Genomic DNA, 62,283 nt, shown 5'->3' with positions numbered 1-62,283 from the left:
ATAAGAAGTGTATTGCGAATAAAATCATCCATAGAAATTGAATTTGATGCGTTATTTTTAAATTGTATCATAGTTTGGGGACCTTTCTGAAGAAAATCTGTTAGAGTTAAATCGTATACATAAACATGCAAAGTGCGTTAACTGGAGTGCAGGTATTTATTAATATTACTGTTGAGCCATGTGTTATATTTTTAATTATAACGGACCAACATTTTAAAGGGACTCCACTCAGGGTTTTAGACATGGCAAGACTGAATAAAAATGTTTCGAGAGATTTATTTTCCATTTGATGTAAATCTACACCAATAGCTAGTGAGCAAAATTTCAGACTATTCACTCACTCCTTTTTTCTTAAATAATTATTATAACTGCAAAAATTACCAAAGATTACACTAAAATAGGGCTTATAATATCACAAATATGATTTTCAATTTTTTGAGTCTATTTCTTAATTATTTTTTTTTTGCATATGGTTCTGTTTTGAGCTTTGTAAGAAATTCAATTTTTATGTTTTTAAACTTTTGGATCTCAGTGGAGTCCCTTTAAAATAGTAAAAAACATTTAAAATAAAAACGTGAAACTTTTTTAACAAAAGGGGAGGGAGAAACTAAAACTAAAAAAAAAGTTTTTTGCCTTTTGTTCATCGCCCCTTAAAATATGCGGCAATATAATAAATCGAAATAAGAGCATGTGACGTCACATTAGGCTATAAAGTAAACATTTAACGCAATGTATGATAACACAGTCAGTACTGGTGGCGTGTTTGATAATACAAGAGATTATTTAAGTTAAGATGTCAAAGTCAAAAGAAATGTAGGTCAAAAAAGTACTAAAAAAAGTCTAAGAGCACAAATAGGGTTACGCGGTGCCAACATGTATTTGTTAAAATTTATCGAGAAAGATGTTTGACACAAGAGAACAAAGTTGTAATGTGATTGAACATGATAAGAAAAACAGATTGGCCTTGCTATTGCAAGTAATATCCTTATTTATGACAAGAAACTAACAATATATGTGTTATCTCTATGAATAATACAGTGTAAGAATAATACAGTGTAAGAATAATAAAGTGTAAGAATAATACAGTGTAAGAATAATACAGTGTAAGAATAATACAGTGTAAGGATAATGCAGTGTAAGAATAATACAGTGTAAGTATAATACATTGAAAGGATAATACAGTGTAAGTATAATACAGTGTAAGTATAATGCAGTGTAAAAAAATAATACAGTGTAAGAATAATGCAGTGTAAGAATAATGCAGTGTAATTCAGTGTAAAAATAATACAGTGTAAGAATAATGCAGTGTAAGGATAATACAGTGTAAGGATAATGCAGTGTAAGAATAATACAGTGTAAGGATAATGCAGTGTAAGAATAATACAGTGTAAGGATAATGCAGTGTAAGGATAATACAGTGTAAGGATAATACAGTGTAAGTATAATACAGTGTAAGAATTATGTAGTGTAAGGGTAATACGGTGTAAGAATAATACAGTGTAAGAATAATACAGTGTAAGAATAATACAATGTAAGGATAATGCAGTGTAAGTAAAATACAGTGTAAGAATAATACAGTGTAAGAATAATGCAATGTATGCATAATACAGTGTAAGAGTTATAAACGCATAGGAGCTTCATTTAAAATAATGAAAATAATGGAACACTAGACATAACAGGCTATGACATTTTTTTAAATATGATACTATTCATGCGCATGTGTTGGTGTAAATAATTTCAAAGATATAAAAATTGGAACATAATATTCAGAGTTGATATACAACTATTTTTTATGTATAAATGACTCTGGTGCTAATCGATCCAATAATTTATGTATAAAGTAAATTCATGTATTAAGAATATTACACACCCGATTTGCCCAAACGCAGGATCGCTTTCTTTATTTTATTTCATTTTCTTATTTCTTTACGCGTTTAACAAAATGTTTATCAAAAAGGAAACAAATGTGTCGTTCTTTTGGATTTTATCACTTCGTTGATTGCGTAATTTGCGGTCTCGTTGAAACACATCTTTACATAAGATAAACCTCAATCAGAAAAGCAATCTCATGTAAAATGTCCTTATGTTCGTAAATACAAATACACACCAATTTGTTATCTATAAGATTTCTAAACGCTCCCGGCTATGACCAAGAGTTCAACCGGACAATCTCTGTTTTGCAAAACGAGACAAATTAGCTCTAATGTTATAAGAAGTCTTATAAAATTTCATGGTCGATAGCGTTTAGAATAAATGTACCTTGTTCAAATAGAATTTCTAGACTTCAATAAATTTCTGCTGTTAAAGTATGTAAGCCAAAGATGAGCATAGTACTCGTATATCTTTAATGTCTTAATTTCATTTTTATTTTTAATATTCCTCAAAGTAATCGCCTCTATGATCGTCTGCACCTGTTATTGTATACCTTGCTGTATGATGCGAAATAATTCAGTCGTTATATTAACCTGGCATTCGTATGGTGGCTGATTTCTGCCATGTTCGATTCTCAAAAGTCAAAGGCGAAGATACGAAGAGACGATAATATGCTCGTTCGCCTTCGACATTTAAGGGCGCCTACACGAAGACATGATACATTTTTTTAGGCAAAATAATTATATTTTAATAGGCGAAGACATGAAATATTCTTCTGTAAAATGATCGTGTCTGCGGGTATTACCCTATATTTGCTGTGTCTTCGCCTCAAAATGCACAAGGCGAAAACACGATAGTCTGCCAATTAATCGAGTCTTCGTGTCGTCGTATGTTCGTTTTCCGTATTTTGAGACGGCGACACAACAAATTTAGGGCGCCGATAAACAGATTTCTTCCCGTCGATATAATTCTCGTATATTTGCCTATTGAAATATCATTATTTTGACTAAAATATGTCGTGTCGTTGTGTCGTTGCCCTCAAAAGCGGTATTAGCGGGTATATTATAGTGGCTTCGTATCTTCGCCTTCGACGTTTGAGGGGCGAAGACACGAAATGGCCGAAATCAGCCACCATATCTTCGTTTACCTGACATTTGTTTATCTTCCGAATGAGAGTTTAGTTATTCTCAAAGGAAAAGATGGAGAAGGGAATTTATGTCTTGTGTTTTCTATGTGTATTTTTTACTTCACTACAAGTGGTTATTTCAGACACAGGTAAATTATTTATGAAATTCACTTTTTATTACAATGTTCAAAGAAATCTTATATTATGTAAATTTCTGTACAACATATAAATATAAAGTCGAATATAGTAAATACCTTTTAATTCATGTTCCATAATAATTATGTCATGTATAAAGTAAGCTGACCGGATAATGACATTTGTAAACGCTACTTGCAACTTACCTCCCAACATTATAAGAAAATTAGTAACATTTTTTAAACACATCTGGTTATGCTCAGGATAAATCATTACATGTGAAGCAAACACATAATAAAACTTTTTCTAATGTTCAGCTATGTGTTTTGATTAACGCTCTTTTTTTCTTAGTTGGCAGCGAACGAATATGAAATAAAATGAAATAAAGCACACTTTTTTAATGTGTTGCAAGCTTTCGGAAGGTCGGTATATCTTCTTGTGTCCGAACTAATACAAGGACGGGCAACTAATACTAAAGCTGGAATGTAGCCACATAACCTTACAGTGTCGGTTTGACTAAAAAATGATATAAAAGTTTCAAAACATTTTTAAATCATGTCATAAACAAACAAATGAAAATTACAAAATAGGTTATTTTCATAGTTCATACACAATAGTAAACAGGCAAATACAACAACAGATGTTTATGACAAATCTTTAAGACATAGTGTAAATAGTTTTGTTTCTATCTTGGTCGGTGCTACTATCTTTCATTGAACACTTTGACATTTTTGCACATAAAACAACGATAAAGTGACAATCGGGAGTTTTCGTTTATTTCCGTTAAACTTCGGACAAAAGCGATAAGAACAAGTATTTCAGCGAGGTGTTCCGAATGTGACACAATCCGACGTTTTACAATTGAAGAATGCATAGTTAGGTGAAGCTTAATAAATCTTAAAAATTACACGGTGTATCTTATCTTTAATTTATAACAACGCTGAAATACAAACAATGAACCTGTTGTACATGTTAGATTTGCTAAATATAAATCATACTTGTGCGTTTCCCAGCGAAATAAGTCAAATATTATCATTGCAAAATTTTAAAACTCAATGTCATAGCTCTACAATAAAAATCTAATCGAAATTACCTTATTCATTCAATCGTTCCATTCTGCCCATTAACAATTAAGAACTCAACATATTAAAGGTGTTAAAAAATCGTGAGTTCATTAAAGAGGATTTGAACTCAATTTAAGCAAATATCTATTTACATTCGTAGTGGGGCGGGAAATTGAGAAAATAGTGCAAATGGTGATACAAGCATGAAACTTTCAGGAAATCATCTTTAGACTACATAGTTTTCAAAAGTGAAGTGGGCCCAAAAATATCTCTGCTCATTCAAGATGGCCGCCATTTTCAAAATGGCCGCCATATAAATTTAACGTACATAACTCATTCAGTCAAATTTTTTGTAAAGACCTGAAACTTACACCGAAGCATGTATAAAGTGTCTCCTTTACAAAATTTAAATTTTACAAACTTTTCGTACCTCTTCTCAATCCAAGATGGCGTCCAATATGGCCGCCGATTTTTACACAAAACTGTTTATATAAATTTCTATAGTATAATTTGTAGCACAAATTATGTTTATTTCTATAAAAAGTGTTTAAATATATCAAAAATAATCAAATCATATGTTAATCATAATGAAAATTAAAGTTTTTTAAGTTTATGTCTAAAATATCTTTAAAGATATCAAGAAAAAAATCTCGTTTTTTGCATATTTCTCTTAATTTGGTTTTCTAACTCTATATGCAAAATTAAAAAAAAAAATACTTTATTTCTTATTTGTAATTCAATTCAAAATAGGGTTTGTTACGGTGTTCCGTTTGGACACGTTTGGACAATCGTGACATTTTATTTATTCTGTACCCGCGATGCACGATGGTACGATGGTGAAAACGCGATGGCACGATGGTACGATGGTGAAAACACGATGGTACGATGGTGAAATCACGATGGTACGATGGTGAAATCGCGATGGCGCGATAGTACGATGGTTTTCACCATCGTACCATCGTGATTTCACCATCGTACCATCGCGTTTTCACCATCGTACCATCGCGTTTTCACCATCGCGCCATCGCGCTTTCACCATCGTACCATCGCGTTTTCACCATCGTGCCATCGCGATTTCACCATCGTATCATTGCGTTTTCACCATCGTGCCATCGCGATTTCACCATCGTACCATCGCGCTTTCACCATCGTGCCATCGTGTTTTCACCATCGTGCCATCGCGATTTCACCATCGTACCATCGCGTTATCACCATCGTGCCATCGCCTTCAGGTGGACATGCGCATTGTACATCTTTATCAACAATGGATGACTGCATAACTATGTATTATGTGAGAGGCTTATACGTATCGAGACATTTTAAATATAGTGAGGCTTAAAACGGGATTTGATCTCACTATTAATCATAGACTATTTAATAAGTGTTGTGTATTAAGATTCAATCATTTTAAAACCTTTATGCACTGTGCTTAATTCATCTTGTTTACCGTGCTTAATTCATCTTCTTGTTACCGTAACAAGAATGAATTAAGCACAGTGCATAAAGGTTTTATAATGATTGAATCTTAATACACAACACTTATTAACCCATTACTTCATGAGCATTTTGTGAAAAATGGCTGTTTTCGTTGAAAAGTCTCCCGTTACAAGTTCAAAATTGCTATAATACTATAAAAAATGCTTCAACACTAATCAAACTTGGCACAAATGTTGACTGGACCATTGCCCCTTGCAACAACATGCTCAGGCTTAAATTTTCTGTTACCATGGCAACGAGGGGGACATCTCAAAATTGCCAAAAATCACTATTTGCGTTGATTTTTTCCATCAAAATTGATTTCAAAGTGCTGCAACTTCTCAATGGATTGAGATAGAGTCAAATGCTTTTCAGCGTTGGTTTACACGTTACCTTATGATCAATATGGGGTCATTTATAGCCTCTCACAAGTCCAAAATTTTCTTGGCGATGAGGGGGGCTCCGCCCCCTTCAAACCCCCCAAACAGAAGGGGGCACATCCCCCTTATGGCAACCCCCTGAGGTATCTTTTGGTTGGGGGGCCGCGCCGAAAAAGAGGTCACTTTTTTTAACAACATTTCTCAAACAAAAACAAGTGTTGGGGGCCTAAATAAGGCATTTTTTCACCAATTGAGACAACAAAAAGGGGGGGGTGAAAAGGCGTTAAAAGGCATGTATATAACGTAATGGGTTAAATAGTCTGTGATTAATAGTGAGATCAAATCCCGTTTTAAGCCTCACTATATTTAAAATGTCTCGATACGTATAGCCTCTCACATAATACATAGTTATGCATTCATCCATTGTTGATAAAGATGTACAATGCGCATGTCCACCGGAAGGCGATGGCACGATGGTGAAAACGCGATGGTACGATGGTGAAATCGCGATGGCACGATGGTGAAAACGCGATGGCACGATGGTGAAAGCGCGATGGTACGATGGTGAAATCGCGATGGCACGATGGTGAAAACGCGATGGTACGATGGTGAAATCGCGATGGCACGATGGTGAAAACGCGATGGTACGATGGTGAAAGCGCGATGGCGCGATGGTGAAAACGCGATGGTACGATGGTGAAAACGCGATGGTACGATGGTGAAATCACGATGGTACGATGGTGAAAACGCGATGTAACATCGCGTTTTCACCATCGTACTATCGCGCCATCGCGATTTCACCATCGTACCATCGTGATTTCACCATCGTACCATCGTGTTTTCACCATCGTACCATCGTGCCATCGCGTTTTCACCATCGTACCATCGTGCATCGCGGGTACAGAATAAATAAAATGTCACGATTGTCCAAACGTGTCCAAACGGAACACCGTAGTTTGTTGTTAACATATGAGAGAACCATAAAAACTGTAGGTTTTAATAATTTGTCAAAGTGGGTGGGGTAAATTTATCCTATAATTACAATAGAAAAGTTAAACCAACAAAATTTACACTGACCGTAAGTTTTTTCTTCGCTTTTTCTCTTAATCATGATGCAAATGCTCCCTATTAAAAAGTATTCTTTATTGGAAGAGTGTATTTTTGTCTTTCTTTGGTTTATACAGAATTCTACGGAAGCCCATTGAGGCCATTTTGAGTTAGAAGTTAGAACTTAGATGTTATATCTTAGAACTTAGATCTTAGAACTTAGGTCTTAGCTCTTAGAACTTAAAGGTTACGTAAAGGCGGGAAAACGCCATATTAACTGCACAATAGACAAGAAGATGTGTGAGGTAAACTTTTTATTATATTTCTTGAATTTTATTTTTGTAATTTAAAGTATTGTTAGAGATATAGCTAGTACGTTAAAAGATTAATGATTATATCTGGGTAAAAAACAACCAATTTCAATGGCAGGCAAAGACAACAGTCTGTCTTCAACAGGCTGGGACAAACTCCATACGCGGCTATTTTAGCCAGTTTCAGCTATTTTTTGCCGAACCTGGCTACAACAAAAATCTACGAACAAGGGCACAAGTGTCGAAACTGATATATGTTGTCTGTATTTGTGTAATTCCCCAATTATCATGTATAATTGTGTGTATCTGTTAGTGTTATAATAATTTTAAAAATATTTTCTAATGTGTATTTAAATAATTTGATTATATTTCCTATTGCAGAATCTTCTTCATCCATTTTCCGGACGACGAAAATGGTCTCTAAATGGGCATGGACGTTTGGAATTTGGCTCTTTTTGTTATTACACCCAGGAACAAGTGTTGTAATCATAGATTTAACTGTCATTCTCAGAGGTGCGCATTTAACAAGATTAGAACTGATAAACTTTGTTTACATATAAATGGTTACAAGTTAAAGCCATCTTGATTCTGCATCCAAGGATCGATCTGTACAGTCGACTTATGTTATGGCTCTTAGTATCAAACAGCGACAAAATTGCTTGCAGTGATAGCGTCATACTACCCAGACACATTAACAAAATAGAAATTGCCCCAAGGCTCCTTCGAAGTCGTTGTGATGGAGGAAATGAAAATTCAACGGTAGCATTGCTTCAACCATTTTTCAGATAAAAACGGCACAGAAAGCGTATCAAGGTTGAAAAAGTTTTATGTATGGAAAGATTGTAGCAAATCAGCGTTTAGAATCCTGGTAGGATAACTTCGTATACAAGGTTGCACTGGTGGATTTCTTTTTTCAAGGATCTTACTGATTTCAAAGTTTGGATATAACAAATCGTGTACACATTGAATGCCTAAGACATTGTTTAATGAATTGGACCCTAGATGAAATCTAAATGATAAGCTAAACTCAAAATAATTTTGAAATACCTTACGGAAGACCTGATATAATATTGTTTGTACCTGGAATCTATGGTGTGCATATTTTGGTCATCGTGTTAATCAAGAAGACATACATATATGCAAGAACTTTATGGATCTCTTAAACGGCTTCATTGTAACCAAACCGAGAAACATGTTTGAGTGTTGTCGTCGAATAACAGAAAGCTTTTGACATCTATAAAACGAATCGTTAACATTGTACCTTGAATTTAACAGATGATGGTGAAGCATTAACAATGACTTACAATGAGCATGTAATTCGGTTTCGTGTTGGCATTCATAATTATAAATTATACTATTTCTTAATTAATTATTATAGAAATTATATTATTAATTATATTATAATTAAAAAATAAGATTTATGTTATTTCAGAGCCTTCAACCTGTGTGCCCCAATATATATCATTTTCGTAAATGATACCAGGAATCTTGTTGAAAAACCTATTGAACTGTTTCAAGTTACTGTTAATGAGGAACGTCTGGTGTACAAACCAGAGCTTCAATAAATGTCCCGATCAAATTGTTTGTCTATTTTACATTTAAAATTATATGTATGTGTACTTTGCAAAAGCGGTATATCCTACCGTGTTTCCATTTCTACTAGGTCCAGCTCGCAGTGGCCACTTAAATTTAAGATAACCATTTTTCTTAATTTTAACGACGTGCACTTCTGTATTAATATTTGATGAAATTATCAGCGGGTTGTTACTGATTGTGGTTACCATAACTATTACATAAGTATATTTAAAGACAAAGATTTGTCTACAAATTGCCATTTTTACAATAAGGTTACAAAAGGGGCATAATTGTGCACAAATGTTTGATGGTGTGACCAGCTCTTGGCTACAAATTGGAGCCATCAGTATATTCAAAAGGAATCGCATTAGTTGCATAATATAATTTTATGTTTGTCACATTGGCAACGTACCAAATAATGGCTTATCAAGCAAATGTTGCATAACAAGCTATAATACTAGATGTAAAGTGGGCAAAAAATGATGAAAGAGTCCATAGCGATTTTATAAAAACAACATGCCATTATTATGGCTATAGTTGCATGTTCCCTTAAATTTAAGTGATATGTCAAATCACAGATTGCAAAAGTATTTCTGACTATGCAGGACGTTTATTTTTTGTTAGTGTGTGTATGCATGTGTGCGTGTTTGTGTGTGTGTGGGGGGGGGGGCTTTGAATCAAAGAAGTTTCAGCATCAGAAGAACTTCACGAGATACTTCTGTACGTGCGCCTGTCTTTTAGACGCATGTTTTAATGTGCTGGCCAACATGTTTAACAATGCGATGCAGACAAAATCGACGTATAACCAAGCGGAGACCTCGTCTTGATTGTTTGAAATGAAGGGCTTTAAATAGGTGGTGCAAAGGGGCCCGTGGCAGTGAAAGACCTACAAAGTGGCCTAAACGAGGTTCAACTATCTTAGAATTTAGACATTAGAACTTAGACGTTAGAACTTAGTTATTAGAACTTAGTTATTAGAACTTAGTTCTTAGAACTTAATTCTTAGAACTTAGTTCTTAGAACTTAGATATAAGAACTTAGGCATTAGAACTTAGACATTAGAACTTTAAAAATCGGTTTTGCAAGAGCTTAAGGAAGGAAATATAACTGCCTTCTCATACATAAAACTTTATTAAAGTTACAGTAAACTGCAAAACATGATAAAAGACACTCATTTATCACGAAAAAAGAATATCACAATCTCGACAGGAACTTGTCGAATAGCATGCCCCCACATACACACTCAAAATAAAGTTAATACTTCAGCTCTGTTACAATAATACTTTTGGTAAAGATCATGATATATGTAGGTCAACATCAAACTATCAGCGTATGTTTAAATAATAATAATAATAAAATGGTGAATATTGTTGTAAATGGAAAAATGCAACTCACAATACCTCAATGCTGAGGTTAGCAATTTAATGGATGATCTGCTAAGAATTATTCTAAAGAAAAATTGGAAATACAGAGCCGCCTAGTACTTTTGTAATGGTTGTCTCCTTACAAAACTTCACTAGTCGTAATGTCGAAAGAATAATAAAACTTATTTTTAAAACGTTTAGTTAAAAGTTTAATAAGATTTCATATCGTTTTCTGAATCCGTCAGTTATATTCAAAAAACATACATGCACGTGAAACTTGAAAAAATTAAAAACCAAAAATGAATGTACAAAGAAATTTTGATTAAAAATTTCCTGTAAAATGCCTTATTTGTTTAATTGAGTCCCAAAGGTTTGTATGACGCTTTCCCCCCTTGGGCACTCCTCTGGGGTTGCTAAAAAATTGGGTCCCTTGCTTTTGTCCCCCAAGTGTACGTGATTTGCGGGGCGGCTTTTCAGTTTAGTTTAAAAACCCTTGTTAAATCAACTATAAAAAAGTTATTTTTTAAAAGTTCTAGTCTTGGGTTTAAAAGGGCCCCCTTTGGAAAAATGACAGCTAAATCCAAAAAATCACAGCCAAAATGGAACTGGGTTTATGACAAACTAACCAAAAAACCTGTCCATATTTTCATCCTTTTCCGGTCCCTCCGGGAAAAGGAATAAAGAAAAATTCTTCCCTAGGAAAAAAAAAATTTAAATTTTTTGTAAACAATTTCAAAACCCAAAAAATGCCCGTTCACACAATTCAAATTTTACAATCAGGGAATTAACTCAAATACAGGCAACATATATCAGCTTTGACGATTGGGTCGTCATTGTAGGTTTTTTTGTTGCAAGGTTTGTCTAAAATAGCTTGCAAAAGGGCTAAATAGCCGCCTTTGCCTCCTATTGAAATTGGTTGCTTTTTAACACGCCTTTTAGATTATACAGATATAATCACCTTATCTTTTAACATAATAGCTAATATCTCTGCAATGTTAAAAAAGTATAAAAATTAAAGAAACATAATAAGAAGTTACCTCACAAATATCTCCATGTCTATCTTTCAGTCAATATGGCGTTTTTTTCCCGCTTATGTGGAAACCTCTAAGAGGCTAAGATCTAAGTTCTAAGATCTAAGTTCTAAGATCTAACATCTAAGCTCTAAAACTTCTAACTCAAAACGGCCTCAATGGGCTTCCGTAGAATTCATTTTAGTTTAATTGTGAAGGAAGCTATAAAATATATGCCTTTCTTTGGGTCAAGTAGGTGAGCTAAAATATCAATAAATGCACATACATTAATTAGTATACACTCAGTTATTAAATTTGGTTGCGTGATATTACTGGTTTCAATATTTTGATATTGTTTATTAATTGTTAATTGTAAAGATATATAAGAAGACAATAAGCCAACAAACATGCTTTAAAGAGCAAACATGCACACGAATAAGGTTGTCCATTGACGCATATTATTAACTCCTTCACAATTTCATATTGAAAATATGAAAATGGCTTTAAAGCTAACTCAATAAGATAATAATTTTTGCATATATAAAAAGGCTACTATCACAGCATCTCATTCTATGTGTTGTGAAACAGATATATCAATGATATCACCTGACCTACATACAGTTTTTGATGATTTAAAATAAAATAATTGTAATTCATAAATTAATTATATCGATTTTTTATTTCAATAACAGGGCAATGATGACCCTATTAGTCACACACCATTGTTGGGGAAAGGTCACAATTCTTTATAAACGTAGGTTATTGGGTGTATCAACTTTGTCATAACATATATATGATTTGTGAAATATTGTAAGGATGCTTTAAAAGAAACAGCCTGATATCAAGTTTCTCAGAATTGTTTCTCATGAGAGGACTTAAATAAGTATTAATATTCCTATATGAGTCCATATAAACTTAGTGACCCCTGGTGCATGATCAATTTTGACCATCTTGTCCATGATTTTTTAACTATTTGTAGAGTATTACAAGGTTATGATGATACATAATTTATTCGGTTACTGTAGTTTTAGAGAATACAAATTTATTACAGAAGTCTGTGTAAAATAAGTGATATCCATTTCAAAACCATTTTAACTGCAGGACATCATACAATTTTTATGCATTCAGTTTAACACTAGAAGGTGGCTCTATGAGCAAGATTCATGACACAAGATGATGGTATACGCTTAGTATCTATGCTCTGTGCATTCTGCTTTTTGAGAAGACTTTTTAAACATTTTACTATGTAAAATCTATGTTCACTAAGTGACGAACAGAGAGTTTTATGTAACTTTTAAAGAGGTCTTCTCTACTTGACAATGTTACTGGAATATTGAATATCTAAGTTCTAGTCATTGTAGTTCTCCAAAAGAGGACTTACATGTGATTTCCTATATAAGTCTTTCAAAACTAAGTGCCCCTCATGGCAGCCATTGACAGGCCTTTTAATCATGCTCCTGCAGTCTAAAATGGCTCCCTGGTATGTTACTAATGTTTGCATAGACTTAAAACTGTCTTAAAAGTCTTCTCCAAAACTAAAGTTCCCAGAGCAGAAAAAATATTATGAAAATTCACTCTGTGATACTCAATAAAAATTATGAATTATTGGCATAGGACCAAATCACTTAGTTCATATGGACTCGTATAGAAATATAATTATATGAGTCTTCTTGTGTGAAACAGTTCCTATGATATAGGGCATGTTTCCTTTGAAGCGAACCTTCACAAATAGTTCATAAATCATAACTGTATGTGGTGAAAAAAATTGATACTCCTAACATGATCTTATCTTACTTCTGTTTTAAAGCGTTATGGCAATTTTCCTGCAGTGGATCTTAGGTGAGTGGTCAAGGATTGTTTAATGGGTAACATGAAATTTGAATAATCTTTGACAGACATTTAGTTTATATTTCAAATCATCAGCAAATATATGTGGGTCAAGCGATAATATTGATATACTTATTTCACTACACATAGATCATATGATGTATCAGTCTTAATTTTACTTTGTACAATAAACTTCATACAAAAATTTCACTGAATGAGCTAATATGTATGTCAAATTTATATGGCGGCCATTTTGAAAATGGCGGCCATCTTGTATGAGCAGAGATATTTTTGGGCCCACTTCACTTTTGGAATCTCTATAGTCTAAAGATGATTTCCTGAAAGTTTCATGCTTGTATCACAATTTGCACTATTTTGACAGGAGAGACCTTATTTCCCGCTCCACTATCGTACATGATATATGTAATAGAAAGAGAGTCAATAAAGTCATGTTAAACCCAAGTCACACTAGAGCTTACGATTATTTGCGACTACCGGCGACGTGTAAAACCGACGATCATCGCGACCAGGCCCTCTTTGAACAGATAAATTTACTTTATATAAAGTATAAATATCAGAGGTAAAAAGTACACGGGTAAGCCATGTCACGTAATCATACTCATACTTTTTATCATAGTCGATAACTTTATAATATTATCTTTTATTTTAGGTTATTTCTGGCATATAACCGACTTTCATTATGACTTTACTTATCATGGTCGACAACTATCCTGCAATAAGACGAATGTACCAGACAACGTGGGTCAGTTTGGCGATTTCTGGTGTGACTCACCATGGTTACTTGTAAACAGCAGCGTTCGAGCAATGGCTGACATCAAATATGATGTTGATTTTGTCCTTTGGACGGGGTAAGTTTGATTGACTTAAAAATCGTTAATAGAGTCATTATCCAACACCTAACGAAAGTAATGCCTCGTTTCATGTTTTGGCGGATGCGCTCGTTGAATGTCACCCATCCTTTTTGTTTTTGTCTTTGTTTTCTTATTTTAAATGTTCCATGAATAATGCTATATGAACACATCTGCAAATGTTTCTACGTCTTATATTTTACAACGTGATTAGGTCGTGTTAGGTCGGTGCTTGTAGAGCATGATCTGTAGCTTTCATTTCACTGGCTGTCATGGTAAAGATCCATTAAACCGTTCCGCCCATAAATTCCTTTTTACTGTAATGGGCGGCCTTACATGTTTCTTTTCATTCTTTCTATTTTAGAGATACAGTTTTACATGGAAAGAATGAAGATCTTAGTTATGACATTAACGCCGGTATTCTTGAAAACGTAACTGAAGTCATCAAAACAACGTTACCAGGTGTACCCGTGTATGCGACGTTTGGTAACCACGATTACTTTCCTAATAACCAATTTCCACCTAACAACAATCTGCTTTACAATGATACCCTTAACAGATGGGGGTCATGGCTTGATGACCCTTCTCAGCACGATAATTTCAGAAAAGGTAAGAAGCTCATTTGTAGTATGTATTTAACGCTTAGCGTAACCTCTACAGAACGGCCCTCTATAAAAAGCAAAAAAGTCTTTATAACAACGGCATCAGTTCTTTCCAAACTAAGACTTCCCTTGAAGAAGGCAACTCAGCAACAACCAAACTCTTTGTTTCCCGAAAGGATGTTGCCGTGCAGATGTTATAAAATCTGTCGTTAAAATACTTATAAAGAATTTTTAACTTTTTCTTTAATGTTTTCGTTTTTATGAACTATGAAATTTAAAAAAGCATTGCGATTACTAACAAACAGGATTGACAACTCATTTATATAACAAACCACATTTACTTATGGCAAAATATAGTAATCGACAAGGATCCAAATATTTTTATAGAATAAAAGTATGAATTTCATTTAAGTTCTTTTCATTGGAATGTTTAAACGAAAACATAGTACGGCATTTATAACGTTGTGATTTAAGTTAAACGCGTAGTAATTAACATAAGTACACATTCTTTATTTTAATCACAAGTGTTAAATTACTGAACAAGGTGTTGTAAAACCGGACTTTCTTGTAAATTTGTGTACAAGTCAAGAGTTTATTTCTGAGATCATTCATTTTCAGGTGCTTAAAAACAGTCGAACAGAGAGCTTGGCTTCCTAATTGGATCTAATTACATTAATAACATAACTATGGTATTTATTTAAGGGGCGTTCTATACTAAAAAGACACGTTATGGGCTCAGGATAGTTGCTTTGAACACTAACTTGTACTACACATCCAACAAGGCTATACTCAATTATACAGACCCCGCCGACCAGATAGCCTGGCTAAATTCTACTCTTGCACAAGCTAGAACAAACAAGGAAAAGGTAACTGTAATTATAGACAGATACATTGTCCAAGGTTTTAAAGTAACATCCCTTTATGTCACATATGGACGGCAAAATCAACTGTCCGTATTGTCCTGGATGTCCCACAGCCTGTACGGACAAGTGGAAATTTTCTAAAATTTACTTTAAAAGTATCATACGGACAAGTAAAGAAATGCTTCAAGTAAAAAAGGACAAGTTAGTCAAAATCAGATTTTTGTCCCATAAGTTTGTCCGTTAAAATAAGCATAAACAATGTTAAACAGTTCAAAATAGGTTCAAATTTGTTATGATATTTTCCTAGTTACACATACAACAAACTAAATAGCTCTATATAATAACGAAAGGAAATGACTCAAAGGTCTTTTTATAACGATCTAGGGCTATTTATGGTCTACGGTGATATTCTGAAATTTAGGACGAGATTGATTTCCTGAGAAGATTTCTAAAACGATGAGAAAAACGCAAAAAAGCATTTCTTTGTCAACTTTATTATTCTTTACAATCACACAGGTGTTGGTAACAGCTCATATTCCCCCAGGGGTACACACACCCAACGGTTTGATTTGGATGCATTTGGTCTACCACGAACCTCTTGTCTCGGTTCTACGGGGCTTCACAGACATTATCGTCGCCATGCACTTCGGACATGATCATGCAGATGGGTTTAAAATTTTGAAAAATGATAAAGGTAAACATTTTCCTAAATTTATTGAAACGCATAATTCTTGACATAAAATTTGGCTCCAATGCCATAGATGAAGACAATTATTTTATTAACTATTTTCATCGATCCTTACTATTTGAATATACAGTGTTAATAACTATGGTGAATAACAACAAATTCAATCAAGATTAATTAATTTCTTTTGATGTTGATAAATAGAATTTCAGTCACCAAAAACCTACTAAATATTCAAATATAACTGATGTATTTCAAATATTACCGGTTCTGCTTTTACTAAGCTTGCCAATTTATTTTCATAGATGGATCAGCTGCTCCTATTTTTATTGCCCCGTCAGTCACTCCCTGGAGGTATGTTATTCCGTCACATATAGGTCCCGCACATAATCCGGGCATCCGGCTAGTAAAGTACGACAGATCAACAGGCATCCATCTTGAAATTGAACAACATTACCTAGACCTTTTAAAGGCAAACAAAAATGGCGCCGCCATGTGGGAGTTAGAATACAAGACCAGTTCACACTACGGACTTGACAGACTCACTGCAGCTGACTTATCTAATCTTGCAGAGAAAATGAAGGAAGCATCGAGTAACGAGTTTAAGAATTATTGGAAGTTTAACAGAGTTACTCCCCCGGAAAATCTTGCCGAGGCTTGCAATGAGGAATGTCACTCTTCTATTATTTGTGGCTTCACAGAATTTGATATGGATAATTTCAAATCATGCAAAGCCAGTATGGTTTCAACTGCATCTACGCTTTCAAATGCCGTTGTATATATCTTAATCAAACTTGTTGTTCTCTGTGTATTGTTGAATTAGTGCTTAATTGGAAGCCACATTTTTGAAATCAGGAACCTTGCTTCATGACATTGTATAGTTTATAGAATCTGAATACCTGGCATCTTTAACAAGATGAAAAACTGAGACAGCTGTATATTTTGCTCGATTCATATCTAAATAGATTAAGAACACTTGACAACTCTCTTATTTCATAGTTGTAGGAATATATATAATCTACATAATGACAAAACATAATCCGGCAACGGCATAATTTGAAAATGTAAATATGATAAAAACAACATTTAAGCAGAAATATTTCAATCATGTACGTGTAGTTGATTAAATCTTTCATTATCTTACTGATCATATTCACTTTTGTCATGTGATAATTTTAACAAATGGGGCCCCCTGGGCTCCTTGCCACTGTTTCTAGTTTGTGGGTCGTGTGGGGGTTGCGTTCATTGAACACCGCATTGTTTACCATATTTCATAATTAGGAAATAGATTTCAATTTTTAGTGCAAATGCGCAGGAATATAATCATGAAAGCATTTGAACGATAAACCATGTACTATTATACTACAACGCACGATACATTATTTAGATTGTAATTTAGAAATCTTTTTCCATTCTAACATACAAATAAAAAGAGAATAAATAAAATATCTTGATTGAATTTGATATGAAACGTGTTTTTATATATACATGTAAATTCATTTGAAATTTATGAACATCAAACTGACCAGTTTTAACATCTGGCTCAAGATAAAACAAAGTTTAATGTCAAGATGGCTCCAGATAGAAAGTTTAATATTAATTGATACCTTTACTAGCTCAATAATGCATTGGCAGACTCTGATTACTTTAAATGAGCAACATGTACGATATTTGCATTCATACCATGTTTCATTTTAATAATCTAGTTCTTGAATATTGATGTTGAAGGAGGGACATACAATTAATTTGCAATATCCCCTTTCGATTAATTTGTAAATGTACTTGCAATGGCGAATACTTTACACACAACCGACACTTGACTATACTTATGTAATAACCACGTACATAAAATGTGTTAATCGAAAACGTCCGCGCCCCGAAGCGTGATGCCCTTTATAGAATGAGATTCAAGATTTCAAAATTTTATTCAAAACCAAGGCATATAATATGCATAAGGTTATAAAAGATCAACAATATAATGAACAGTTGTTCAAAAGTGATAAACAAAACATATATACATAAAATTATATAATAATGAGATCAATTTGACTAACACATATCGGTATTTGACTTAACTTTTCTCTTTGGACATGATTGTCTTACACAGATGTTATCTAAATTGTTTATATGTTAATACACTCATACAGGTTGAGAAAATCATGCCTTGCCGGAGAATGAGTTATTTAAATTTGAAATAATAGTTTTGCTGAATAATGCAAGTTTTAATAAAGTTGAATGGTCAGAGATATTCATTAAAGATTCTAATTTATAAATATCAGGATGATTTGAGAATTTTGAATCAATAAACTTTTTACAAAGAGAATTAAAAAAGTGACATTCAAATAAGAAATGAAATTCACCGTTTTGGAAATAAATGACATATTCTTTGATATCTTTCGTCATGTAAATGTCAACTTTCTTCTGAATTTACAAAGTACACAGATTGAAATGTTATATATCTAAATATCGTCGAAAAAAAAATTCTTATACACACGATAAATTAAACATTTATGGTTCCTTTCTAATTCTTTAAGAACTGGTCTTTCAATCTCTGTTTCACAATAGTTTTAAAACTATTTAAGTTACCAATAAATTTATTATAAAAATAGTTTGATAAGCCAAGCTCATCAAGAGTGTTTTAACAAATGAGATCCAAGGAGAGATCATAACTTATTAACATGTAAAGAGAGAACTGTATTATACAATATTTTACGTATTTTATCATTTTTTTGAGGTTATTAACTTACTCCAGTGACACAATTTTCTTATTTAACCTACAGTTCTAAAGGACAAAATCCTGTCTCACCATATATCATACAAATGGGTGTAGACCTTTTCAAATTACCGTAAGTATGAGTTTACAAAAACGTAACTGTAGTTGTTCGAGAATTTGTACATTTTCTATACCCCAACCCTCACAACCATATAATAAAATAGAAATAACCATAGTATTAAACAAATGCAATTGAACAGATATGGGTAAAACAGCTTTCAAGATTTTTTAATAACAGAAAATATAGCTCTTCTAGCCTGGTCAACAAGTTTTTTCTTGGTTTTACCAAATTTGCCATTGAAATTAAATAGCACACCTAAGTATGTGAAACTTCCTACAGTTTCCAGCTGTTTACCATTGTAAGTTAAGTTAAGATTCTGGTTTTTAGGCTTACGTGAACTAAAAACCACTATTTTCGTCTTATCCTTATTCACATTCAGATCCAATAACTTACAATAATCATACATGGCTGTAGATCTAATTTTTTTTAAGCTAATAAAATGGTTTCATCAGCATACAATAGCAGGTATAATATTAGGTAAACATCAACAGTATCGTCACTAAGACAATTAACAGTTGCACTAGACATAGTAGACAACTCTTTCATACTGGAAGAAGAAACTTGGTTAAATAATTTAAATATATAGAAAAGAAATATTGGAGACAAATTTTCACCTTGACGTTCACCAGTGTTACTACTAAAAAATCTGGCAATTCATTATTAACTTTAACACATGACTTTGCTTTATCATACATATCATAGATAATCTTTAAACATTTACCGTCAACATTATACAACAATAGTTTGTACCAGAGATGCGTTCTATTTATGGAATCAAACGCTTTTCTATAGTCAACAAAAGCACAATACAGTTTGTTCTTTAGTTTCAAAGAATGTACATTGTCAATAGTTCCATACTGTTTACGAAAGCCTGCTTGCTTTCCATTAAGTAGATTTTTACTTTCTATTAAGTAAGCATTGAGTCGCTCATTTAAAATATAAGTAAATAGTTTTCCTTAACAACTAAGTATAGCAATACCTCTATAGTTTTTGGGGTCACATACATCCCCTTTATTTTTATAAATAGGAAAGATAATACCCTGACTCCAAATATCTGGAAATATACCAGCATCAAGAATAACATTAAACAAATGACACAGCAAAACAAGAAAAGATTCGTCTTTAGCATACTTTTAACACTTATTAAGAACATTATCAAAAGACGAGGGACTTTTATTATTTTTCATTTTCATAATAATCTTTTGTATTTCACTCACAGTAAAGGGTGTATTCAATGCAGTATTATTACAATTTAAATTATCAAAATCTATACTGGTATGCAAATTGTCATTTTCAACAATATTTGCCTCGTTTAATTTCCTAAAATGCTCATAGAAAGTTTCCTTAGATATCTTAGAAACGGCAACTTTGCCATCATTGCTATACATGTATTTATTTGAATAGACTCCAATAGGCCTTTGGATCAGAGGACCTTAGATTACACAATTTTTTATTGATATCATTTTTATAATCTCTAAACTTCTTATTAAGAGTCTTTTTGTAGGATTTACTACTTGCTACCATGGTAACAAAACTATTTTGGTTTCGAACCCTTCTATGATACTTCTTCTTTGATAGATAATTTTTTCTTTCCCTTGAACATTCATCATCAAACCACTTCTTCTTACAATGATTTCTATTATTAACACTCTTTGATTGCTTATTCTTAACTTCTAATAATAAATTGCATTTATCAGCAGCTTTATATAATATTTGTGAGACTTTGACTTTCTCAGCAATATTATTCATAGAAGCATCACTAAAATTCTTAGCACCATATATATATTAACCAGCTCATTGTTAAGCTAAACTATCTACAAATTGTTGTCTAACAGAATTATCCCATACAGGACGTATATAGCAATTATCATTGTAATCATCAACAACATCTTCCATAATTATTTGGTTTTCAACCATAACATGACTAAAATCACACATTTATACAATTGTGAACATCTGAAAATATAGGATCAAAGTCAGAGACCTCAAAGATTTAGCAAATAGTCTAACAAACTCTGATCATTAAAGGAATTTTAACAATACAGATGTCCTTACCACATCTACCATTGGCAATTTAAAGACCTGTAGTCTTACATAATTCTAACAAACGATGACCATAGTTATTGACATTGTTACAATCTTCAGAAAAACGTTCCAATGGAATGCCAACATTACTTAAATTACTAATAGACATACTTATCTATACTATTATCAAAGTTCTGTTCAGCAACATATCTATCATATACAACATAATCCGACAATTTGCTAGTAAATAATTAGCGTTAAAGTCCCCAAATGAAGTAAAAGGGGGGTTATCAAATTGTACATTTAAATCTAAAATATCACTTTTTATTTTATCAAATATTTCTAAAGAGCTATATCTAGAACCCTCAGATGGTACAGCAAATATATTATTAGAATCTTTCAATTTGTACCAAAAACAATTTTCATTACTTAACTCCAAGATTTGTAAATTATTCACAAGAGAATTTTTAACAAAGATACCAACAGCGCCAGATTTATTTGTATAAATATCTCGAGTCTTTCCCAGAAAAGCATACCGATTATCAATAGGGTCATCAAAACAATCTACTTTTGTTTCAGAAAAGTGAACAATATCATAGTACTCTTGAATAAAAGAAATAAAGTCTGGATTCCATAACTTTGAAGTAATACCACAGACATTTACATAAGCTAACGTATGTACTGAAATTTCACTAGAAATATGATAATCATTATCAAATAATACATTATGAGTAGAAATATTTTCCTGAAACACATTCATGAAGAACACTTGGGTTACAGTTCTGTGAATCGCCATTAAGGTTCGCATCTTCTACACTATTCTGGTCGAAATTTCACCCATTCCCCTCGACATCCTATAGACAGTGCTCAAGGCCAAATTCTCGAAGAATATTTTTAGACAGATTCGCCTTCAGTTTATTAATGATATCATCAGGTGATGTTAACACAAAATTATTGTTCTTAAAACGGCAGTGAACTGTATCATCACGGAAGTAAGTTTTCTCCACTCCAGGGATTTTGGCAACAACAGACTTCAGACGCAATCTGAACGGTGTGATATCATCAGTAATATACACCCCTTTGATTAAGGGATTGAACAACAGCTTCAGGTGAATAAAAGGCAATCGCAACTTTCCGGACGTTCCGATTGGTGAAATGGTTATTTAAATGAAACGGTCATTCGTGTCGCGCTATAGTAATAAATAACGAGCTGGATAATTTAGCAGGAAATGAAATACTGACATATTTTAAATATAAATTGAACTCTTTATCAATTTATCTAAAAATTTATTTAAAGTATAAACGTAGACCATTTTTCACGAATTAATTGCATCTTTCTTTTTACGACTCGATTGCACTTCTGACATTTTCCACCGTGAATATTTAAATTTCACGAATTTTGGCTGAAAGATGTTGATTCTATTTTGTTTCAAGGCAATCGTTTCATGGTGGGTTGAGTTGAATGTTGAATTGCCGAATACTGTGACATTTAACAACAGAAACTTTTGTCTGCAGTTTTATATGGGTTTATGATAGGAATGTTTTTCAAACACACTGGCGGTCCAGGCGAGGTTTTTTAAGAAATGCAAAAAAGGTAGATAGATCTCCCAATAAATCAATTAATTAAAGCTCTTTATTTACAGATTTAGTGTGATTTAGAGTCTTTTCATTTTGTTACGATGTTTAAAGCCATTACGTGATTTTTCAGTTTGCAGTAGCAAATTTGTTTTGTTATTTTTTCTATTTTCTTATCAATGAATTGTAAATATAATTGTAAGTAGTAAGTATGATATGCTGAATTTTGTATGGTCCAAATTTGAACAAAATTCGATCACAAATAACCTTTTAATTCAGAAAATGTAAGTGTGCCGGGTAATACGTGTCTGTGAGTGTATAATGTGCGTATATTTTTTATATTCATAATAATAAAAACAGACTTTATTTTAACTACTGTTTTGTATGTTCCAAACAAAATACATATGATATAATATCTAGCAAACATACCAAAGTTCACGATGAACAATGCGTCCGCCAATTCATCTGTGAAAAAGTATGTAAAATTAAATTAACCATTGAAAAGTTTATTAGAAGCTATCTGGTCATCAGATGTCTACTAGTTCATTGTCAATTGCTGCATGCCTTGCTGGGACGCCCTTTGGTGTTTTGCATCAATTCTTTTCTTGTTACGTATATATAATCAATTGTCGTTAATTGACATCGCTTAACTCGGTTTTTCGTTATCTTGAACAAAATCCCGATCTCTTTCCTCGGCCTTAAATATATTAGACATTTCAATTTTTTCAACGAGGTTAACCAGTCGTAAAACTTTCACCAAGGCCTTCGTTTATCTTTTAAATATTTACCTTTAATTGTATGTTAGTCACGCGAAGGGAAAATGAAGAAGGGATTCCACATTTTGTGTTCACTCTATACATTTTTACAGATGGTTATTTCTGACACAGGTAAGTGTTTTAAAATTCTATATTCTAATGTAACGTTAATGCTATCTACAAAAAAAGTTTTGTTAATTAATTTAACTTAAATTAATACATATAGATTAAATTATAACTTTACTCTAGCCGAGCACAAACGAGACACATGCAATGTTCCCTGATCACCGCTGTGTGAAAACATCTTCGCATGTCTGAAATTTAAAGTCTCGCCATTACCATGTTTAAATATTGCATTCTGCTTAAGACCGGAGCTAGGTGGCATTGAAGGTAGCTTGCTTATCATACAAAACCAACATAAATTTTACTGTTTCGGCTGTTCTTTAAAGCTTCTAGTATTTCCATTTTCTTCCAAAATTGTACAGTCTATGACGTAAAACCCAAAACAAACAAACAAACATCTAATTATAGATAAATCAGTGTTATATGTGAATTGTATTTCTTTTAATTTAATATTCATAGGTTAAAAATTATGGCTACCATTTCTTTGCTTTTTGTTTGAACAAGAAAAGACTTTCGTTAAAAGATATGTCAAAAATACAAATAATTTAGTTGCTATCTTAATCGGTGCAACTATCTTACATTAATGAAATAACGATACAACCAACCGCAACTCCTCGACCCTTTCCGTCTAAATTCGGACAATGATGATATAGGGTAGTCAGCAAGGATGTTCCGAATGTGGCGATAAGACCCGACCGTTTTGATTAAGATTGAAGAATGTAGTATTCTGTTAAGTTTTAGGAATGTTAACAACCAGCATTTTAATCAAACTGAATACAAATGTTACTCACAAACAGTGAATCATATATGTATCACTTTATCATGGAGAATAATTATATTTTTTAGGTTATTTCTGGCATATAACCGACATTCATTATGACTTTACTTATCACGGTCGACAACTATCCTGCAATAAGACGAATTTACCGGACAACGTGGGTCAGTTTGGGGATTTCTGGTGTGACTCACCATGGTTACTTGTAAACAGCAGTGTTCGAGTAATGGCTGACATCAAATCTGATGTGGATTTTGTCCTTTGGACAGGGTATGTGTGAAAAATTCATAATTGTATAGACTTTTAAAGTAACATTATAATTATAAATTAAACAGGCTTTAAATTTGTTACGTTTTGTGGATTTAAATTGGGACACAATGCCTCTTTTCTACTCATTTTCTCATTCAGTTTCTTCCTTTCTTTCTAAGAGATACAGTTCTACATGCCAAAAACGAAGATCTTAGTTATGACATTAACGCCGGTATTCTTGACAACGTTACTGACGTCATTAAGACAATGTTACCAAGTGTGCCCGTGTATGCGACGTTTGGTAACCATGACTACTTCCCATATAACCAATTTCCACCTTACAATAATCTGCTGTATAACGACACCCTTGATAGATGGGGGTCATGGCTAAATGACCTTTCTCAACAAGACAATTTCAGAAAAGGTAGGATGTTGAAAATAGAAATTAGAAAATAACAATGATACTAACACACGTATTTCGTTTCCATTTAATTTTTGTTTTTGTGTTTTAATGAACTTATTGAATTTGATAAACCGTCCAGTCTATTCTCAAATACAAAGATTTCACACCACTTTCATATAACAATGTTAATCAATTTGTAAGGTTTCGTTTAAAACAACATGCGTCCGCATTCATGATTTTCATAAACATTTTGAAAATGTGTTTAAAAGAAAAATATTTTGAAGTGAACAAAGAAAAGAAAAATCACATTGTAAACGACAAAATTCTTATTGGATGTAATTACATGTATGTCTATCATTTTATGGTATTTACTTAAGGGGCGTACTATACACAAAAGACACGTTCTGGACTCCGGATAGTTGGTTTGAACACTAATTTGTACTATACACCAAACAAGGCTATACTCAATTATACAGACCCAGCCGACCAGATTGCCTGGCTTAATTCTTCTCTTTCACAAGCTCGCCAAAACAAGGAAAAGGTAACATTACATTGCCTTTAGATAAGGTTAAATTAAATTAAGCCTTCAACATCTTAAATTTTGCCGTTATACACGTTATCTAAGGATTCTTCCTTATTTCTATTTAAAGTTACTTCCCCTGAAAAAAAGAAACTTTACAACATTTGACGAATTAGTCTCCATCTAAGTATACATTTTCTTTTAAAAGAACAATTATAATAGTATAGTTGATAATGCAAGGCAATGACTCATTTTTTTGTATTTCCTAAAGCTGTTATGCTTTTCGGCGATATTCTGGAATTTATTAATGCGATAAAAGCCATAACTCACTGTTCAAAGTGACATTATGCCCCTATAGTGATAGTGAATGAGCAAGTGAAAGTCAAAATAAGTATACATTTTGCCATAATTCCTTTTAATTTCATAATTTACTCCGCACGAACGATTAATAACTCCCGTAGTTCAAGGAAGTTCCTGTAAATATCCATCAGAATTGATATGTAACGTTGAAATTATATATAAAAAAAGAGTGGAGCAGTCTTTTAGATATTTAAGACTGATTTATACTTTCTCCGAAGCATTTTCCAAAATCAATTGTTGGTCAATTACCATTATAACAGTTCAACGTTTGAAATACTGAGTCCAGTCAGTTCAACATTACAATGAAAAAAAAACGAGAATAAGGTCACATAATGTGATGGCCAAGGATATAAAGAATTAAGATCCTGAACTGAACTTAAAAGATACAACAACAAATTTTGTAAGTACGTCAAGTTGTGATGTATTTTTGGTGGCTGATTTTGTACACATTGCGCGTGGTTGTCAATAGCGACAACATATCGTAATCGCCTTTTCGTCTTGACGTCCTGTCGCTAGCGAAGCACGCCAACCTGCGCGTTGTCGTCCGGCGCGTCGTCGCGATGTCGCCCTGTCGCTTGGCTTATCCATGTATATATACAAAAAGCCAATCCTTCGATTTGAGCCGAGCGACAATGTGACATCACGACAACACGCCGCACGACATCGCGCCATTGGCGTGCATCGTAAGCGACAGGACGACAAGACTAAAGTCCGACAACGCATCACCACAATAATTTCAAAATGGATTTTTTGGCGAGTTTTAACGGAAATAGATTTTATTTACTAAGTCCGTCTTGTATACTGTCTCCCATATATCGGTGCCATTTTTTTGCCGGTAAAAGTGTTCAATTTCAATATAGACGCCTGTTGACACGTAATATTTTATAAGCCGTATACATATTTTATTTCATTTATTTTTGTGATTCATTTCAATGAAACAGCGTCTGGTGAATTCCTTAAGAAATTAATCAAGTAGAAAACAATGAAAATCAAGTTTAATTTCCATGTCTTTGCAATCATACAGGTGTTGGTAACAGCTCATATTCCCCCAGGGGTGTACACACCCGACGGTGTTATTTGGATGCATCTAATCTACCACGAACCTCTTATCTCGGTTCTACGGGAATTTACAGATATTATCGTCGCCATGCACTTCGGACATGATCATGCAGATGGGTTTAAAATTTTGAAAAATGAGAAAGGTAACCAAAATTTTAACTTTTTTTATCAATTGTACATGTATATTTGTGTCTTGGCGAGTGTTAACAAAAATGTCCATGTTAGATATTCTGATTGCTTTGTACTAGCTAAATATGCACAGTTTGGTTCTGAACATTCCATTATGAGACTTAAGAAAAATGACAGTTCAGCGATTATTATCATTCTTAGTTAAGCCCATTTAATGTTAGTGACAATAATTTCAGTCATCTACAACAACCGATTAAATATTAAAAAACTAATTTGTATTTAAAAGATTAACAATTCTGCTCTTACTAACCTTGTCAATTTATTTCATAGGTAAGACAGCTGTACCTATTTTCGTTGCCCCGTCAGTTACTCCTTCACGTAACCCAGCTATCCGACTCATAAAGTATGACAGGTCAACAGGCGTCCATCTTGAAATTGAACAATATTACCTTGACCTTTTAAAGGCAAACAAAAATGGAGCCGCCATGTGGGAGTTAGAATACAAGACCAGTTCACACTACGGACTTGACAGACTCACTGCAGCTGACTTATCTAATCTTGCAGAGAAAATGAAGGAAGCATCGAGTAACGAGTTTAAGAATTATTGGAAGTTTAACAGAGTTACTCCCCCTAAAAATCTTGCCGAGGCATGCAATGATGAATGCCACTCTTCTATTATTTGTGGCTTCACAGAATTTGATATGGACAATTTCAAATCATGCAAAGCCAGTATGGTTTCAAAAGCATCTAAGCCTTCAAATTTCATTGCAGATGTCTTGATCAAACTTGTTGCTGTCAGTGTTTTATACAGTAGTGCTTAATTCTTATACAAATTCATCGGACAACTTTATTGGAAATGGAAATCTATAGATATAATCAGAAAAAAAACAACACAAATACACGCTGTGCTCAGCTGAAAAGACTGAGGTCATCAAACATATGAGCCGCGTCATGACAAAACCAACATAGTGCATTTGCGACCAGCATGGATCCAGACCAGCCTGCGCATCCGCGTAGTCTGATCAGGATCATTGCTGTTTACTTACCAACCCTATTACAAGTAGAGAAACTGATAGCGAACAGCATGGATTCTGATCAGACTGCGCGGATGCGCAGGCTGGTCTGGATCCATGCTGGTCGCAAACCCATTATGTTGGTTTTGTCGTGACGCGGCTCAATTATGTCTTAACCGTCTTTATAATAAACATACCACATTTCAATTTGTTTCATATTCTTCTGTCAGCTGCAGACTTAATCTCTTCAAAATTATAACAAAAAAATGAAATACGTCTGAATCTGATTCATGTCAGTAACAACTTTTGGAACCTTTTTGCAAATAAAGAGAAATAACTGCAATTCACTCAATCAAAAATGCAAGACTGAGCCAGAAAAAAAGAACAGGTGACAAAGATATTAGCTAGACATTGTTCTGTCCTACGTAAAAATGAGAGATACATGGCAGGTCATTATTTCCCTAAAAACAGTATTCAGTCTTCAAAGTATGAAAACAAAACATGCTTTAACACATTAAGTACATTAAGGTAGATAAATGGATACCACGGTGTTCTTAAAACATCACAACTTTTATTAATCACGATGTCAAGGGTATACGCATCATTTTTCCGCGTACCGTCGATAATTTATCATCCTGCGTGCAGCACCGTATCATTTTAGACAAAACAAACACCGAAACACAACATGTATGATGGAAAACGACCTGAAAATCACACTTTTGAAGCAAGTGTATTCATAAAAGTGTGTCTACGGAATATTATGATCATTGAAGCTTATGTCTTCATCTAGTTTTTATCAAAGACTTGTACGATTTCTTTGTTTTAATGAAAACAGCTAGAGCTGGCTTGGGTAAAATGATCATTTGGAAAACTTTTAAAAGGAGAAAATTATGTTGTCAATCAAAATATTTATTTGATATAACTGTAAGCATCAAAGATATGTATACAAAAAATATTGCACACAAATTTAAGCTGTTTAATTTCTTAAAAAAGTCATAAAAGCGTGACAACTGACCGAGTTCTTGGTACCTTATCATGGGTCCGTACCTAAAATTGGGGCACCGTAAACATTAGCGCTAGACTTGCATGACATTATGATGATTAACCTAATGCTGAATAATCTTATTTGTATTTATTTATTGTTGTCAATCTGGGCGAAGCATGTAGATGTATATTAATTATTTACAAACCGGAGGAAAATGCATAAAGACTTGTCAGTTCTAGAATTAAGCAAACCTGGTTCTGTGTGTGTCCGGCGTAAACACATGGGACCACGGTCACATTCGAAAGAATCTGAGTCTTTACTTTATTATTAAGATCGGTTCGATTAGGACAACCTGAGTGCATATTGCTGACTTTATTATGCATGTAAAGAAGCAAGTTTATAGTGAAAATGTTATGCATATTTAACACAAATATGCATATACATGTACAATTGTTACCATTTATACATACTCTTTGAGATAGTGCTTACGGAGAGAGTTTCTAAAAAAATTCATCCGTGCAATTTAACATTTGTCAATTATCATGTAAATGAAATGTTTATGAATAAAATATTGTTATAACTAAAGAATTTTAGTAAATACATTGGAAGAGTGAGGAATCGAAGCAGAGACTTCTATGTGGCAAAGGTAATAACTTGTTGCAAAGGTAATTACTTGTGGCAGATGTAATTACTTCTAGCAAAGGACTGAAACGGCGGACTTGGAATTCTGGCATCGCTTGTCGAGGCGCCATGTTTCCTTGAGCAAAAATCTGAAATTGTCATAAATTAGCAGAGTGTCAAATTTACTAAAATCGATTATGTCAGTCAATATTGAAATCGCCTCTAACTTGTTTTGCGTCAATGTTATATGGATTACGTTTTGGACCCCAAATTTAGTAGTTTCCTTATTCACATGCTTACCTTAACGCAATGTTCAGCCGTTTATGGCAGTTGATTGTTTGGTGTGTGGGCCGGTGGGTACAGTAAATGCCACGTTAATGTTTTTTTTATAGAATGTCAGACGATATAAAAAAAACTAAGTGCTGTACCATCTTCCAACGAACAACTGTTAGTTTTGTCAATGCTAAAATCATCAGTTACTTTGGTCCTGGAAATGGCCATCCAATTTCTCGATAAACTGGATACTTTCATGAGATGCGCACTACTGTCCATCGGTTTCTATAGTGTCCAGTTTTAGGCAGTTAAATATCGCCTGTAAAGATTGACTAAATCTCTTGTTTAAAGTTCAACTTTTCGACAAATTCAATGTTGAATGGCGCGAAAAGTATTTTGCGAGAATGTAAAATCTTGCTACTTTATCTATAAAAATACAGAAAGGCGGACAAAACTTTTAGAAAAAATCGAGCATGTCAATAGCAGTCCTTTTATTGTCCCAGGAAGGACACCGTATATTTCAACTGCACTTAATCCATGTGGAAAGTAACGGTTATTTAAAAGTGTCTTCTTACTATTGTGGCTGATTTGGAACACCTTTGTGCGTCGTGTTGGCGCTTGCCAAACGGTGCGTTGTAGTGCAGCGTGTTGTCGCGATGTCATATTGTCGCTCGGTTCAAATCGAAGAATTGTCTTAATATAAGCCAAGGGACAGGGCGACATCGCGTTGTCCTTCTTTCGTCTTGTCGTCCTGTCGCTAGCGACAACACGACAAAGCGCCAAACGACGCGCTGTCGTTGTAGCAACGCTATATGTCGCAACGCCGCTATATGTCGCAACTAACGCTAAATGTCGCAACGCTGACGCTATATGTCGCAATAAACGCTATATGTCGCAATCGCCTACCGCTAAATGTCGCAACGTTACCGCTATATGTCGCACAAAAATCGATTGCCGCTAAATGTCGCAACCCCTTGACGCTAAATGTCGCACTTGGTGGAAAAGTCAAATCAGATCAGGCACATTGACCGATTGGTTTCCATTTATATTTGTAACAAAACAACCTTTCACAAATACATATATCGCATTAACAGAGGTTACATCGGTAACAAAATGAAATTAAATATAAGCCGCGTGAATTCACATTGTTACTGCGTGATGTGTCATATTACTATTTAATACAGTGGAACGGACGAAAAATATCAAAATAGTTGGTCGCGGGACACTTGAAGGTCAAAGGTTAAATTCGTGTCCGCTCCATAACTTTTTCATTTATTATGCTAATTTGATCAAACTTCACACAAATGTTCACCGGCATTAGATATTGTGTCCCATGCAGCATCAAGGTCCCTACCGCGTCAAGGTCAAGGTCACACTTGAAGGTCAAATTCTATAACTTTATCATTTATTATGCGAATTTGAACAAATTTCAAACAACTTGTATGTAACCCAGGCATTCCGCACCGTCGGTCTATTTGAAGCATTGTCCTTTGCACTACAAACAGGTTTCTGACCAATGAAAAGAACACACGTCACAATAACACCAACTAGGTATAACAGAAATGTAATACTTTATTATAATATATATAATTATACAAGCGTAAAATGGCTGCGAAACATTTGTTTGATGGATAGGCATGAAAAACTATTATTTAAAAGGCAGTTTTACCAAATTGCTTAACAGCATGTAAAAAAAACACAAAAAAATGTATCACTATGTTACACCACGAAGTTGTAAATTACAATCTGATCTTAACATTTTACTGGGTTAAAGGGGAATCGTTACTATAGTATAATTATAATAGTAAAATATTTCCTTTTACACGGTTTATTTGATTGTAACGGGTCTGATCAAAACTTTAATGCGTTAAATATAAAAAAAATATACAATTCTTCATAACGAACTTGTTTTCTAGTTTTAAGGCAAAAAATTTAGTTGGATAGTTTCAGATATACATTTTGTGTTATGAGAATATAACACATTTTGCGTGTTTGTCCAATACAAAACAGTGCCCTTTTAGATCCAGACAGGTTAGGTAACAAGATTCTATGCGTCATCATTGTCTAGTTCCATGATATTTAGTCTCGATTACCTACCCCCTATACATAAAAATCTGAAATCGTCCAGTCCATTGGATGTTTACGGACATGAGAAAATACTTTCTTTTCATTTGACAAAAATAAAAAATAAAATTGTTTTGCAACAATGCGAGAAATTTAAAATGTGCCCCAAAGTGTTAAAATTATGTACGAGACATTTTTTTATTTACTTGGTTTTATTGGGAACTCGCAAAATAAATCGTGTAGTGCCGCAGTAAATCATGTGTGTTATATAAAATCATATAAGACTTGGATGCTTCGCAGCTGAATAAAGGCACTGTGACGCCGCGTAGAAGCCCTGTCGCATAAACGGGTTCAAAGTCATTGATGCGGTGATTTTCCTCGCATAATAGTGGTGAACACGTTTATGCGGCTAGGCGCAATGCATAAAGCGTAAATTGCTTTTATGCGGCGCAACAGTGCCTTTTTGCCGAACCTGAGTTTATATATTTTCAAGCCAAACAAAGTAAAGTATTAATATTTCAACAACTTTCGATAATAATTTATCCCTTAAACAGAGATTCCATCCTAACATATTAAAGTAAAATAATCTTATTTTATAATTTTCTTTCATTTACAAAATCGAGCTACTGGTATGCCTAGATATGCCTCTAAAACCAGCGCGCCTGTTCCGACAAATGCGGCGGCAAATTTTCACGATTTAGCGAAATCAATTTCACGACATTATAAAAATTTAGTACACAACCGAGCAAACTTGCGTGGCCTGTCATTAACAATTATCTCTTAAAAATGTTTAAAATGACGTAACGAATGATCATAAATGTCCGTCAGTCTAATAAATGGTAAAAAATATGTCATACGCCGATTCAATTTTGATTGACACATAAACACGTTGCACATTTACATAACCTTAGCAGGAGGTAAATGTTTTTTCTTATATTTATTTTATTTTTTAACGTCAAAAAACACCCCGTCACTTATACAAAAAAGTCTTAAACATTTTAATTGTTTTTATGCGGTGACAGGGTACCTTTCAATCTCCACACAGTGATCTCCCCTTAATTCTTCGGCGTGGATCTCTGCCACCAAGGTCCCGATATATCAGAATTTCTGATATACTATATTTTTTCAAAAATTGTTTTATCTACTGCTTTTATCTATCAGATAAGTTTTCTCTCATTTATTTAACAATGTTTATGAGTAAATAAATAAATAATATGAATATTTAGAAATAATTTTAAAAATTATGAGATTATTTTCTACCGAGACGATATTTTGATATTTTATATTTTTTAGCTTTTGAATCTATTTTTCGTTATTTTGTATACTTACGATAATTTTTTGATAAACTATATCGAACGTAGGAACCAAAAGTTAAAAATAAAACAGAAAGAGAAAAATAACGTAAGATTTTCTTTGTAACGGTCGATATTTACATTTGAATTTCGACGTTACGTCATGTGACTTTCATCATCATGTGACGTCTTTGAAGGCAGTGATTACAATTCTGCCAAGGGAGGTAATCACTGTGAGGAGTTTGGGTACCTTTGTGCCGGGTAACACCGCAAAACGTCTGTACCGCAAAACGTACGTATATGGACGTTTTGCGGCGCATATCGTCCACATTTTTCTGACGTACATTTTGCGGCAAAAAGGCATGGTTCTGCCGCATAACGTCCATATTTTAAAGTTAATATAATTTTCGTTAATTTTGACCAGTTATTACCAGGTGTTTTTGTGTGTTAATTTCAGCTCACCTGAGTATACGCCTGTCTGTCTGTCTGTCCGTCCGTCCAAATTAAGCTTGTTACCACTCTAGCATCCACATACCCTAAGCAATGTGTCAAGAGTTATCTGTCCTTGAATTACAATATCTGTTATATTTCACATTGTTACCACTCCAACGCTTTCATTTTTTCTTTAATCTTGACAATTTTCAACAGAATATCTTTGACCATAAAATCTCAACAAAGTTAGAATATAGGCTAAATCTAACATAAAACAACAACATAAACGCACTATATATCACTTTGTTAGTGCTTTCGTTTCTTCTCCATTCTTAAATTATTTTATACAGAATATGTTTAACAATAAGGTCTCGATCAAATTCAGTTATGAGCTAAAACGACTGAATATCTCAAGAGTAATTTGCCTTTGATAAAATAATAATAATAAAAATAAAGACATATTTTAAAGTCAAATTATTGAATTGTGATAAAACTGCCATTTCTTTCTTATCAATGATCAGATGTCATTCATACATTTATGACAGGACGGACATCTTGAATAGTTCAACTATAATATTGACCTTGAAATGACCTTGACCTCAAGGTCACTATTGAATTTTGTTTAAATTACCATATCTTTGTCATTTACAGATATTTGGATATTGATGACCATATCAGACATAGCATTGAGTACTGATATCAGTTACCCAGATTCTGAGTACATGAAATGTACTTGCTTTTTATTTGTAATATTCAATGCTATCTACCCTTGTCATGTGGAGCCTTTATAGGCAGGTGGGCGATATAAGGCCACCATGACCTTTTTGCTTTGTTCAATTATAAAATTACATTGTTCAATTATAAAATTACATTATGGCATTCAAACAAAACGCTTACATTACGATATTTTAAAATATGCTTTATTTTTTATCAATAGAACACATTGAACTTCTTTTTTAATCATTTCCTATGTGGAAGAATGTTTGTTATAATATACTCTATTACATATTATCTATGTAACTTATAGGCGAAATGTTTTGTTCTTTAGGCGATAAAATAATACGGTTTTAGTAAAGGGACGGACTTTCCGACTAACCTATAGATTAAATCATTTTTCAAAGTTATATTTTATGACAATTTCAAACTTGCATTTACTAGATTTGTAGTTCAAAATATTTGAGCTGCGTCAAGCAGAAATAAGCACTATCGTCATTTTTTCCACATATTGATGATATTCAAAACAATCTCATCTTTCAGAAAATATTTTAAAAGTTACAGGGTTAGTTACTGACCCGATACGGGGATACACGGTTCTGTAGGAAACCATAACGGGACTCAACCCACAGAATCGTATATAACGGTATCTAACCTTTAAACGATTCTATCACGCCGAAAACCTTCCTCATCGTAATTTAGCCATAACCAGGAGACCATACCACGTGACAATATGTTAATAGAAATATCTTTAAAAAAAGATAAACGGCGTTGATGGAAAAGATTTTCATGTATAAGTAAGAAAGAAATATAGAGCGGCAAAACGCGGACGCAGTTTTAGTAATTATATTTACTTGTTATATCTGTTGCCAAACCATCACTGCCTTCTTAGCATGGCCTAAGGATTAAGCAACCGAGTCATGAAAACCCCATAACTTCATTGAAAGTGTCTGTCCAAAAATGTTGAAGCTGTTGCAACAATTTCGTCTGGTGATAATACGTCGATCAAAGAAGCACTGTCTTACATTAAGTCGTAATCTACATTTATTCAATTTCAATGCAATACCTCTAGTAGAATTATATAATTCAAGATGAATAAATGTCCTTGAAGTATTCGTGAATATATTTTACTACAGAAATTGTGGACGGTATGCGGCGCAAATACACACTCTCGCCGCAAAACGTACCAAGTACGATATAAACCGCAAAACGTCCACATGTGTACGATATGCGACGCAAAACGTCCACACGCGAACGTTTTGCGGTACGGACGTTTTGCGGTGTTACAGTGCCGCATAAAAAGTATTTCTTTAATGCGGAGAAAATCACCGCATAAACGACTTTGAACCAGTTTATACGGCAAGGCCGCAATGCGGCGGCACAAGGCGCCGCAAGAAATAAAATACACGTTACTGTTATACAGTTAATAATGTGGTAAGGTACCATGATTACAAAGTCAAATCAAAAAAATAAACTCAAGTTTGTGCAAATCATTTTAATCCATATTTTCCAACAAGTATATTGAAATCAAATAATGCGCTAATTGATACTGTAATGATTAAGTGAACAATGATATTCATAAACGACTAGTGTAACCGTAAATATACACATAAAAACATGATATGGCACTAGAGTTTTAGTGCAGTTTGTGTGTTATCATTTTAAGAATAGTAAATTATAAACTTAATGTAAATGTTATGATAAAAATTATGTACAAATCTCCAATTTGTAATCAAAGAAATAAAACAAAACTTTTGGAAAGCAAACTTTCAAATATAAACGAAGTACAATGACGAAAACTAATTCTTAGTACTAATTGTGATATTAAAAAAATGAAATCCACCAATGTTATATCAGTTTCAGCTTTCACCTATCTCATATATTTTAAAACATTATTATATGACCTACAAACGTTCATGACCTTCTATACCATATATCTACAATTTCAAACCAACATATGGCATCAACGCAAAGGCGAATGTGTAAGTTTTCATGTAAAGTGATTGTGCATTACGAAGATCGATTGGAAATGTTTGATTATAATACAGTATATTATGGAATTCCATAAACGACAGCTAACTGTTGACTGCTTACTGCGCGCTGTTTACGCTATCGCTTACTGCCTACCGTGCGTTGCGCGTATTTATTTGCTATGTATCAACCAAAGGATTCCGACCGAGTTATCAACGATTTATTGCACAGACACGCATAACTATTTAGGTTTTGGTACATTTAATGCTATAAGCAGTGAACAATAAGCAGTAAGCCGTAAGCAGCATTGAACAGTATAAGGCAATTGACAGTAAGCAAGTTGACAGTAAAGCAGTAGGCAGTTAACAGTAGGCAGTAGTTAGTCAGAAGTAGACAGTTAGCAAGTCAACAGTTGGGCTGTCGTTTATGGAATTCCATGTTATAGTCCATGCATCTCTTATCAATTTATCAGTGAATTCCTTTAAATGTTGTTCTAAGAATATATATGTACCTGTAAACTATAAAAGTAAATTAGGAGGCAGAAAAATACCAAGGGTCCAACCGGGTTTTGACCCACAGAACTCTTGGTCCGTAGACGGACACCTCAACCACGTCGTTAAAGGGTTAATCTAACAGCAAGGCTGATGGAAGTGGCCTATATACCTACAACCACTACACTCCTCCCCGAGCTAGCCAGCTCTCCTGAATGACACTCCCTGCTTACCGCATGAGTCCGTCAAACACTTCTGACACCATTAAAGTAAATTAGGAGGCAGAAAAATACCAAGGGTTCAACCGGGTTTTGAACAACAGACGTCTTGGTCCGTAGGCGGACACCTCAACCACATCGCTAAAGGGTTTACCCAACAGCAAGGCTGTCTATATACCACTGCACTATATTATGTATGACCTCCAGAACGGCAACTATTTCGGCAACTGAATAATTTTTTGACCAATATAGTTGTAATAGGTCGTCCATTTTTATTTTAATGCTATAAGCAGTGAATAATAAGTAGTAAGCCGTAAGCAGTTGACAGCAAGCAGTTGACAGTAAGCAATAGGCAGTCAACATTTGGCAATTCCATAGTATATTGATTCATTAATGTTCCCAAAGAAATATTGAGATAAATATTAAAAGTTTTGAAAGTATAACAATTCTGTCATAACCTAAATCAATACACTGCATAGTTACGAATATCGATCAACAGATCAATTAATTGGGTATTATTTAATACTTACATGTAGTAAAGCCTATCTAGTCAGATTATGAACAGGTATAATATAAAATATATATTAAGATATAGTTCCCCCTTAGCATTAACAAGCGGTTTGCTCAGTTATGTCAAATAATATAACAAATATACATGTATATCCAAATGTTTTTGTTGATGCATTTTGTGAGAAAGACATCTTCAAAGAGAAAGTTTGATGTCACACCTAGCCCGTGGTTGAGAACCAAATCCATCTCTTTTATCAAAAACCGTTTCTATGACCATACAAGGTTTTTGCCATAGACCGCGAAATACAACTTTTGTTTGCTTACTATGATATGTTTTCTGTGTAAATGGTATAAACTTTAAATGTTTTGACACTTTTTGTTTCAGTTCCATCTGTTACTTTCATACCAAGTGCGACATTTAGCGTCAAGGGGTTGCGACATTTAGCGGCAATCGATTTTTGTGCGACATATAGCGGCAACGTTGCGACATTTAGCGGTAGGCGATTGCGACATATAGCGTTGATTGCGACATATAGCGTCAGCGTTGCGACATTTAGCGTTAGTTGCGACATATAGCGGCGTTGCGACATATAACGTTGCTACAGTCGTCTTGTGGCCCTGTTTCTAGCGCGCCACGCCAAACTGCGTTGTCGTGCGGCGCGATGTCGCTCTGTCGCTGGCTTATAAGCCAATCCTATAATTTGAACCGAGCGACAATGTGACATCGCGACAACACGCCGCACGACAACGCGCCGTTTTGGGTGCCGCGCTAGAGACAGGACAACAAGACGACAGCGCGACAACGCACCGTTTGGTATTGTCGCTAGCGACAAGATGAAAAGGCGAAATCGATATATGTTGCGTCGTCACTATCGACAACGAAACGCGCAATGTACCAAATCTGCCACCATACATAGTTGCCACCTTAACATGCGTACGTTATGCGCCAAGTGACAGTCAATTAGTTAAGTAACTAAAATTCAAATGTAAAAAAGAAATTCCATTTTAGAAATATGAGCTTTGACTTGCTTGTGTGTTGTATTAACAAATTTGAGAGTAAAATTTCGATTACTGAAATCTGCAAATATTATGCAACTCCGTAGTCCAAAGAAAAGTTCAACCTCACAAAAGACATAAAATGCAACTGCTACGAAAACATACATTTTTAACAAGAAATTATCTTTAAAAACAACTGTAGAGGTCCAGATTGCTTCCAGGCCCAGGTAATCCACTGCCCCGCTTACCCTTACTGATAACAATAAAAATTAGCATTACCCACCCCCCCCCCCCCCCGAAAAAAAAAGAAAAAGTATTACCGCGCAAAAAGAAGCGGTGCCATGGTTCTGCATGATGCGGTACCATGTTTATCAAAGTTTTCTTGATTTCACAACATTATTTTGCATTATTTGTATAAAATTGGTATGTTATCAGCTCGGGTCAATTCTTTTGCTATCATTTGACATATTATACTTCTTCCGACAGCTTTACTTTCGGAAAAGGATAAAAAATGTTTGCATCAAGATCACAAATGTTTCACATGTATAAAAGTGTTTTCATTAGTTTCAGGTTATAACAGACAAATATTGTTGCAAAATGTTTTGCACACATATATGAATGATTCAAAACTTCCGTGATGTATGCGAACTCTCTAAATAAAATCAATTTTAGTAAGAAATTTTCGCATTTTTGAATTGACCTCTTGCACTTTTCAGAAGATTACGTAAGAATGATACGGTGTTGCGCACAGGATGATAAATTATCGGCGGTACGCGGAAAAATGATGCGTATACCCTTGACACCGTGTTAATAGATATTAAGAGGAAAATGACTGCGGGAAAACTGATAGCAAGGTTATGTTACTTGACAAAATAATTGCCTTTCAAATTATGAAGCTGTTGGAACAAGTAAAACTTCAGATAAATCAATCTTGTAAATGAACCATAAACAAATGGATACTAGAGATTTAGTGTCTACTTAATTGTTTTCTCCATAAAGCCAGGTAAATGTTTTTGGCCAATCAAAATTCTGTCTAAATAAATATCACCAAATGTCACCTATTGTTTCCATAGCAACAATGTTTATTCAGAGAGTTTTAATAAATATAGGCTGTCGCTAGAATAGCGTGCTCGAAAGTAAAACAATAAGCCTCGGTACAGAAGGTGGTAAAACAAAACCATTGATAATGAAGAACTTTCTAAGTTCAAAAAGGGCCATAATTCAGCCAAAATCCAAGTTAGAGTTATTGGCTTTGGACAGTGACCTGCTACATGTATTATACTGTGTGAAGTTTCAACTCATTCCCTAAAGTAGTTTTGGAAAGACCAACAGACAAGAACATAAAACTTAACCAAAGTGTGACGCCAACGCCTTTGTTAGTACAATAGCTCTCCCTGTTCTCCGAATAGTCCAGCTAAAAGTAAGTAAAATTTAGTCAAAAATTAAAAAAAGATTTAACAGCCAGCTCCAAAAAGAATGAAGTAGGTTTCTTTTCCAAATTACCATCCAACAATAATTTGACTGAATATTTTAACCAAACACGACGAAATAAATTCATTCTTAAGGGCCAATTAACAAATCGGCAACATTATAATACAAGTATTTTTAACTATAGATATTGTTTTCAAATTTTCCACGACTATGAAAGAGCAATCAAACATAAAACATTGGTACTAAGTATAAGGGTCTTGAAAATTTAACATTTGGCACTTTTTGCATTTGTCAAATCAGGTTTGATGATTTTGATACGTCTCAGTCAATGATATTCTTCCAAGCCATACCTTATTTAAGATTCTAAACCGATTAACATTCATCATTTCGTGTCCGTTTTAAAAAAATCGCTCAAGCCCATAGACAATAAATATATCAGCGTTTGAAAGCAGTATCCAATCTACAACACTTAACCAAGACAAAACTACATTATATTTAATAGTTCACAAGAAATACGCTGACACAGAGTAAGGTGCAACAATTTACAGCTTCCAGATATCACTTTACACCTAAAAAAATCAGACAAAGCAGGTGGTAATTCAATAATAATTTTACAAGTTCTGTATAATTATACAAAGCTATTGAAGATTTTCAGGTAATGTAGATGGAACCTAGGTAGGGCTCACGCTGAAAATTCTTTTAGCCAAAGGTTTAGTTGAGGCTTACTAGCTGGTTTGTTTATTCATTTGACCATAGACATTTCTCAAGGATGTTTTGACGAGGCTTTTCTTTCAAAGTCAGCAGGGTTATTGATTCACTTGCTAAACATTCTGTCAGTTCAGCTGTAGCTGGGAACAACTGATGCATAAACTGCAAAACTGCAAAATGTTTGAATGATGTCTTCTATAGACTTTCTTCCACCATATTGGGGGACGGTAACCTTCTTATGTTTGGAACTGATATATAACTTATCAAATGATTATTATATCACATGAGGTTTAATTTACAAGACATTAATAATAGATATACAAATGTTAAAATTATATATTCTACATAATTATCAACAAATACAATTAATTATCATTATACATGTACATGTATACAAAAAGACACAACATGATCAAAACATTCCATAAATTATAATAATTAAAGTAGAAAATTAATATTCAGCCAAAGAAATGCTACCATTTGTTTTACTCAGAAACTTCTTATTTTTGGTAGATCTATCTTGTTACAATTTCCAAAAATTAAAATACATGTAGTTGAACGTTTGCCTCTTTTGCTTTGTTGGCAATGGGTATTATTATAGTGAGTTAGTATTTTGTATGGAAGTGAAAATACTACTTTGTTTGCATTTTGCTACCTTTATGAAATTATGACACATTTCTGCACATTCAGTGCTATTTTCTTTAGATGTTGCACATATAATATGCTCTAAATCAATTACCAAAACATTATTAAACACATGCTTGGCATTTCAAGAGAATTAAAAATAAAATGCATAATGTGCCTTCAAAAATAAATGAGTATCATATACTTTCTTTAAAATCTGATAAATAAATTACTTCCCTTTACAATAATTACACCATTTATTTCTATATACATTGTACATGTAAAGCTATTTGTTTTTATTTAGACATATAAGCAATAATTAAATCGACAGCTTGTGCAAGATTGTCTACAAATCCATCAGGCTTCACTACAGGATGGTTCTCATCTTCTAGCCTGAAAGTTAAACAAAGATTGTTAGTATCAATAACACTGATGAATGTGACAATGAACGTGACAAAGCTAAGAACATTGGCTATGAGGAAAAAATCGATAAAACTATTTTTAGCTTAAATGATTCCAAAGAGCTATATTTAAATGTATTATAAGTCTCTGGTTAAGCCACTTGATCAGAATATCAAGCCAAAGGGTACATAGAATAAAGCCAAAACTTCAAATATTTAAGATATACGTCAATACACGAGTAAGCTGTGGATAACAATAATATTAAGTATTACATGAGAGGGATAGAATTTTGTGCTCATTATTTCATGTACAAAAAAGATTGCCAAGTTTAAAATTTATTCTTTATGTCATAAAAAAATTGAAGGCTATTTTAATAAAAATTATAATAATTATAAATTAGAAATGTGTTAATTTGTCACTTATTTCCATACTTTATTTGCTGTCATGAAATTTTTATATACATGCGTATCAAAGTAAAGTATTTTATGATAAAGAATATGTATAATAAAAGTGTTCATGATAAGACAATTATTTCCGTGACCATGAATTTATGACCATAAAATCAATATGGGTCCCCTATGGGCAATGTTCCTACAAAGTTTCATTAATTTCAGCTTTTCCCCAAGTTACATTTAGTTCAACTGTGACCTTAACCTTTGACCAAATTACCTCAAAATCGCTATGGGTAATCAAGCCACTTTGACCTTAACCTTTGCCCTGATCAAATGACCAAATAATATAATTGTAGGCAAAAGTGTTCCCTAGATATTGATCAGACAAAATTTCAGTGGTCAAATCCATGGTGTCCTTGACCTTTGACCTACTGACTTTGAAATCCATAGAGATCATCACCTACACATGCCCAATCCCTGCACCATATCTTAGAACTGTATGCAAAAGTGTTCCCTAGATATAAGTTATAAAAGCTTTAAGGGGCCCAGGCCACAGTGATATTGACCTTTGACCTATTCATCGTAAAAACAATACTGTTCTCAATTTATTAGGGATCATTTACTAGTAATGACCAACATCAACACAAAATCATACGACTTTGGCGAAAGTGTACTGTTATCATTTTTTGAACAAGCTTTGAGCCTTGTGAAGACCAAGGTGACCTTGACTTTTGACCTACTGACTTCAAAAATAAGTAGGTTTCATCTACTGGCATTAGGGAATATTCATACTAAGTTACATAAATCATGGCTTACTCCTTCTTTAGTTATTGATTGGAAAAGTTAGAAATGACATACATAAAGACAGATATACAGACTGACCCCATCAGTCCTTAAAAAAAAACAGAATAATAATAATAATAAAAACCCTGAAGAGTATTGGTTAATTTCTCACAGTCACAATACAGACTATTGTTTTCTTACCTGAATTTACCTGTCCTAACTTGTATACCTCTTAGACCAGCATTCTGTGCTCCACCAACATCACCAACTATATCATCACCAACCATAACACACTATAACATAACATTATACTGCTGTAAGTCTCATTACGGGTTCATTCAAAAGCAAAGGCATTTTTTCAGATAAATGATTATAAAGAAAGTCAGAAACAAAACATTACACAAATGTTAAGTCAACCTTAATACAAGGATGAGTTGGAAGGCTCTCCAGGAATTGATAAAGTGGCAGAAGGATAATTCTTTAGAAATTATCTAAATGATAAAATCCCTATGAAGTTGGTTTAATATGATATGAAAAATAAATTAGTGTAGATGCACCACTCACTGTTTCAGGTGTTATGCCCATATCTTGTACAGCTGTATGAAAGAAGGCTTGTGCAGGTTTCCCTACCACTTCTGCTTCAATGTCACAAGCATACTGTAGCAAGAAATAAAAACACAGTCATAATATACTACAATATAGCTGAAAGTAAAATAATTAAAACATGATTGGCCTGAATTGTTTACAATGATTGCCCGGAATTGCTCACAATAACTGCCCTGAATTGTTAATAATAATTGCCCTGAAATGCTTGCTATGATTAACCTGAATTTAACACAATTCTGGCCCTGTTTGCACCCATTGATGGACCTTCATTACTCACAATGATAGCTGGAAATGTTAACAATGATGGCTAGAAATTGCTCAAAACAATGGCTCTGAACTACCCAAAACAATGGCTCTGAACTACCCAAAACAATGGCTCTGAATAGCTCACAAGGACAACCCTAAGTTGCTCAAGATGACAACCCTAAAATTGCTCACAATGATAGCCCTGAATTGCAATCAGCTATCAACTTTCTCAATGGCCTTTAATTACTCACAATGCTGGTCCTAAATTGCTAACCAAGATAGCCACATCTTTCACAATTATAGTCCAAAATTAATCACAATAATGACCATAAATAGCTCACAATGATGGAACATTATAGCTCATAATTACTGCCCTGAATTGCTTGTTCATCATGCTGGCTGTAATTTTCTAAAAACAATGGCCTTAACTTGCTTACAATGATTTCCCTGACTTGCTGTTAATGATTGGCATGAATTGTTCATGATGATGGTCCCTAATTGCTCACAATGATACATTGTTTGCCCTGACTTGCTCACAAAAATGGATGATTTTTAGCTAACCTTGGGTGTTACAAACTTTAAAACAACCACCTCACCTGTTGAGGTTGAGATGCATATACTCCAGTTGTTTGAACCCAGTTAGTTGCCTCTTATGACCATGCAGGAATAAATGCTGGCTGCAATTCTTATGCCTTAACCATTAAAGACAACCCCTCGGCCACAAGGGAGGTTATAGTTCTGAATTGATCACAATAATGGACCTGAATTGCTAATCATGATAGCCCTTAATAGCTCACAAAGACAGCCCTGAAATGCTTACAAAGATGACACTACATATGTTTTATTGAGAGGCTGTGGGGTTTGCTCAATGAAAAATTTCATGCAGGATCCTAATTGTACCTTCTATTCTTGAATTTGTGTCAGTATTAATTCTAAATTTACAATCACATTTGTTGGCAACAAATAATTTCAGGAGACTGAGTTATCCTTTCATTTGCATCATTATATGTCTTTATGCTAAAATAGCAAGAAATTTGTAATGCTACCACATTATTAATGCTGTCACAGCAACAACAAATGCATGCTACCACAGCAACCATATCATTTATGCTACAACTGCAGCCAATTAAATTTTCTATGCTGCCACAACAATAACAACATATGGAATGCTGCCACAACAACCATATATGACATTCTGCCACAACAATGACATATGACATTCTGGCATATCAGACAATAATGACATTCTGCCACAGAAACCACATATGACATGCTGCCATAACAACGACATATGACATGCTGCAACAACAACCACATTTGTTATGTTGCCATAGCAACCAAATCTGTTATGCTAAAGCCAACTAAATTTATTATGCTGCTACAATAATGACATATGACATGCTGCCACAACAACCACATAAGAAATGTTGCCAAATCAACCACATATGACATGCTGTCATAGCAACCACATATGAAATGCTGCCATAGCAACCACATATGACATGCTGTCACAACTACAACATTTGTTATGTTGCTGTAGCAACCAAATACTAGTATGTTATTCTTAAGTCAACTAAATTTATTATGCTGCCACAATAATGACATATGACATGCTGCCACAACAACCACATAAGAAATGTTGACACAGCAACCACATATGACATGCTGCCACAACAACCACATATGACATGATGCCACAGCAACCACATGTGACATGCTGCCACAACCATGACATATGATATTATGTCACAACAACCACATATGATATTCTTCCACAACAACCACATATGACATGCTTCCACAACAACCACATATGACATGCTGCCACAGCAACCACATATGACATGATGCAACAACATATGACATCATGTCACAGCAACCACATATGACATGATGCCACAGCAACCACATATGACATGCTGCCACAGCAACCACATAATTATGACATGCTGCCATTGAAACCACATATGAAGTGATGCCACAGCAACCACAAATGACATGCTGCAACAACAACGACATATGACATGATGTCAAAACAACCATATATGACATTCTTCCACAACAACAACATATGACATGCTGCAAAGGCAACCAAATATGACATAATGCAACAACATATGACATGTAACCACAACAACCACATATAACATGCTGTCACCGCCACCACAAATGACATGCTGCCAAGGCAACCACATATGACATAATGCCACAACAACCACATATGACATGATGCCACAGCAACCACATATGACATTGCTGCCACAGCAACCACATATTACATGCTGCCATGGAAACCACATTTGAAATGATGCCACAGCAACCACAAATGACATGCTGCCACAACAACGACATATAAACATGATGTCACAACAACCATATATGACATTCTTCCACAACAAAAACATATGACATGCTGCCAAGGCAACCAAATATGACATAATGCAACAACAACAACATATGACATGCTACCACAACAACCACATATAACATACTGCCACAGCAACCACAAATGACATGCTGCCAAGGCAACCACATATGATATGATGTCACAGCAACCATATATGACATGATGCCACAGCAACCATATATGATTTGATGCCACAGCAACCACATATGACATGATGCCACAGCAACCACATATGACATGATGTCACAGCTTCCATATATGACCTGATGCCACAGCAACCATATATGACATGCTGCCACAACAATCACAAATGACATGCTGCCACAACAACCACATATGACATGATGCCACAGCAATCACATATGACATGATGCCATAGCAACCATATCTGACATGATGCCACAGCAATCATATATGACATGATGCCATAGCAACCATATATGACATGATGCCACAGCAACCATATATGACATGCTGTCACAACAACCATATATGACATGTTGCCACAACAACCAAATATGACAAGCTGCCACAACAACCACATATGACTGGCTACCACAACAACCATATCTGTCATGATGACACACAAATCATACTTAAAATATGTTATGCTGTTACAGGAACCATATTTGTTGTGCAGTCCTAGGAACTCAATTTGTTATGTTTGCTGTTAAAAAAAATTCCTATCAACAAAAGTTTTGCTAAATTTCAAATAATTAGGGGATATGACTTAGGGTAAATGATGTACACAAAACAGCGAAATATAAAACATTGAAACATTATAACAAAAACAAAAATATGGCCATTTATAGTTAAAGTTGTAGTTTTTATTATGTGATGTGGTTTAAACTTCATGTAAAAGTTATGGGGTTTTATCTTAGTAAAATTTACTATACCTCGAGTGCCTTCATAAATGGGCCAGCATCTAAAACCAGTTTTCCTCCATGCTTGTAGTACTTTCTAAAAGTAGACATGAAAAACACTGTATGATTTATCATAACAATACTGCAACATTAGCAATTGTTCTCAATCTATGGGTTCATTTTCTCCTTTAATTTTTCAATAAGATTTCTATCTTAACAATTTCAATAAATTAGTCATATGAATACCTAAGATCATTAGCATGCATTATAACAACAATATAGAGGCATCATGGTATGTTAATAAGCTAGCTGGTGATGATTTACCAAATATATATAATCATTTCACCAAATCTCCCACACACACATTTTGTAATGAACCGCCTCCGTGGTCGAGGGATTAGAGTCAATGACTTCTAATCCAGTTACCTCTCTGGCGTGGATTTGATCCCCGGGAGATGCTTTGGTAGTTTAGCACAGAGGAAGGTAGTCTAGTACTGGTGTAACTCTCCAGGAACGATGGTTAGGAAACTACCCGCCTATATGACTGAAATACTGTTGGGAAAAGGCGTAAAATGAAACAAATAAATATTTAGTAATGAGCACCCATGCACCGCTCTTCATATTTGCAACAATTCCCCTCCCCCACATATTAGTGACAATGCTCCCCATATTAGTAACAAGTCATGTCACTTTAGTATGATTAATCCTACATTAATGACAAAAGACCAAATCACATTAAAATTACTTTGAATTTGTTTGTTGAAGAACACATTTTCATATTACATTGAACAAGTCTAAAAACACCTTGAACTTAAGGTAAGATAGTAGTTTGATAGCAAGTACAATTTTAAAGGTGAACTAATTGACATTTGTATTAGTCATAATTATAGATCACATCTTTGTATGCTAAATTCAATCAATAACTGGGTATTATCTGAAAGATGAAATGAGCCGTGTCACGACAAAACCAACATAATGGGTTTGCAACCAGCATGGATCCGCGCAGTCTGATCAGGATCCATGCTGTTCGCTATCAGTTTCTCTACTTGTTATAGGGCTTGAAAGCGAACAGCATGGATCCTGATCAGACTGCACAGATGCGCAGGCTGGTCTGGATCCATGCTGGTCGCAAAGCCATTATGTTGGTTTTTGTCGTGACACGGCTCAAATCATGATTAAACCTGGAATCGACTTAAAAGAACAGCTACTGGGGTTAAGTTGATCTAAGGGGTTAGTTGATGCACCGCATCAGCTAAAGGGGTTAATTGAACTAACCCTATAGGGGTTAGATAATGCGGGTAACACCCCTTGGCTGATGTGTCTCATCAACTACACACCAGTAGCTGCTGTTTTAAAACAATTCCATGTTTAATCATTATTCCAACTTCAGATAATACCCTGTTCAATACACTTTATACAAATAAATGGACACAATATCATATAATTGACATAGTCTGTATTGAATTAACTGCAACAATATTGTTATTTTAAGCCAAACTTGTGGCCTCAAGTAAACAAAGCCTATAACAAAATGAACTGGATTTGCTATAAATTACATGTATATGAAGTGCTATATAAGTGAAAATGTGGTCACATTTTGTGGTGATCAATACAATCTAACCTTAGGCTTCAAAACAAAGACTGCATATTCTAAAACAAAACTTTCACAAACATAAATAATCTTTGCCTCTACATAAGGCAGTCTGATCAGGATCTATGCTGTTCCTTTAATAACTCTATTACAAGTAGAGAAACTGACAGCGAACAGCATGGATCCTGATCAGACTGCACGGATGCGCAGGCTGGTCTGGATCCATGCTGGTCGCAAACGCACTATGTTGGTTTTGTCATGATGCGGCTCATTATAACAAGTAAACTTGAAATTTGCTATTATAAGTACTGACAATTTCTGAAGAATGCAAACAGGTTTTGCACTTACAGCAATAAAGTTTATGGCATGCTTTATTAAGTGTATATGTGTTCAAATTTTGTTATTTTTAAAACAATCTAAAATGATTACATATTCCTAAAATGAAATTAAATCAAACAATCTAGGAGTTCAATAAAAAATAATGTGTATTCCTAAATTAGAATTACAAATCATATCTTTTCCAAACAGAATTAACCTGTACGTTTTGCTATTTTTATAAGGATTTTATGTATTTACATACCCTTTGCCCATTGAAAATAACACTGGATTTTCTAAGGATTTGATTATTTGAAATGCTCTGTTAAGATTTTCGTAAGAAAAGTTTGTCTCAGCATCTCCAATAACAACACAGTTTGGGTTGGTCTGATCAACGGCCGCAAAGTCTGGGAGACATTCTGAAAAATATAAAAATTAATTATGTTCTGCTAAGGGAGTTTAGTTTAAACATATTTATTTCCAGAATATATGTGCATATCGTATACATTTATACATATACAATACAAATCAAAACAGTTTTATTTCAAGAAAAGGACGAGAAATATGTTTTCATTTGTATAATTTAGGGGGTTTGACTACATATCCTTTTTTCTAACTGAAGACCCTAGACCGTTTCCCATTCCACTTTTTTTAAAATCTCTTCATTACCATATACATAAAAAAAAAATATTTTTTACTTACATTTTTATATATAGAAAAAAAACTTCTACTTATCTAACCGTCATGCTTTTTGGGTGAGAAACCAGAAACAGATCTAAAACTAGAAATGTGTCATCATGCCACGGATGGCCCCGCATGCAGCCAAAATTTCAGATGGTGCATCAATTATTTTTTTCATTTTAAGTTCAAAGCCCTTAAAACTTTTCAATGTTAACACAAACCATTTTCATACAATGTTCAAGGCACTGAAATTATTCAGTCTTAATCTTTTAAAAATATCATATTGCATATTTGTAGCCAAAATAATGGCTAAAAGTATGAGTGCTGAAACTGAAAGTTCAAAAATTTTCCAACATTCAGGAAAGATAAGTTTGTCTAAAATCATTGAACCACGACCAAATTCAAACTTAAACTGCTAATATTCCTAAGATGTATCTATATTATTTTCAAAGTGGAAGGGACATAACTCTGCCAAAAAATCATCAAACCATGACCAAATTCCAGCTTGACCTGCCCATTCCTTTGACATATCCATAAGTCAAATTTAAGTTGAATATGTAACACTGTTGGGTAGATAATGAACAGAAACTGTAAATTTCATATTATTTTCAAAGTGAAAGGGGCATTACTCTGCCAAAAATCATTGAACCATGACCAAATTCGAACTTGGCCAGGGCATTCCAAAAACATATCCATATGTCAAATTTGAGTTGAATGTGTTGTACCATTGGGGAGATAATAAACGGAAACTGAAAATTTCATATTACTTTCAAAGTGAAAGGGGCATAACTCTGCCAAAAATCATTGAACCATGACCAAATTTGAACTTGACCTGCGCATTCCTTTGACGCATCCATATGTCAAGTTTGAGTTGAATGTGTTGTACCTTTGGGGAGATAATGAACGGAAACTGAAAATTTCATATTATTTTCAAAGTAAAAGGGGCATAACTCTGCCAAAAATCATCGAACCATGACCAAATTCAAACTTGACCTGTATTTTCTCATGACATATCCATATGTCAAGTTTGAGTTGAATGTGTTGTACCATTGGGGAGATAATGAACGGAAACCGAAATTTCATATTATATTCAAAGTAAAAGGGGCATAACTCTGCCAAAAATCATCGAACCATGACCAAATTCGAACTTGACCTGTATTTTCTCATGACATATCCATATGTCAAATTTGAGTTGAATGTGTGCAACCGTTCTTAAGATAATGAACGGAAACTGATGATGACGGAATGACAGAAGGACGGAAGGACGGAATGACGGAACAGGGTAACACTATATGCCCCGGCCATTACATGGCGGGGGCATAAAAATTCTGGCATATTATTTCATATTTAAAATGGTTTACCTCAATATGATATATATGTTCATGGAAATTAAAGTCATTTCATCCATAACTATTTTTTTACAATAGTGTATGAACTTACAACTTAAATAACAACGGCAAAATGACGTCATCCTAAGCACATATTTCCCTTCTAAAACGCTAAAATGACGTTGTTGTTTGGCAGGCGACTCATCTGGCACCCCCCATGCCAGATGAAATTTCCGGCATGGGTAAAACGCACAGAAATGCCAGTCTGCTATGCAATAAAGTTTGGTAATGATCCATCTGTTGGTTCATTAAGCCATGATTTTCACAAAGATTTAAGGACAGTAAGGATCCATCTGTTGGTTCATTAAGCCATGATTTTCACAAAGATTTAAGAATCAGGATCAAGATCAGGATCAAATTTAAAAACTCAAAATATTCTCTATTGTTTATCCTTATCTATAATTAACTTCATAAAATTGGACTTTAAATAGCTTGATCATGAAATTTTGTAATAAATTTCATGTTATTTTGAAAGATTATTTTATAATTAATTTCTTCTTATTTTAAACTAAAGATACAGGCATTTTACAGTTGATGCAAATATTGGCTTTGATCCTAAATTGATCCTTATTTTATTCCAATAATTTAGAAATGTTTTTAATGGGTTTTTTTGTGTCAAATTTATCTGAATCAGGGTTGTTTCTTTGCAAATCAGTGATGTTTTATATTTGAGCCGTGTCACGACAAAACCAACATAATGGGTTTGCGACCAGCATGGATCCAGACCAGCCTGCGCATCCGCGCAGTCTGATCAGGATCCATGCTGTTCCCTATCAGTTTCTCTACTTATTATAGGGTTTGTAAGCGAACAGCATGGATCCTGATCAGACTGCGCGGATGCGCAGGCTGGTCTGGATCCATGCTGGTCGCAAAGCCATTATGTTGATTTTGTCGTGACACGGCTCATTTTATTTATGTACAACATAATTTTAGCAAAATACAATTAATTTTAGTTTTATAGAACAAGGAGAATAAAATCCGGTTTATTTGATCCTGATCTTTCCTTAGTTAACGTGTGACCTGGTAAAGTTTGCAACTTCTACTCATCCACTTACATTCGTAGACTTGGACATCAGGAGGGTTAAAATTTGCAAACACTTGTACACCTAGGGCAGGCCTTTATAAGATTTATAAATCTAAAATCAAACATTCTCTAGTAAAAAGCACTCATTTGTTCAGATCTATTATTGACAATTTTGCAATTTTTTTTTTTTAACATTTGTAAATGAAAAAATGTTAGACATTTTTCTATCCTTAGTTCTGGGGACCCTTCAAAATAGCTCCCTAAAAAGAATTAATTTAAATATATGAGCAGAATTTAAATGGAATCAGAATCCCAAACTTACACAAATGAGTTGACAGGAAAAATAACAAAACCTATGGACACCAGTAGGGTGGAAAAAAATAATTCAAGCATTTTACCATCAGTTACAATAAGGTATGGTCTCAGGCTTCTTTGTTGAAGAATTTTACACACAGCTGGTATTGGTGGAAATATCTCAGTCTCTTTCAATTCAAACCCAACTTTTGACAACTTCTCCACAAGTTTTTTCCTGGTGGTGGTGGTTTCATTGGTACAAAATCTTACTGGAAGACCTGAGGCCTTTAATCTGTAAGTAAAATATTTTTTTAAGATAACAAGCCTTTACAATACTTGTCATGACACAGAATTGATCATTAATAGGGAAAAAAATGTAAAAGTGACTTGGTAGCTCTGGTAAAGCTGCCAAAAGATATTCAGAAAAACTAAGGTTTGAGTTACTGGCAAACTGCACATTTTTCTCACCCTGTGACATCTGGTGCTCTTAGTTTGAATTTCAATGTCATTCAACAACTTATTCATCAATTATACTAGAAAAATAGGTTGCCTAGTAAATGTTTTTTAATGGCTCCAACATACATGTAATAAATTAAACAACAATGTGTCATCAAATACTGTGTAAGTTTAAATATTATACAATGCAGAACTTATCCAGTTCCTTCCAAAAGAAATCAAAATTAGCAAAAAAGTACCAAAAAGTCTCAAGCTTGCTAGGTACAAAAATAGTTCGAGAAGAACATGAAGAAATACTTGAATAACCATGCTCCAGACACTATGCCATAGAGAGGATGCAGTAAAGCAGCATTTAGACACCTTTAGTGAAGATATGCAACGTCTAATGCAGAACATTATTTATTGGAGTCTGGATACACATTGAAATTTCAAAAATGTATATCAATAATTCAGTGTCTGAAAATGTTTGATTAGGCTGCTTGGTGAAGCGTAAGGTTATGCCGGAGAAGTGTTGATTGTATCGAAGAGTATTTTGAAACACATAAACAGATAAATACAAAAATAGGAATAAAACATTTCTTAATGAAAACAAAAATGTAGTAACTTTGTAAGGTGTATTTTTCACAGGGGTCTGACACACTTTGGTGTGTTCATACTAACACATCAGATTATTAATAAAATTGGTTACATACATTTGTATATAAAGTTTTATGGAATGAATGCAAAACGATACATCCCTAAGTAAAGAACATATCAAATGGTTGATCAATAAGGTTCCATTTCTAATATTTTATGGACTGGAAAACGATAATTCAAATTTGGTTCATTCCGTAAATATCACATCCATGTGCAAATAAATCTAAGTTTAATATATTTAGTTTTACGGAATGAATGCAAAACGATACTTAAAATTCAGTTCATTCTGTAAAGATCGCCATAGATTGTTAATAATTTTTTATTCAATATTTAATTTTACACTTTATAAAATAAAAGAGCCCTCCAAGAAAACCCTCTTCCCGGGAAAATTTCCCTTTACAAGGCAAAAGTAATGATCAAATATTTCATATCTCCGCTGTACATGTATATATATTATCCGGTCTTCGTCCCCAGGGACGTTGCCCACAGCATTTAAAATGTTATAATAATTACATAAGTTTATAACAGGTATCAAAATGTTTTAAGATGGTAAAATAAAATTTCATATAAATTGGAGATATGTTTTATAGTTTTGTCAGTGATAATGTGTGAGCATCATAGAAATAAACATTTCAAGCGTTTACATGATACCGACGTAATCTGTCATTGAAGTCGCTCTGACAATGAAACATTTTTTTTAAAACTTATTGTCCCCTGGGGGATGATGATCAGATTATGCCACAGACACTTGGAATATGGACCCCGCCCTTCTCCGCCCCTGAATATTAAAAACTAAAAGTATTGTTTATTACAAGAATTAGTTTTAAATTTGTGCTTATATTAGTATAAGAGGGTTCAGTGACTAACACGTGAACAAGTTTAAATAGAATTTCATAACGTTTTAAAACAGTCAATTTTTTACCAACGCTTCAATTTCTTGAAGATACCAAGCTTCGAAATGTAAAAACAACTGACCTACATATATTTCAGCAGACATTTTCATAAAAAATCTTACGATTTATCTTAAGTTTTTGACTTACGATAATCGTAAGTTAAATCTTAAGTCATTTTCACAAAGCCACTCGTAAGTTTAAATTTTATCTTAAGATAAAAAATTCACTTACGATAAATCTTACGATAAAAAAATCCCTAGCAACGTTCATTTGATATTGATGTGCATGCTCAATATTTGATTCCGGTTTTAAAATCAAGTAATAAAGAGCTTGAAATATCTATTGAACACAATGAAATTTCAATAAGAACAAAAAATGATTCAAACTGATATAATTTATATCTTGATTGAAGATAATTATAAATATCTAAAAGATTCAGAAAGAAGGTCTACTATGTTATTTATAAATAAAAAGGTACCACTAGTACACGCTGGCAATGAAATCGAACTCACCAAATGTACAAATTATTAGTTTTCAATAATACTACAGTATAGTTCACATTTAAACTATTCATAGCCCTCTCAATCGTGACGTCATCAAGTCATGACGTCACAAATATTTATGTTGAAAAATAATTTAATATATATTTGTCCTCCAACTTTTTGTTTGTTTTTTATTCAGTTTAGGTAAGTTTGTTTTTTGGGGTTTTACGTCACATCGACACAGTATAGGTCATATTGCGACGTTCCAGCTTTACTGGTGGAGGAAGACCTCAGGTGTCTTCAGTGCATTATTTCAGGCACGAACGGTCACCTGAGTAGAACCACCGACGTTCCGTAAGCTAGCTGGATAGCTTCCTCGCATGTTCCTGTCGGGATTCGAACCCACAGCGGTGAGGGGCAAGTGGTTTGACGTCAACGACAGTTTAGGTAACAGATACAAGATTTATTTCATGCTTTCCAGTTTTATTGTAATATATCAGATGATTATATTCTGATAAACCACAAGTGAAATTTATAAAATATAATATTCACTGTAGCCGAACTATATCTGATAGCGGATGAAAAGAAAATCAGAACTAAATGGAATAACGGGCAGAAATAAATGCCGTCTTGCGTAAATTTTGCTTCTTTAGGAAAAGAAAGTCGATGTCACCATGCATCATGTTAAAAACGTAACAAAGTTAGAGGAATTTAAAAGAACTATATTTCAAAATTGATGATGTGACGTCATGATGTGATGACGTCAAAAGGGAGAACGCGCAACGTTACACAGAAAAATCAGTAAAAAATACTTAAAATCACTGAAAAAGCAAGAAATAAAAAGAAAATTTTTTTTACATATAAGATTGAAATATATTTCATTCGTGAACACCAGCTATAATATTTTCACTCGTGGCTACGCCACTCGTGAAAATATTGCATCTGTTTTTCACTCAGTGAAATTATATTCAATCTTACATGCAAAACAAACAAATATCCTCTATATTTTACCCTTAAATTACCCTTCAGTGAGAAAAAATTACACTTACGAACGGGGAAGACCTATCATAAAGTTATGACAGATTTTACACTTAAGATTTTCTTACGATTTTTTGTGAAAAGGAGATTTATCGTAGGAATTCTCTTAAGATAAAAAATTGTAGTAAGATTTTTTGTGAAAATGTCTGCTGGTATTTATGTTATCACATGCCATTTATTTCTGATGTAAATCAGTCTATGCATATATTCCTTTAATAAATAAATGCATGTTTTTATCAGATCGTACCTTTCTTCCAAGCTTTGCACATTTAATTACATTTTCCTAACCGTGTCACATGCTTCTTTACGAATTCATGAAGACTAAAATGTTTCCCGTAAATAACAGCGGGAAAATCGCTGGGAAAAAAAAATTCAATCGCAACTACTCGGCCCTTTCCGTCAGTCTTCTTGATTTGGTTTCTGAACTGATTAGGGGAAGTAGCCGCTGCGAGGTTTTGGTTCTCGGCATGAAAATGAAAGCGCAAAACAGTGCTGAAATTCATTTCAGTTGTCTCACATCATTGGAAAGCGTACTTTGTTATCTTTATGAGATTATGATATTTTTGGGACTTTTTTAAACGTGGTTAAAATAGTGGAAAACAAGTTTTATGTTCAAGACATGTGCCCAGGTCGTAATAATATGCAAAAATATTTTGACGTACGGTTTGCACGATAAAAATAGGCATGGTGTATACAAGTGCGGATAAAGAAGGGGAGTCACGCACATAACCCCAAGTGTCTGTGTCTGTGAAGTCCTTCATTGAAAGACATCGCATTTTCTTTTTTTTTACATTTTGACGTTTATCGGAAAATGCGAAGTCTTTCCATAACTGGCTAATTTCCCATAGCATAAATCATCACGCTTCTCGAGTCGATTTGAATTTACCGGTAAATCACAACTTAAATGTTTTTTATCACAAAAAGCAATTGATTGCATAAAAGACGGAAGCATATTTTCCCAAAAACTGTAAAAATATGCAATAATTACTCACGATAAGTTGTTTATATATCCATATATTTAAGAAGACACATGAAAGACAGTTTGCGGTGACCCCCATATTGTAAATTCCTGGTCATGATGTGACGTCACTCAAAAAACAATAGTACGAAATTAGTCTGAACGATAAAAAATTCTGTTGTGATTTAAGACGCTGACAGGTGCACGCAATAAAAATTTCGTTTTAAAAAATATGGTTCCAGTAATCACCGCATTGTGTAGTACACACAATATGGAGGCTGTTTACACAATTTTAACATGGGATTTGTTTTAAATTGTTTAAAATTTGAATAAGTTGATTTTGATAAGGAAAATACACATTTGTGGTAGGATTATGATTATTTGTAACATTTTACATCGGAAGTTTGAATGATTGTTCATGTTTATTGTTTGTTTAGACGTTAAAGCGGATTTGACCCACGTAAAAAATAGCTTCAAATCCGCGGTTACGTCATTTATAATATTTGGACTAGTGTCTGTGGTATTTTTCACTGTTTTTGTAACCTTTTCACAGCATCGATAGATCCTTCAATTGCAACTCCTCCATCAGGTCCACTGTCATATAACACTCCAGTTATATCTAATAACACCCCTCTGATCGTTTTTTGGTACCAAGCCGTCATTAATGCTTTCATATAAATATAAAACGCTATTAAAAGCTATTTATCTTTCAATTTGCGAATATGTACAAACGGCGTTTTACAATTAAAGGGAAGTAATGCAAGAGTTTCTTACAAATTCACGAATTCGAAAACCTAGCTAAACGCCGTTTTCCGGTACTTTCTGTACATAGCTCTGGGGAATTCGCCTAATGGAGTGTAATAGCGAACTCGATGTTTTCGGCCTTTTTTAAAATTAAATTGAAATAAAACAGTTATTTCTTTATATAAAAATAATTAAATATCATTGTTTGAATAATTCCATACAAAAAATAAAGTAAATACACAAGTTTACGCAGAAAATAACCTTATTTATTATGGAAGATTCCACCACGTCTGTTTGAATTTTATTGATTTTCATTATAAACAATTTATTTTTTTAATAATTTGCAATAGATATTAAAGGAATATTGATAATTTTCAAAAACATCAATTTTCTCCACCTTAAACGGTTAAATAATGATAGAAAAATAGAAATATCACGTAACTGTAAACAAATATGGCTGCGCCCATAAGAGTTATAATTTTTACGTTGTTATTGTGTGTATGCGGCGAAGAAACGAATATTTACTGTGTTGTCAAAGAAAAATTAACAACATGATTGGAACTTGATCCCGATTATATTAAAAATCCAGCTACTATTTCAAACCAGATGGTAAGAGATCAACTATATAGTGATCTAGCTATGCCCACGAGTGAAAATGAAATATCAATACAGTCAACATAATATTTTTCACTTTATACGTATGAGACGAAACCTACGCTATATGCACTTTAGAGGGTTCTACAGACTGTCCCTCCTCCTCCTATTGTGTGGAGATATTGCCACAAATCCTGGACCGATAAAACACCCCTGCGGGCTGTGCTCACGAGCTGTTGCCAAAACACACCGGGCAGTCCTCTGTGAGACTTGTGATAAATGGCTACATATAAAATGTGCTGATATATCTCCAAAAGATTATGTATTATTGCAGAATAACCCGGATCCTTATATATGTACTCTGTGTCTTAAAGTGCCACTTATACCATGTATACCTGAATTATTAGAATTATCTAAGGAATCAACTACACATCCTGCATGTACTCCTGATCTGTCATCTACACTTGAGTCATATGACTATAGACAAATAAGTGACAGTTTTTCCCCCTCGAGCGATGAGGAGGAAAATCGGGAAGACCACACTTCTTATAGTAAATCAGTTATAAACACCACATGTGAAAATCTAAATAGTGAGATACCACCCAGCCAGGAAACTATAGATTCTCTGAATGATTTTCATGACGAAACAACTGAAGAAATTTTCGAAAACAGTGACATACTTAATGATAGTGCCGGTGATAGTGAACACCTGTATGACATTTTTGATGATGTTAAAAACCTTAAAAACTTAAATAGGAAAAGACCGATAATTGGTCATCTTAATATTAATAGTATAAGATATAAATTTCAGGAAATTAGGCCCATTTTTGATAATAATCTTGTTGATATTTTCTGTATTTCTGAAACCAAAATTGATCATTCTTTCAGTGATAACCTGTTCTCAGTTGATGAATACAAGTTACACAGATGTGATAGAGATGCCCATGGTGGTGGCTTGCTGACACTTATACGGGCAGATTTACCTATTAAACGCCGTACAGACTTAGAAAATCAAGGTCTGGAAAATTTATGTTTTGAATTGAATTTGTCAAAAAGAAAATGGGGAATTATTTTTATATATAGACCACCTTTAATGTCTAACCATCTTTTTGAATCAAGGCTATCTGAAACATTAGATAAATTATTCATTAAATTTGACCATGTAATTATAACTGGGGACTTAAACTATGATATGCTAAATCCTACCAAAAATAAACTCCTTACAAACATCATGGATAGTTTCAACTTGGTAAATCTAATTGACAAACCAACATGTTTTAAGAATTTAGACAACCCAACCCTTATTGATGTAATTTTAGCAAACTCCTCCTCTTTGCTATGTAATTCATCAGTTATCAGTAGCAGTATAAGTGACTGCCATAGTATGATATTTACAACTCTTAAAGAACAGGTTAATACTGTATCTAAAAAGAAAATACCTTTTAGGAGTTACAAAAATTTTGATGAAAATGTTTTTAACAATGAACTTGACAAAGTACCGTTCCAAGTAGCATTTACTTTTGATGATGTTGATGACACCTACTGGGCATATAATAAACTTTTTAATGAAATTTTAGACGAACATGCACCTATAAAACAAAAATATCCTAAAAAATCTTCACCACCTTGTATGAACTCTAAATACAGAAAAATAATCTACTAAACAAGACAGGCACATAACACATATCTGAAATATAAAACAAAAAATAATTGGGAAAAGTATAGAAAACTCAGGAACTTCAAAACAAAAATAAAACGTGAATCTATTACCACCTACTTCATGGAAAGATGTAGCGGGGGCCCAAAGTCTAAAGATTTCTGGCCAACAATCAAACCTTTTTTAAGTCAAAAATCCATTTTGAAAAATTCAAGTAACATTATTCTTAAGGAAAATGAGTCACTGATAGCCGATCAAACTAAAGTGTGTGATATGTTAAATGACTTTTATGTAAATATAGCCAAAAATATTGGGATAAATAATCAGACTATTACTCAAAATGAAAATCCTAGTATTAAATTAATTAAACAGAACAATAACAATGTACAAACGTTCAATTTTTCTACTGTAACATCAGAATCAATTGAAAAACATCTAAAATCAGTAAACCCAAAGAAAGCAACAGGATATGACAATATATACCACCCAAAATACTGAAATGCTCAGCAAATATAATTTGTAAATCTATATCCAAGATAGTTAATAATATGATCAACACAAATTTATTTCCAAATAGTTTTAAAATGGCTCAAGTCACTCCAGTTTTTAAGAAAGATGATCCTTTTATTATAAAAATTATAGGCCTGTCAGTATATTACCATCAATGTCAAAAAAATTTGAGAAAATTATAAATGAATAATTAAGCAACCATTTTGAAAATATATTCCATAATTATCTAGCCGCTTTCAGACCAGGCTACGGATGTCAGACAACTCTTTTGCGTCTGGTTGAGGACTGGAAGATGGCGTTAGACAGAAATGAGCATGTGGCAGCAATCCTAATGGACCTGTCCAAGGCTTTTGACTGTCTACCGCATGATCTTACAGTCCAAAAGCTAGAGGCATATGGGTTGTCTGAAAATGCGTGTTCTCTAGTTTCAAACTATTTATCAAACAGGAAACAAACAGTTAAAATAGGAGAATATCATAGCACTTGGCTTGAAACAATTAAGGGGGTGCCACAAGGCTCTATTCTTGGACCTTTGATCTTCAACATCTTCATGAATGACATTTTTTACTTTCTAGATAAATCCATCCCCTACAATTATGCAGATGACAATACTCTAGCCTTCTCCAACTCTAAAATAGACATATTGAAAAACACATTAGAAAATGAAAGTAAAATACTTATTAACTGGTTTAACATTAATAAAATGCAAGCTAACCCTGACAAGTTTCAAGCCATAGCTGTTGTGAAAAACTACAAATGAACACTAAAAAGAATTTCAAATTGATAATGTTACAATAAAATGTGAAGATTGTGTTAAACTGCTAGGGGTAGACATAGACTGTTTACTTAACTTTGATATACAGGTCACCAGAATGTGTAAAAAAGCTGCCAATCAATTAAATGTGCTCTTAAGAATTAGGAAATTTTTTAATTCAGAATGTCTTCTTCTTATTTACAAATCTTTTATCAAATCTAATTTTAACTACTGTCCCCTTGTCTGGCATTTTTGCTCTAAAACAAACACAGAAAAACTTGAAAAACTCCAGCCTAGAGCTCTAAAAATAGTATTTAATGATTTTAATTCTTCATATGACACATTATTAAAGAAAGTAAATATGCCTACTTTACATTTGTCAAGAATTAAAACTATAGCCAAAGAAGTGTTTAAATGCCTGTATGGAAAATCACCACCATATATAAATGATTTAATTCAATTTAAAAATTCCAATTATTCTTTTAGGTACCAAAAAAGTGTAAATGTCCCAAGGGTCAAAACAGTAACATACGGTAAGAATTCTTTTAGGTTGGAAGGTGCCCAGATATGGAACAGTCTCCCTAATAACATCCGCAAGGTTGAAAACTACAAAGAGTTTGGGAGACTGATCCAGGTCTGGAGTGGCCCAAGTTGTAAATGTGCTATGTGTTTGTAAATTTGCTATGTGTTTGTTATTTTGCTTAGTTTTAATTTACGTAAAATGCTTAGACTACATGTTTTGTTTGTTTGCTTTGCTTTTGTGCATCCCTTTTTAGTTTGATTATATGCTGTGTGTTAATTTTTCTTAAACCCTACATTTATGCTAGCTGAGTCTTTGCTGTATGATCTGTATGCTTTGTTTATATTAAAACTCCTTATTCCCCATTCCATTAGGCTGTGCATGCAACTTAAGTCTAGTTAACTTTGTTTGTTACCCTGAATGTGCTTTATCTTGTTTCTTTTTTATGCTGTATTAGTTCTATCATAAATTTTTATGCACTTTTATAAATAAGTTTTATTTATCTATTTTTTTATTTATTTATTTTTTAGGAAACCTCAATTACATATTTATAAATTGTAGATGTTAACTTAAAACTATTACTATTTTATTATTTATTTTTTTTTTTTTTAATTTTATTCTTCTTTTCACATTGCTATGTATCATACTTTAATTTCTAGACTACAATCATTTATTACTTTTAGAAACTGTTAT

At 33.7% G+C, this 62,283-nt stretch overlaps 3 protein-coding genes across 3 annotated transcripts; 2 read left to right on the top strand and 1 right to left on the bottom strand.

Moving 5' to 3' along the window:
• Positions 1-2,990: 2,990 nt before the first annotated feature.
• Positions 2,991-17,111, top strand: LOC132725840 (acid sphingomyelinase-like phosphodiesterase 3b). Its single transcript, XM_060711024.1, has 6 exons — positions 2,991-3,147; positions 13,858-14,056; positions 14,421-14,665; positions 15,361-15,524; positions 16,038-16,215; positions 16,512-17,111. The coding sequence occupies exons 1-6, from the start codon at positions 3,072-3,074 to the stop codon at positions 17,027-17,029; spliced, it is 1,380 nt and encodes a 459-aa protein (XP_060567007.1). The 5' UTR covers positions 2,991-3,071; the 3' UTR covers positions 17,030-17,111.
• Positions 17,112-23,460: 6,349 nt separating this feature from the next.
• LOC132725846 (acid sphingomyelinase-like phosphodiesterase 3a) lies at positions 23,461-27,868 on the top strand. The gene is made up of 6 exons (XM_060711028.1): positions 23,461-23,527; positions 24,365-24,563; positions 24,722-24,966; positions 25,323-25,486; positions 26,850-27,027; positions 27,344-27,868. The coding sequence occupies exons 1-6, from the start codon at positions 23,461-23,463 to the stop codon at positions 27,832-27,834; spliced, it is 1,344 nt and encodes a 447-aa protein (XP_060567011.1). The 3' UTR covers positions 27,835-27,868.
• A 13,137-nt stretch (positions 27,869-41,005) lies between these two features.
• On the bottom strand, positions 41,006-57,579 carry LOC132725842 (phospholysine phosphohistidine inorganic pyrophosphate phosphatase-like). Its single transcript, XM_060711025.1, has 7 exons — positions 57,355-57,579; positions 52,453-52,640; positions 49,227-49,380; positions 47,089-47,152; positions 43,498-43,590; positions 43,135-43,226; positions 41,006-41,749 (listed from the first exon to the last, which is right to left on the bottom strand). The coding sequence occupies exons 1-7, from the start codon at positions 57,483-57,485 to the stop codon at positions 41,653-41,655; spliced, it is 819 nt and encodes a 272-aa protein (XP_060567008.1). The 5' UTR covers positions 57,486-57,579; the 3' UTR covers positions 41,006-41,652.
• Between the last annotated feature and the right edge of the window lie 4,704 nt (positions 57,580-62,283).

The sequence above is a fragment of the Ruditapes philippinarum genome, unplaced genomic scaffold (genome assembly GCF_026571515.1).
Source record: "Ruditapes philippinarum isolate M1 unplaced genomic scaffold, ASM2657151v2 ctg380_1_1_1_1, whole genome shotgun sequence".
Lineage (NCBI taxonomy): Eukaryota > Metazoa > Mollusca > Bivalvia > Venerida > Veneridae > Ruditapes > Ruditapes philippinarum.
The sequence above is the reverse complement of the archived record's forward strand: the minus strand, read 5'-3'. Positions and strand labels throughout refer to the sequence as shown.

What these genes read in the sequence shown, in the direction of transcription:
- LOC132725840 (XM_060711024.1), top strand. Translation starts at nt 3,072, where the DNA reads ATGGAGAAGGGAATTTATGTCTTGTGTTTTCTATGTGTATTTTTTACT. An exon ending in GCACGATAATTTCAGAAAAG is followed by an intron (nt 14,666 to 15,360) that starts GTAAGAAGCTCA and finishes TATTTATTTAAG; the next exon opens with GGGCGTTCTATACTAAAAAG. An exon ending in AATTTTGAAAAATGATAAAG is followed by an intron (nt 16,216 to 16,511) that starts GTAAACATTTTC and finishes TTATTTTCATAG; the next exon opens with ATGGATCAGCTGCTCCTATT.
- LOC132725846 (XM_060711028.1), top strand. Translation starts at nt 23,461, where the DNA reads ATGAAGAAGGGATTCCACATTTTGTGTTCACTCTATACATTTTTACAG. An exon ending in CTCGCCAAAACAAGGAAAAG is followed by an intron (nt 25,487 to 26,849) that starts GTAACATTACAT and finishes GCAATCATACAG; the next exon opens with GTGTTGGTAACAGCTCATAT. An exon ending in AATTTTGAAAAATGAGAAAG is followed by an intron (nt 27,028 to 27,343) that starts GTAACCAAAATT and finishes TTTATTTCATAG; the next exon opens with GTAAGACAGCTGTACCTATT.
- LOC132725842 (XM_060711025.1), bottom strand. Translation starts at nt 57,485, where the DNA reads ATGAAAGCATTAATGACGGCTTGGTACCAAAAAACGATCAGAGGGGTG. An exon ending in TCTATCGATGCTGTGAAAAG is followed by an intron (nt 52,641 to 57,354) that starts GTTACAAAAACA and finishes TTTTACTTACAG; the next exon opens with ATTAAAGGCCTCAGGTCTTC. An exon ending in TTATTTTCAATGGGCAAAGG is followed by an intron (nt 47,153 to 49,226) that starts GTATGTAAATAC and finishes GTCTACTTTTAG; the next exon opens with AAAGTACTACAAGCATGGAG.